The following is a 69,402-nucleotide window of genomic DNA, read 5'->3' as shown; positions in this document are numbered from 1 at the left end:
ACAGGGAGAAAGTAGCCATCTACAAGCTTGGAGAGAGGCCTCAGAAGGAACCAGCCCCACTGACACCTTTCTCTCAGACATCCAGCCTCCAGAACTGTGAGAAAATAAATTTCTATTGTGTAAGCCACCCAGTTTGTGGGACTTTGTTATGGCAGCACTGGAAAACTAATACAGGTGTTAAGAGAGGCCAGAGAAAATAATGAATACACAGTAGGCTTCCTGGAGGAGGTGAGCAGCCGGTAGGTCATTGCTCCTTTCTTCTGCCTGCTCCCCTCCCACTGGACCCCAGGTATGCACATGCAATCCCTGCAGGACAGAGACCTGCTCAGAGAGACTGGCCTGGTCCTCAGGGAGCCGCCTATAGTCGGGTCTTCCCTGGTTCATGGGGCTGAGACACATGGCTTCCCAGTTTGCTGCCTCAGTTTCCACCTCCATGAAATGGGAATAATGACATTTGATGCTTCCCTCTCCAGAGTTAACAGCTTAATGATTAGGAAATATTTGGTGAAATGGTGATTATCTAAATATTTTTGTTATAAATGTAGACATTGTTTCTTATAAAAATTATTTTTTTTGTAGATTCACTGTTTTGCAACCATCACCACAATCTAATTTTAGAAACTTTTTCTTTTTTTTTTTGAGACAGGGTCTCACTATTGAGGTACACTTTATATAAAAATATATTCATTTGAAGTTTCATGAATTTTTACAAATACATGACATTTGTCAAGTATTTGTATGATAGTGACAGAAACGGACCAGTGGCAACTACTGGTCCACTCCACTTCAGTCACTGCAGGTGAGTTTTGCCCTCTCCAGAATCTCAGATAGATGGAATCACACAATTTGTAGGATTTTGTATCTGGCTTCTTTTATTTAGCCTAATGCTTTTGAGGTTCATTCATATTGCTGCATGAATTTTATTGCTGAGTGGTATTTAGTTGGATGGATGCATTGCAGTTTGTTTATCCTTTCTTCAGTTGATGGACACTTGGTTGTTTGTAGTTCTGGGCTACTATGAATATGAGGCTGTTATAAACACTTGTGAATAAGTCTTTGTATGAACATATGCTTTTTTTTTTCCTTTTGGGTAAATGCCAACGAGTAAAATGACTGGGTGTTATATGGTAAGAGCATGTTTAACTTTAAAAGAAATTGCCCGTTTTCCAAAGTGGTTGTACCATTTTACATTTCCCACCACGAGTGTGGGTAAGTTTCAGTTGCTTTACACCTGTGCTACATTTTGATGTGGTGAGTCTTTTTCAATTGTAGGCATTCTAATAGGTGCACAGCAGAATCTCATGTTCTTAATTTTTATTTATCTGATGACTAATGATGCTACCTGCTAATTTGCCAATCTGTATACCTTCTTTGGTGAAGTGTCTGTTCAAATCTTTTGCTCATTTTTTATTGGGTTGTTTATTTTCTTATTAATGAGTGTTGAGAGTTGTTTCTATATCTTGGATACAAGTCCTTTATTGAATATGTGCTTTACAAATATTTTCTTCCACTCTGTGATTTGTCTTTCCATTATCTTTTTTTTTTTTTCGAGACAGAATCTCACTCTGTCACCCAGGTTGCACTGCAGTCCACTGGTGTGATCTCGGCTCACTGCAACCTCCACCTCCTGGGTTCAAGCAATTCTCTAGTGCCTCATCCTCCCAAGTAGCTAGGACTATAGGTGCACACCACCATGCCCGGCTAAACTTTTTGTATTTTTAGTAGAGACAGATTTTTGCCTTGTTGGCCAGACTGGTCTCAAACTCCTGGGCTCAAGTGGTCTGCCCACCTTGGCCTCCCAAGGTGCTGAGACTACAGGCATGAGCCACCGCGCCCAGCCTCCACTATCTTAACAGGATGCTTGAAAGAGCAGAAGTTAAATTTTCCTTTTTTTTCTTTTAAATGAGGTCTCGCTCTTGTCCCCCAGGCTGGAGTGCAATGGTGTGATCTCAGCTCACTGCAACCTCCACCTCCCGGGTTCAAGCGATTCTCCTGCCTCAGCCTCCCGAGTAGCTGGGATTACAGACACCTGCCACCACACCCAACTAATTTTTGTATTTTTAGTAGAGATGGGGTTTCACCATGCTGGTCAGGCTGGTCTCGAACTCCTGACCTCAGGTGATCTGCCTGCCTCAGCCTCCCAAAGTGCTGGGATTACAGGCGTGAGCCACCGTGCCCAGCCAGAAGTTAAATTTTCACGAAGTCCTTTTTATTGATTTTTTTTCTCTTACAAATTGTGCTTTTGGTGCTGTATTAAGAAATCTGCCTAATCCAAGGTCACAACAATTTTCTCCCTGGTTTTCTTCTAGAAATTTTTATAAGCTTAGGTTTTATATCTAGGTCTATGATCCATTTTTTAAATATTTTTTTAAATTGTAGTAAATACAACATAAAATGTACCATCTTAATCATTTTTTAGTACAGTTTAGTGGCGTTAAGTACATTCGCATTGTTGTGGAACCATCACTACCATCCATCCATAGCACTCTTTAAATCTTGCAAAACTGAAACTCTGTACCCTTTAAACACTGACTCCCCACTCTCCCCTTCTCTCAGCCCTTGGCAACCACCATTCTACTTTATGTCTCTGTGAATTTGACTAAGTATCCCATATAGGTAAAATCATACAGTATTTGTCCTTTTCCAATCAGTTTATTTCACTTAGCACAAGTCCTCAAAATTCATCTGTAGGGTAGCATATGTCAGAATTTCCTTCGTTTTTAAGGTTGAATAATATATTCCACTTTTTAAAACAGCTTTATTGACTGGGCGTGGTGGCTCACACCTGTAATCCCAGCAGTTTGGGAGGCTGAGACAGGGGGATTGCTTGAGCCCAGAAGTTAGAGACCAGCCTAGGCAACATAGCAAGACCCCATCTCTACCAAAAAAAAAAAAGCTTTATTGAGATATTCATATACCACACCATTCATTCATTTCAAGTGTATAATTCAATGGGTTTTGTGTGTGTGTGTGTGTATCCATAGTTTTGCAACCATTTATAACCATTTGCAAGTGTTCTAATTTTAGAACACTTTTGATACCACAAAAAGAAATTCTACCCATCAGTAGTCATTCCCCAATCCCTGTCACCACACACACACACACTCCCTTTTCTCAGCCCCTGGAAACCATCACCTACTTCCTGTTTCTGCAGCTTTGCCTATTCTGGACATTTCATAGAGCAAAATCGTGTGATATGTGACTTTTGTGACTGGTTTCTTTCATTTAACAATGCTTTCAAGATTCGGCCATGTTATAACATGTATCACTACTCTATTCCTTTTAATGATTGAAGAATATTTCCTTGTATAGATATACCCTATTCATCAACCAAATGTCCATGGACATTTGGTTTTTTCCACTTTTTGCTTATAGTGAATAATGCTGCTATGAACATTGGTGTACAGTTTTTGTATGTGGATGTGAAAATGTTAAAAATGCAAAGTGTCAAAATGGAGACTTTTCTCTTGGTATTGTATTAGTCCGTTTTCACACTGCTGATAAAGACATTCCCAAGACTGGGTAATTTATACAGGAAAAAGGTTTATTGGACTTACAGTTCCACATGGCTGGGGAGGCCTCACAGTATGGCAGAAGGCAAGGAGGAGCAAGTCACATCTTACGTGGATGGCAGCAGGCAAAGAAAGAGCTGGTGCAGGCAAGCTCCCGTTTTTTTAAAGCCATCAGATCTCGTAAGACTTATTCACTATCACGAGAACAGCATGGGAAAGATCTGCCCCCATGATTCAGTCATCTCCCACCGGGTCCCTCCCACAACACATGGGAATTATGGGAGCTACAAGATGAGATTTGGGTGGGGACACAGAGCCAAACCATATCAGGTATACGCCTAGGAGTGCAATTACTGGGTCTTAGGGTAACTCCATGTTTAATGCTTTGAAGAACTGCCAAGCTGTTTTCCACAGTGGCTTCGCCATTTTACATTTCCGTCAGCAATGTATGAGGGTTCCAATTTCTCCACCTCCTCACTAACTCTTGGTATCATCTGTCTTTTTGATCGCAGCCATCTTAGTGAGTCTGAAGTGGTATCATATTATGGTTTTCGTTTGCATTTCCCTAATGACTAATGATGCTGAGCATCATTTCACATGCTTGTTGGTCATAAGGTTATCTTCTTTGGATAAATGTCTTTAAATCTTTTGCCTATTTTAAAGATTGGGTTGTCATCTTTTTACTGATGAGTTATAAGAGCTCTTTAGATATTCTGGATACAAGTTCCTTATCAGACACATGGTTTGCAAATATTTTCTCTCATTCTGTTTTTTTTTTTATTTTCTTGATGGTACAGTTTGCAGCACACATATTTTTCATTTTGATAAAGTTCAAATTATCTTTTTTGTGTCACTTGCGCTTTTGATGTACTAAGAAACCATTGATAACTCAGTGTCACAAAGACTTAGTCCTATGTTTTCTTCTAAAAGTTTATTGTTTTTTTCTGTCTTTTTTTTCTTTTTGTTTGAGACAGAGTCTTGCTCTGTCGCCCAGGCTGGAGTGCAGTGGTGTAGTCTTGACTCACTGCAACCTCCTCCTTGCAGGTTCAAGTGATCCTCTTGCCTCAGCTTCCCGAGTAGCTGGGATTACAGGTACCTACCACCACACCTGGCTAATATTTTGTATTTTTAGTAGAGATGGGGTTTTGCCATGTTGGCCAGGCTAGTCTCAAACTCCTGACCACTAGTGATCAGCCCGCCTCAGCCTCCCAAAGAGCTGGGATTACAGGCGTGAGCCACTGCACGGAGCCTAAAAGTTTATTTTTTGTTTGTTTGTTTGTTTTGTTTTGTTTTGTTTTGTTTTGTCTTGTTTTTGAGACAGAATCTCACTCTGCTGCCCAGGCTGGAGTGCAGTGGCACCATCACAGCTCACAGCAGCCTCGACCTCCTGGATTCAAGCAATCCTCACACCTCAGCCTCCCGAATAGCTGGGACTACAGGCATGTGCAAACATGCCCATGCCCAGCTCATTCTTTTTTTTTTTTTTTTTTGGCAGAGATGAGGTCTCACTATGTTGCCCAGGCTGGTAAAAGGTTTATAGTTTACGTTTAGGTCTCTGATCCATTTTGAGTTAACTTTTGTATGTGGCGTAAGGAAGGGGTTCAACTTCATTCTTTTGCATATAGGTATCCAATTATCTCAACAATGTTTGTTGAAAAGACCATTTTTTCCCTGTTGAATTGTCTTAGCACCCTTGAACTGTGATGAGTTTTGGTTAATTTTTGTATATGGTTAGAGGTATGAATTGAAATTCTTATTTCTTTTCTGTCTTTCTCTCCCTTCCTTCCTCCCCTGATCCCTGTTCTGTTTCCCTCTTTCCTTCTCATCCTCTCTCTTTCTTCTTTCTCTCCCTCCCTCTGTTTCTTTCTCTCTTTCTCTCTCCCTCCTTCTCTCTCTTCTTTCTCTCCCTTTCTTTCTCTCTATTTCTCTCCCTTTCTGTTGATAGTCAGTTGGCCTAGCAACATGGTTGAAAATTCTGTTATTTCTCCATGAACTTCCCTTTGGATCCTTGTCAAAAATAAATTTTCCACATTTGTAAGTCTGATTCTCAATCATCTATTCTGTTCCATTGACCTGTTTGTTTATCTTTATATCAATACCATACTATCTCGATTACAGTAACTTTTTTTAAGGCAGAGTCTCACTCTGTCACCCAGGTTGGAATGCAGGGCACAATCATAGCTCACTGAAGCCTCGACCTCCCAGACTCAAGCAATTCTCCTGCCTCAGCCTGCTGGGTAGCTGGGACTACAAGTGTGTGCCACCAAGCCATGCTAATTTTTGTTTGTTTGTTTGTTTGTGAAGACGGGGTCTTGCTATGTTGTCCAGGCTGGTCTTGAACTCCTGGGCTCAAGCAATTCTCCCACCTTGGCCTCCCAAAGTGCTGGGATTACAGGTGTGAGTTGCCGTGCCTGGCCCACTTTATAAGTCTTAAAATCAGGTAGTGTAAGTCCTGCAATACTATTCATCTTTTCATAGTTGATTTGGCTATTCTAGGTCCCTTGAATTTCCATATGAATTTTTGGATCAGCTTGTCAATTTCTACAAGAAAAGTCTGTTAGGATTTTGATTGAGAGTGCACTGACTAATGAGCAAATGAGAATTGACATTGTAACAATATTGGGCCTTCTGATTCATAAGCATGACACATCCCTTGATTTACTTTGGTTTTCCTTGATTTCTCCAAGCCTCATAGCCTCATTTTAAAGTTTTTAATGTACAATATCTGTTTTTTGGTCAATTTTATCCCTAAATATTTCACATTTTTGGATATAATTTTAAATTTTTTAAAAAATTTCAGTGTCCAATTATTCATTGTTAGTATGTAGAAGTACAATTATTATGACTATTTCATATTTTTATCTTATATTCTGCAACCTTGCTAAATTCAGTTGTTAGTTCCAGCAGCTTTTTTTGTAGCTTCTACAGGATTTTTTATATGGATTGTTATGTTGATGCCAATAGACATCAACTTTCTTCTTCCTTTTCAATCTGAAGACCTTTCATTTCTTTTCTTGGCTGTTGCACTAACTGAAATCACCAGTACAACGTAGAATAGAAGTGATGAGAGTGGACATTCTTCCTAATCTTCGGGAGAAAAGCATTCAGTCTGCACCATTAAGCCTGGTGTTGGCAATAGGTTTCTAGTAGATGCCCTTTATCTTTTTTTTTTTTTTTTTTGACGGAGTCTGGCTCTGTTGCCCAGGCTGGAGTGCAGTGGCGCCATCTTGGCTCACTGCAACCTCCACCTCCCAGGTTCAAGTGATTCCCCTTCCTCAGCCTCCTGAGTAGCTGGGATTACAGGCATGTGCCATCACACCCAGCTGATTTTTGTATTTTTAGTGGAGACCAGGTTTCACCATGTTGGACAGGCTGGTCTCGAACTCCTGACATCAGGTGATCCACCAGCCTTGGCCTCCGAAAGTGCTGGAATTACAGGCATGAGCCACAGTGCCCGGCCGTAGACATCCTTTCTCAAGCTGGGGAAGTTCCATTCTGTCTCAGTTTGTGGACAGTTTTTTAAATCAGGAATGGGTGTTGGATTTTGTCAAATGGCATTTGTTTTGTTTTCTTGGATTTGTTGAGATGACCATATGGCTTTCCTTCTTTAGTCTGTTAGTATGGTATATTTACATTGACTGATTTTTAATGCAAAACCAATCTTTCATTCCTGGGATAAACCCCACTAGGTCATGGTATATTTTCCTGTTTACCAGCGTTTGCCCATTTGCCAATATTTTGTTAAGAATTTTTTTATCTATGTTGATGAGGAATCGTAGTCTTGTAGTTTTCATTTCTTGTAATGTCTTTATCTGGTTTTGGTATTAGAATAATGTTGGCTTAGTAGAATGAATTGGGAAGAACTTTCTTTATCTAAATTTTCTGGAGGAATTTGTGTGTAATTGGTGTTATGGACTCAATTGTTTTCCCCTCCCCTAAATGTGTAATTTGAAGCTCTAACCCATGGTACCTCAGAATATAGCTGTATTTGGAGATAGTGCCTTTAAAGAGGTGATTAAGTGGAATCAAGGGTGGGTCCTAATCCAGCATGACTTGTGTCCTTATAAGATGAGTAAATTTAGACACACAAAGAGACACGAGAGATGGGCATGCGCAGAGGAAAGGCCACGTGAGGCCACAGAGCAAAGGTGGCATCCTCAAGCCACAGAGAAGGGCCTCAGAATGAAATCAGCCCTGCCAGCATCTTGATCTTGGACTTCCAGACTCCAGAACTGGGAGAAAATAAATTTCTGTTATTAAAGTCCCTCCATTTGTGGTATTTTGTCATGGCAGCCCTAGCAAACTAATACAATTGGTGTTTCTTCTTCCTTAAGTATTTGGTCAAGTTCACCAGTGAAGCCATCTGGACCTGGAGTTTGTTTATGGGAAGATTTTAAACTATATATTCAGCAGCTTTCATAAATATCCAGCTATTTCCAGTTGAGTGACTTTGTGCCTTTCGAGGAAATTGACCATTTTATTGTAATTGTTGAATGTATTTTTACACTCATTTTAATACCAAAAATTACAAATAAAAAAATAAAAACCACCATTTATTCCACTGTCTAAAGATGTCCATTACTAATGCTTTTACATTGTATCCTTCTAGATAATTTTTATACCTGTGTACACCAACTCCTTTTTAAAAATGCTATTACCTTGTAGTACAGGGTGGTTTTTTTGTGTCAACAAATATTATTTGAAAACATGATTATGGATGGATGGCTAATAATTTGCTTAACTAACCCCTAATTTAAGTTGCTTCTAATGGGGTTGGGGGAGCATCAAGAAAACACCCCTTCAGTGTCTCTAGGAGCAACTCAAGTTGGCATTTGGTCTGCAGTCCCAGAAGTGGAATTACTGGGTCAACCAGTTTATTATTGACTCGTTATTGAGCACCCTGAGCTTGGTAGGGGGAGGGTGGAGGGAGAGGGAAGAGCCCATCCTCTTCCTCAAGGATCAAGCCTCTCTGAAGACCAGCCCAACCAGCATGTCCAGTGGGAATTCCAGTTGAGAAAGTAGCAGTGATGCTGCTCAGAGGCTCTCAGGGGTCCCCGGCCCCAGCCTTGGCCTCCTCGACCTACGTCGGAGTGGCTCTAGTTATCTGCAGGTTGGAGGCTGTATCTTCAGGATTCGGACATACTGGGCCTTAGTTCTCGATTCTTCCTTCTTTGGAGTGTGGTGACATCATTAAGTGGTGTTTGAGAAAATGGAGGCAAAGATAGAAGCCAAACTTTGTGCAGACAAGTGAAGACAGAGACTAGTCTTGTTTTCCAATCACTCCCAGTCTGATGAAGCAGATGCAGCCTTGTCCCAAGGGGGAAGCCCTAGGCTTTTGGAAGAAACAAAGGCCCCTTCCTTCCAGGATCCCCAGTCTGAAGGAAGTGTCAAGATTCATAAACCAAAACATATACAGGTAACATCACCTGTACATGTTTTGGAATGCATCACCAAATGCAAATAAACACCCTCCCATGCAAGGACCTGTGACTGGATGCAGTGGGGTTTTTCCGGGATAACTTCCTGGAGAGGAGATGGACCTGGATCCACAGAGAGGCAGCTGGGCAGAGGAAGGGTGGGGGCTGGGTGAGGGGGATGACATGTGGACTGTGGTTTGGTATAGCCAGAAGAGGAGGCTGGCAAAGCTAGGGTCAGGAAGGGAAGCCCCAGGGGTCTCTTCTGCCCCTTGTTGGCAGGTTTGAGGACATTGAGAGAGATGGATCAACTTGAAGGTGAGGGGATTATTTGCAGTGTCAACTTCCAAGAGTCATCTTCTCCTGCCTCCCTTACCATCCCCTCCTGGCATCTCAATTCTCCCCAAGGCTGGAGATCAGCCCCTACTTTGCTGTTGTTTGTAGACATGCGGTCTCACTATGTTTCCCAGGCCGGTCTCAAACTCCTGGCCTCATGCAATCCTTCCGTCTTGGCCTCCCACAGTGCTGGGATTGCAGGTGTGAGTGATCACGCTGTGCCCAGGCCTCTACTTTGTAACAATCAGATCTTTAACTGGGCACTTACACCTGCCCCAACCCACCACATGACACCCGACTTGTATGAGCATCACCCTCATTCGGTGAGGCCTTGTTATGTGCACTTACAGCTGAGAACTCAGAGACCAGGGAAGGGAGCTCTCCTACCAAGGCCTCACGGCTGGGAAGTGGGGGTACTGGCATGGGATCTTCTATCAGTGCAACTGCTCAAACCCCCAAGCTCAGCCCAGGTGACCCAGCCCTGAGAGGGGCTCCCAGAGCTCACACTGCCTTGGATTCTCTCCAGCCCCATCTTTCTCATACATACCACCCCCTTCAAAAAAGGCAAATGGTGCTGACAACCAGGCCCCCCAGGATCTCCGTCAGATAATTGTGCCCCCTTCAAGGGCAAATTTGGCAATGTCACAACGCTGCTAAGTTGGTTTAGGTAGAATCCTCAATTTTGTCCTCCATATCTGATTGGGTTTCTTGTCCTCCGTGGCCCCCAGGTGATGTCTGAGCAACCCACCTGCCTTCAGCAGGAATCCCGGTGGATCGGTTTAGCCAGAGTCTCCCAACCCCCCATGACCCCTGGTGTTTCTTCTGGTTAACTTTCCAACCTCAGACCCCACCCTGCTCCTTGGCTATGAATTCCCGCTTTTTCTTATTGTATCTGCTGTTGAGTCCAGTCTCTCTTCCCCACTGCGGAATCCACTGCCATGGCCCTACACCTGTCCCCATGGCCCCTTTGAACAAAGCCTGCCTTACTGTGTTTCAACAAGTGTCACTGAGTGATGTTTTATCTTTAACATCTTTCAGATGGGGAAAGAGAGGCCTTTGGGCTAATTTCCTTTCAGATGCATGGGGAAAGACTGATTCTCCTATCAGGTATGTAAACCCCCAAGTCAGGCAGACCAGAGCACCCAGGGGTGGGGACTGTACCAGCTGGCTGTGGGCAGGGCTGTAGGGGAGGGAGGAGGAGGTGGAGCCTCCCTTTTCTAGGGCATGTGTCACCTGCCTCCTGCCCAGGGGCATTGCTCCGGCACTCCCCTGCCAGTGTGCGAGGCAGCGTGAAGCTGGGGCCTGCTCCCCGCAGCCTCTGGAGCGCATCTCAGACCTTCCGAGACCTATGTTGCTGGCCCCCCAGAACCCACAACATGGCAGATGGGGCGCAGGCCAACCCCAAAGGGTTCAAAAAGAAGGTGCTGGATAGATGCTTCTCTGGGTGGAGGGGCCCACGCTTCGGGGCCTCCTGTCCTTCAAGAACCTCCAGGTAGGTGCCTGCTGCCCTGAGATGGAATCCTCCAGGGAGGGGCAGGGACAGGGGTGAGGGACTGGCTCCTAGAATCCCTTTCTCCTAAGAGTCCACATGGTGGGCAGAACCCCAAAGGGATCATTTAGTCAACCTTCACGTGGCACTCATGTGGCCCAGGGAGAGTGAGGCCACAACCCTCATGTGGCCCAGGGAGGCTGAGGCCACACATTTTGGAAGCAGTGCTGGGACTGGAATCCAGGGACCTAGGACTCCTGGCTTTGGGTTCAAGACCCCGCTGCTAGGCTGGGTCATATGACTTCCTTCCCGGACTCCCTAGTGTGTGCATGGGAGGTCTGGCCTGAGACAGCAGGCTTCCTGTCCTGGAGGCTGATGCGTGGAGGGGGTTCCTGCCAGAGTGGGGGGCAAGGAGGTGTTCATGCCTCCTGGCTCTGCCATCTGGGGTGCACTCCTCCAGGAGGGGCTGAGCAGGTGCTGATGACAGCGCTAGGAGCAGCAACTAGGACATCAAGGGACAGCATTGATGACACCTGTCCTGAGGCTCAGGAAGGGAGCAGCAGGTCCAACACTGCCAAGGGTGGAGGGGATGGACTCAAGCTCCGGGTTTCGTCCTCCCTCAGGTCTAGCCTGGGTATGAAGAAGTTCTTCGCTGTGGCCATCCTTGCTGGCAGCGGTGAGTAAAGACTCCAGAGGGCTCCTCCTTCTCTCCCACTCCCAGCTTGTCTCCTGTGACCTTGGGCACCTGAGTTATGGTTCCACTGACCAGCCTAGGTTCCTTCCTGTCTCTGGGCCTCTGCTTCCTGTCTCAGCCCAGCAGGCTGCACCCAATTCTGGGGCTGTTTACCCCTCCAGCCACCTGTAAACATGCATTTATGAGCCCCGGGGGGCAGGGCGCAGGGCTGAGCAAGCATCGTAAAATGCTGGTGTTGGCTGGGCATTTGTGTACCTGAGTGTGTACTAGTGTGTGTCCATCAGACAGGAGTTAATGATTTTGTGTGCAGACAGGCACAGGCATCTATGTGTGTGTAGGTGTGTCTGAGCATGTGGTGATGTCTATGTGTGCAACATGCATCCATAAAGTATGTGACAGTGTAGGCACCTGAGTGCGAGCCCATTTGTGTCTCTTTGTGTGAGTGTGTGTTAATTGGGGTGTGTGTCTTCAGAGCATGCTTATGAATGAAGGGTGCATAGATCTGCAGGAGGGTGTGTGTGTGTAGGATGGGTGTCTGTGTACTGCAGAGTGGTGGGAGGTCAGGGGCTTCTTTCTGGGGGTGGTACCCAGGGCATCATGGCTCTGGGCAGCCGCCCCATAGGATTGTTGCGTGAGGCTCTTGACACAGACCTGACCCTGCCACTCGTCCCAGCATCATTTATGGGGCAGGTGTCCCAGCTCCATGGACCATTGGCTGGGCCTCTCACTGGCCTTTCATGCAGCCTGTTAAACCTCGCCAGAACACAGCCTGGCTTGAGGAAAAGAAATAAATTACAAAAACCAAAATAAGGTTCCACGTGGCCAGACGTGAGAGAGGGCTGGTTGCATTCAGGCAAAGTTATTGAGAAGACGACTGCTTGAGTTCAGTCCAAGCCACTGGTTAGGGGCAGAGCCTTCAACCCAACTGAATGCGGACTTAGATTCCTTCGCTTGGACGGTCAGTGTGGATGTGGCCTTGGGCCAGGCCCCTGATTCTCCCCTGGATGCGTTGTGTATGTGAGTGCATCTGTAATGCACGAGGGCGAGTGTGCAAGTGTGTGTATCAGGTATGTGTGGGTGTGTATCATGTATGTATGGGTGAGTGTAGGTGTATGAGTGTATCAGGTATGTATGTGTGAGTGTTGAGTGTACCAGGTATGTGTGGGTGAGTGTGAGTTTGAGGTGTCTGGGAATGAGTGTGTATGCAACTGCATGTGGTGTGTAAAGGAGAGTGTGAGGTGGGCAGGTGTGTGTGTGTGAGATGGGTGTGTGTGTGTCAGTGTGTGTGTATTCACCCTGTGCATGGCCGTGTAGACTTCTTGCTCTTCTTCTCTTGCCACATGGGAGTTGACCGTCGGGGGTCCTGGGACTGGAGGTGCCCCCTCCCCCAGGGTAACACTTACAAGGCCAGGGGCAGATGGGGAGGTGGCCAGAGCCTCGCAGTGGTTGGGTCCCTCCTCAAGGTGCTGTGTGGGCCAGGCACTCTACACACCTTCATGATCACACTTCAACCTCCAAGGTGCCCTGCAAGGAGGCGTCATGATCCCCATCCTCTGCTTTGGACATTGTGATGCGAGAGGTTGCTGGTGTGTGCCAGGCCTCCAGCAGGGCACTGGCCTGCCTGATCTCTCATGGTTGAGATTGTTACTCCCATTTTACAGATGGGAGAACAGAGCCCCAGGGAGTCCCAGCTGGGCTTGGTTATTGGCCTAGGTCTGTCTGACTCCAGATTCAATGCTCTTCCCACTAAGGCACATTGAGGTGGTGAGTTCCCTGTCATTAGAGATGTCGGACACCATGTCTCTGGAAGCAGGCAAGAGTGGCCTTTGGGATTCCCCTGAGCCACCAGTTTCTGAAACCGTTGGCTTTCCCCTCTCCCAGTACATTTCCTCATGCAGGCTGGGGAGCAGGCTGGACATGGAGAGAGTGGCAGGAAGGGTGCTGAGCTAGGCCCCTCAGGCTGGCTTCAGCTAGAATGGCTGGGGTGGGGGAAGCAGGCGGAGCTGCACTGCGCTGTGCTGTGGTTAGCTTCCCAGCTCCGCAGTACAAAACCTGGGGCAGTCTGGGCTCTGCCCACTCCAGTCTGTGGGACCTGGGCAAGCCTGCACCTTTCTGAGCCTTAGTTTCCTCACCCATAAAATGGTGATAGATTGGCTCTCCTGCTGGTGTGTATGTAGGGCAGCTTCCCCCAGGTAAGGACTGTAGGTGCCAGGCTGGGCGTGTGGACCCAGTGCTGCATCCAGAAGGATGTGCAGAGGCAGTGCAGGCAATTCAGAGAGCCACCGCACAGGCACAGACCGCAAGACGGAGAGAAGCAGTGGCCAGGGGTAGAATGTGTCCTGGGGTGGGCCGGCCTGGCGGGTGCCATGAAGCTGATTTCGCTGGTGCAGGAAGTGTCCTTGCACTATTTCTCCCTCTGTATGTGTGTGAGGAGACTGTTTTCCTTCTTCCCACCCCCAGCCAGTATCAGCCTGTAATACGAAGCCTTTTCTGTTTCTTCATTAACGATCAGAGCACCGAATTGTCGCTGGATTGATCCTGAGATGCACCAGGCCTGGGATCAGGGTGGGGACTCTGAGGCCCCCAGGAGGGCAGAGGCAGGAGGCAGAGACCAGGAAGGGACCCAGAATCAACCCCCGAGCTTCCTAAGAGCATGTGGCCTTTGCGAAGCCCCCTCCAAGCATACCAGGCACTTGGGCATCCCCCTTGAGAAGTGTGTACAGCCAAGTGGCAGAGGGTGTGGGTGCAAAACCCTCACTGCCTGGGTCCAAATTCTGTCTCCACTGCTTTCTGACAATGGGATGTAGAGCAAGTTACTAAATGCACTGGGCCTCAGTCTTCTCATCTGCACAGTGGCATAACAAGAGCATGCAGGGGGTTGCAGTGAGCATTCAATGGATTCATGCACACGGAAGGGGCTTGGGACAGTACCTGGCATGGAGCAAGTCCCTAGCAAGGATGACCTGCATTGTTTTCTCAGGGCTGCAGGGATGTGGGTGCACACCATACATGGTACCTTGCAGATTTCTTTCCTCTGGCTTAGCTGCCCATGCTTCTTGCCCCAGCTTCCTCTCCTGCTTTCTCCTTCCTTCTCCCACCTACCCTAGGTATTGGGAGGATGGTCAGTCCAGACTCTCAGGATGAGAGAGGTTGGGAGCGGCCAGCCCTGGGGCAGGGGCTCAGAGCACCCCCTGGTTCTCTTGCAGTTCTGTCCACAGCTCACGGAAGCCTGCTCAACCTGAAGGCCATGGTGGAGGCCGTCACAGGGAGGAGCGCCATCCTGTCCTTCGTGGGCTACGGTTGCTACTGTGGGCTGGGGGGCCGTGGCCAGCCCAAGGATGAGGTGGACTGGTAGGTACCAGAGGCCTGGGCTCCTGTCAGGGGCCAAATGAGGACAGCTGAAGGTCAGACTGACCTTGCCCTCCATCCCTGAGTGGGGGAGACCTTCTTTCCCCAAAGGATCCGGCTTCTTTGATGAGTTGGTGACCAGAGGCTGGTCTTTGACTATGTTCTTTCCAAACTGTTTTGAGCGCTTTCTGTTGTCCATCTCCAAGGCCATGGGCTTGGAAGTGTTTCAGCCCCTCCTCTCTCTAGGAAGGGACCTTTGACTTGCTCCAAAACACACATGGGAGAGCAGTCACACAGCTGACACCCCACAAAGTCAAGGGCTGTGACCCCTGCCTGCCTCAGACTGGAGGCTCTGGAAGACAGGACTATGCCTCCTCCATCAGACTGGGAGCTCCCAGCAGCCATGGCTTGTCTTCTGCTCCTATCTCCCCAACAGCAGCCAGCACCAAGTTTGTATCCCAGAAAGCTAAATAAATACACATTGACTAGCTGACTTCACACCCCCAGAGGTGATGGGGACAGCCACACTGCCTGTGCTTCTTGTTCACCATCCTACCAGTCCCTGTTGACCCTCCAGACCTTTGTCCCTCCCTGGCCATGAGGCACAGCCAGGGGTGGCCTCTGCCTACAGTCGATGCTCCTCCAACCTTGACGTAAACCTAGGCAGGTCCCTGACTCCTCCCACTGCTACAGCCGGGGCTCTGGGGGAAAGCTGGGAGCCCTGTGGATAGAACAAAGACACAGGGGAGAATGTGTCCTGTGGGGGGCAGGCCTGGCAGGTGCCACGAAGCTGAAGCTGTGAGGATCAGAACCTGGGGTGCCGGCCCCAGCTCTGCTTGGCTGTGTGACCTCAGACAAGTAACTGTCCCTCTCTGGGCTTCAGTTCGAACGTTTGACCTGCGAGAGACTGGAAGAGATGATCAGAGGTCTCTGCTGGTGGGAGATGGGCCAGCCCGGTCATGCCTGTCCACTCACCTCTGCCGCTCCCTAGGTGCTGCCACGCCCACGACTGCTGCTACCAGGAACTCTTTGACCAAGGCTGTCACCCCTATGTGGACCACTATGATCACACCATCGAGAACAACACTGAGATAGTCTGCAGTGAGTCCCTCCCCTGTCACCTGGGCCCCCAGAGAAGGGAGTGGCTGGCTCTACCAGCCTGTGCTGGGATGGTGGACAGGCTTGCCAGATTAAATACAGGCTGCCAGCCGGGTGCGGTGGCTCATGCCTGTAATCCCAGCACTTTGGGAGGCCGAGGCGGGCGGATCACTTGAGGTCAGGAGTTCGAGACCATCCTGGCTAATGTGGTGAAAACCCGTCGCTAGTAAAAATACAAAAATTAGCTGGGCTTGGTGGCATGTGCCAGTAATCCCAGCTGCTGGAGAGGCTGAGATACGAGAACCATTTTGAACTTGGGAGGCAGAAGTTGCAGTGAGCCAAGATCGCACGCCACTGCATTCCAGCCTGGGCGACAGAGTGAGACTCTGTCTCAAAGAAGAAAAGAGAAAGAAAAAAAGAAATACAGGCTGCCTAGTGAAATTCATTTCTTAGCTATACAATGAAAAATGTTTTAATATTAAATATGTCCTAAATATTGCATGGGACATATTGATACTCAAAACTAAATGCTAGTATAAAATTAATTAATATTTATAGATAAGGAAATGTTTAGGACATACTTCTACTAATACATGTATTTTTTTTTTTTTTTTTTGAGACGCAGTCTCTCTCTGTCGCCAGCCTGGAGTGCAGTGGCGTGATCTCGGCTCACTACAACCTCTGCCTCCCAGGTTCAAGTGATTCTCCTGCCTCAGCCTCCCAAGTAGCTGGGACTACAGGTGCATGCCACCATGCCCAGCTACTTTTTAAATTTTTAGGAGATACAGGGTTTCACCATGTTGGCTAGGATGGTCTTGATCTCTTGACCTCTTGATCTGCCCACCTCGGCCTCCCAAAGTGCTGGGATTACAGGTGTGAGCCACTGCATCCAGCCAAACATGTACTGTTTACCTGAAATTTTAATTAATTAATTAATTAAGACAGGGTCTTGCTCTGTTGCCCAGGCTGGAGTACAGTGGTGCCATCGTAGCTCACTGCAGCCTTGACCTGGGCTAAAGTGATCCTCCTGCCTCAGCCTCCCAATTAGCTGGGATTACAGGCCAGTGCCAACATGCCCAGTTGATTCTTGTATTTTTTGTGGAGATGGGGGTCTCACTATGTTGCCGAGGCTGGTCTTGAACTCCTGGCCTCCAGCAATCCTCCCACTTCGGCTTCCCAAAGTGCTGGGATTATGGGTATGAGCCACCAGCCCAGCCTGAAATTGAAATTTAACCAGGAATCCTGTGTTTTGGTTTTGGTTTTGCTTTTTTGCTAAATCTGAATCTGACCAGCCTAGCTGTGGCTTGAGAACATCTCCCTGAGGTGCTCTGATGCACCAGTCCTGGAATTGGCATCCCAATTCTCCTGTCCCCCAAATTCTGGGTGATTCTGATTCCGTGGGTGTTGGTGGGGCCCAGGAACTTGGCTTTCAGTCGGCTCCCCAGATGGTTCTGAGACTGCAGCTCTGCAGGGAGGCTCTGAGACATGCTGGCCTGGGAGTCGGGGGACCTGGGTTTGAACTCTGGTTCTGTCACCATCTCCCTGCTCCATGTAGCCCTGGGCAGGTCCTTCCCCATCTGGCCTGTTTCCTCACTCATGGGTCCACTGAGGGGTTTGGATCAGAGCGGACTCTTTCTCTTCTGGTTCTGTCACTCAGACCCCACCTGCAGAGGTGGCTCCATCCTAGGATGCCCAGTGTTTCCAGGGATCCAAGGTATTAGCACCTGGCCTGGCGGGTTCCTTCATTTACCATGAACTTGCTGTGGCTATTTCCCAACTGAGACATGTAGGTAAGCGTAAGTGGCATCCAAGTAGTAGCACCCAGGTGTCCCTGCCCTGCCCCACTCTGTGCCCCTCTCTGGGACAGGACTCCCCCTGGCCCAGCCTGTGGGCAACCACTGGGCCCTCTTTGCCCCCATGTCTTCACCTGGTGGTACCAGTTGTTGCTTATTAATAGCTCACATGCAACGCTGGCTTTGCAAAGACACTCAAATCTCCTGTCATTGGGAAGGAGTCTAGTGGAGACTGGGGTGCACTTGGGACCCCTTGGGAGCCCAGATCTCTGTGGTCCTCATGTTCTGCTGTTCAAACATGAGGTGGAGGGGCTGGCCTGAGATAGCAGATGCCCCCCTATTAAAGCAGCTGGAGGAGAGAGATTCTCCCCCCGCCACCACCCACCAGGGGTAACAGACGAACTTAAAGCAGTGATTTTCATGCTGGGTTCTGGGAATCCCTGGGGCCATCAGAGCCAGAGGCCCTGAGAGGTGATGGTCACAGTCCCTGAGAGGTTCAGCTGGTACTTTAGTGTATTTTGTCATTAAGCAGCTTCTTCTTGGGCTGTCTGATGCATCAGCTTTCTTTAAAGAGTTTCGTTTAAGAAACAGGATTTTGCTGGTAGAAAGTATGAAAAGTTTGCAGATCGATCAAGCTAGTTGGAGGTTCTCAAAGGGTAGCCCCTGAACCAGCAACAGCAGCAGCTGCAGCACCCAGGAACTTGTTAGAAATGCCAATCATCAAGCCCTACCCAGACCTACCGAATCTCATACTTAGGGGTGAGGTCCAGCAGTCTTTGCTGGAACAAGCCCTCCAGCTGATTCTATTGTGCACCTAAGGATGATTTCTGAAATCTACTAATTATAACAACAGCACAGGGACAAACAACGTAGCATTTGCCCTGGATTAGGCATGTGAGAGGCTCTTAGGCACTAAGCTTTTGAACAATTGTTTTTCCCACTCATTTCTTACCAATAACTCCCTCTTCTTCTTCTTTTTTTTTTTTAAGATGAAGTTTTGCTCTTGTTGCCCAGGCTGGAGTGCAGTGGCATAATCTCGGCTCACTGCAACCTCCTCCTCCAGGGTTCAAGCAATTCTCCTGCCTCAGTCTCCCGAGTAGCTGGGATTACAGGCGTCCACCACCATGCCTGGCTAATTTTTTGTATTTTTAGTAGAGATGGGGTTTCATCATGTTGGCCAGGCTGGTGTCAAACTCCTGACCTCAGGTGATCCACCTGCCTTGGCCTCCCAAAGTGCTGGGATTACAGGCAGGCGTAAGCCACTGCGCCCGGCAATAACTCCCTCTTCACTGGGCGTTCTTTGATTCTGTGATTGAAGGGAAGAGGTCTGGGATGGCAGGAAGTAACAAGCCTGGGAGGCGTGGGGGTGCTTTAGTTCTGTGGGTGACTTAGGTAAACCCATCCCCCTTTCTGGGGCTCAGTTTCCCCAGCTATGCAATAACTGTGTTGGGCTTCAGTGGTTCCCCAATTTTACTATGCACCAGAGTCCCCTACAGAGCTTGTTACAACACAGACTGCAGGGCCCCAGCCCAGAGCTGCTGACCTTGTAAGCGTGGGGTGGGGCCCGTGGGTGGTGCTGGTCCTGCCGCCCAGGTAACACATTCCAAGGACCACTGGGCTCTCCAAGTCTGTGTGCTCCCCTTCCCCAGCAGTAGTCCTGGGGGAGCTGCTGCCCCTTTCATCCACAGCCTTTGCCACCCCCATCCCCCTATAGGTGACCTCAACAAGACAGAGTGTGACAAGCAGACATGCATGTGTGACAAGAACGTGGTTCTGTGCCTCTTGAACCAGACGTACCGAGAGGAGTACCGTGGCTTCCTCAATGTCTACTGCCAGGGCCCCACGCCCAGCTGCAGCATCTATGAACCGCCCCCTGAGGAGGTCACCTGCAGTCACCAATCCCCAGCGCTCCCCGCCCCTCCCTAGAGCCTCTGAGGTCTGAGAGAGAAGAGCGGGAGGAGGGTCTGGCTTGGGGACCAGACGAGGTGCAGGGAGGGTAGGAGCCAGGCCGGGAGCCGGAGGGTTGCTGGTTGCCTCCTCCCTGGAGCTCTCCAGTGAGGGCTCAGCCCTCAGAGGACTCAGGAAGGCCTGGGTCCTGACTCCCCCAGCCCAGCCCCAGGCATGGGTGCCTCCTGCTGCTGGTTCTGGACTGGGTGGGAGGCATGGAGCTTATAGGGGTCTCTCCTGAGGGTGGCCGGGGAGACCTGAGAGAGAGGAGGAGGGGCCTCTGAGTGGGGCCTCTGTTGCTGGCGCCAGTTTAACTCCCCGGAACCTTAGAAAGTCTGGGCCTGAGCATCCAGGCCCAGAGCTGGATGCATCCTCGGCCCAAGATCACAGGAAGGCAGATTGCTGGTCACAAAGCATGGGTTCCGGGAGCCCCTCAGCTGATCCCACAGGATGGCCTGGGGTGGTGGGCTACTTTGGGCTTGAGGCTCTCTAGAGCCCCATTCACAGAGCAGGTGCCCCACCCCAGCCCTCACTGAGGTGGCCGTGAGTCCAGGTTCAGACCCTAGGGGATGTGCAGTGCTGAGTGTCCCAGCCCCGAAGTCCAGCCTCAGAGCAGGCTCCTGGGCACTGACAGAGCCACACACCCAGGTACACCTCCCAGGCTAATATGGGGACACACAAAAATATGGCCTTCAACACCTACAAGTCTTCTCTGTGCCCCCCATCGACCCATGCACGTCACCCCAACCCTGCTCTGCCACACCACGTGGGTCTGAGGAGCACTCCTACCTGCCGGCTCCGGGTCCCTGACAGACACTGCCCTCCTGGCCTGCACCTGGAACGGCAGCCAGAACACTGGAGGGGGACCCACACCCTCTCTCCCTGGGCTGTGGATGGGTGTCGCAAGTCCCATCCCTCCTGGCCTGCACCTGGAACAGCAGCCAGAACACCGGAGGGGGACCCACACCCTCTCTCCCTGGGCTGTGGGCAGGCGTCACAAGTCCCATTGGTGGGGAAGAGGCTGAGGGCTGAGACCCACCTCAGTGAAGAGGGAAACATAAGCAGGGAGAGCATCAAGGCGGGAGGCAGCCTGGAAACTTCTAGAAGAGGGTCAAGGTAGGAGGCTACATGGAAGCTTCTAGAAGGCCGTAAGGAACAGGGTGGTGAAGGAGAGGGGAGAAGATGGGAGCATGGAGAGACGAGGTGAGTGACAGCCGCCAGCAGGGACGGGCCTCCAGGCAACACAGAGGAGCTGGGGGCCAGGGCCTTACGGGGCTGGGTTCCTGTGTGGGGCGTGGAGCTGGGGCTGAAGTGGAGGGGACGGCCCTGCGGCCCCCAGCACTGTTGTTTCTCCAGGTGCACCTTACCTTCCTCCTTACCTGCCCAAGCCTCAACTCAGGGTCAGCAGCCTCCACGGAGCCAGCCCCACCTGCCCGAAAACCACTGAAGCCACCCTCCGCCTGGACTCAACAGCCACCAGCAAGCTCGCCTGGCAGTGCCCCTGGAGCACCATTGTCGCTGGGGAGGGAGAGCCGGGAAGGGTGGAGAAGGAGGCAGAAGGGACATGTATGAAAAAAGACAGGAAACCTGACCAGAGGCGGTTTCCAGAGCCCCAGCCTTGGAGACAAGGACACTGCCACCCAGCGCCACAGTCAGTCTGGGAGGGGCCCACGCCCCCCACCCCCCACGCCACACCGCCGCCTCCTACTGGCCATGGTTCTCCGGCTGGGGGGAACGCAGGTTCCCAGCTGCGCCCCTCCCCCCCCGCACACACACCCTCCCCTGTCCCTCGGAAAGTCTAGGCCAGGGTCTGGGGATGGGATTCTGATGCCAGGGGTCCTGCCTGCCCCCACTCACCCCAGACGCTTCGGATGCTGCAGCTCCTGGATAATCTCCACAGGACTCGGCTTCCTCTCCTCAAATGAATAAAGGCCTCCTACCTCAACTCCCCATGGCTGGCCCCTCCTTGGCCAGGCGTCAGGGGAGGGCACAGTGACTCCCCCTGCTTCTCCAGCTCTGGGGAAGGTGGGTTCCCATGCCCAGTAGCTGGCATGGCCCTTCTCCCTCCTGCCCCCAGCCTGGGAGTGAGAAGTGGTGCCCAAACCATGGACCCTAGGCCCCGTGGTCCGGCAGTGGGACTATGACCACGGTATGATGATAACAACGGGGCTAAGCGCTTTTCAGGCACAGATCTCTGCCGTACTCTCTCCACCCATTTCTGTTGAATAACCGAGTCCCAGAGAGTTCAAGTCACACAGGTCACAGGTGGTGGGGCTGGGCTCTGAGTCCTCCGTGTCGGACTTTTTTTTTTTTTTTTTTTGAGACAGAGTTTCGCCATGTTGTCCAGGCTGGAGTGCAGTGGTGTGATCTCGGCTCACTGCAACCTCCACCTCCTGGATTCAAGCAATTCTCCTGCCTCAGCCTCCCGAGTAGCTGGGACTACAGGCGCCCGCCACCACGCCCAGCTAATTTTTGTATTTTTATTAGAGATAGGGTTCCACCATGTTGGCCAGGCTGGTCTCGAACTCCTGACCTCAAGTGATCCGCCCACCTCAGCCTCCCAAAGTGCTGGAATTACAGGTGTGAGCCACCACTCTTGGCTGCGTCTAACTTTTAATCCCTGCTCCTTGCAGCTCCTGAATTATGATGTGGGCACCTGGGGCAGTGGGAGGAGAGACCGAGGTCCTGATGCCGGCCCATCCAGTTCTCCTTCCAGCTCTGCCGCTGACATCTGTTGAGCCTTGGTGGGCCCATCTGTGAAATGGGACTACATTTCTGCAGTGAAGGGTCCCAGGCTTGTTGTGACAGCCACTGAGACAGTGGGGAGGAAAGGGCTTTGTGAGCTGAGTGGGGTGGGGAAGGGAAAGCAGGAGATTATTACAGTCGAAATCGTCAGTATGGAGGCTGGGTATTTCTTCAGAGTGAAAGTGAGTGACGGTGGGGCCATGAGGGTCCTGCAGGGCAGCTGGGTCCTGGCCCCTTCCCGACTCAGGCTCCTTCCTGTATGGGCATCCGTTGCCTCCCCTGCAGGGACCAGAGCAGCTGTTTCTTTTTCTTTTTTTCTTTTTCTTTTTTTTTTTTTTTTTTTTGAGACGGAGTCTTGCTCTGTCACCCAGGCTGGAGTGCAGTGGCGCAATCTCGGCTCACTGCAGGCTCCGCCTCCCAGGTTCACGCCATTCTCCTGCCTCAGCCTCCCGAGTAGCTGGGACTATAGGCGCCCGCCACGACGCCCGGCTAATTTTTTGTATTTTTAGTAGAGACCGGGTTTCACCGTGTTAGCCAGGATGGTCTCGATCTCTTGACCTCGTGATCCGCCCGCCTCGGCCTCCCAAAGTGCTGGGATTACAGGCGTGAGCCACCGCGCCCGGCCCAGAGCGGCTGTTTCTCATGCTCCCTAAAGCCATGGGCTTCCCTGGGGACATCAGCGAGTACCCCTGTGTTATATGGGGAAGCTTTCACAGGCGACCCTGCAAGAAGAGGGATTCCTCAACTCAATATTTTAAAAGTTTGAAAATCCCTGGACAAGCTCACCCCACGGGTTCGTTCACCCAGCAGCCCTGCATGAGAGTCCCCTGTGTGCCAGCTGTGGTGCTGGGCTTCCAGCCTCTGCCCGCCTCCCCCACTCCCGAGAAGCCTGCAGCCCAGGCGGGAGGCAGACGCTGAGCTCTTAACCTTGACACGCGGTGCCAAGTGGTGTGGCCGGGAGCACAGGGGTGAGGACCCAGGTCTGTGTGGCAGTCCCAAAGGTGCCAAAAGGGGATGGATGCAGCTGGGGTGGTGCAGCTGGGGTCTCCCTGGCGTGGAGAGGAGGAGCAGGGGGTCACATTTTGTGAGGAGGGGCCCCTTCTACCGCCTGGGGATCTCCTCCCCTGGGGACCCATGAAGACTCTATCCGGGGGACTGAGGTCTTCCACGCTAAAGCGTGAGGACGGCTCTGTTAGTGCTACTCCCTGTCCTGGGGCTGCCATCTCTGCCGAGACCTAGGTCCGCCTACCCCCTCGGGAGACCCATGCCCCTCCCGGCTCCTTTCCCGGTTCCCCGGACCTGTGGGGCGTCGCTGACAGCTTTTCCAGAACGCGGGCGACACCTAGTGGACATCACGGGTCACAACCGGTGCTCCACTGCACCCCTCCCGCCCCTCTGCCCTGGACCCAGAGTGGAATTCTGTTGAGGGCCTGCCCCAGGCCCACAGTGTCCAGGAGAGCACAGGAAGCCGTCAGTATGGCCTCCACCATCCTCTCATTGTTGTCATCACCGCCTCTCGAGAAGCGCTGCCCTTAAAGCAAACAGCACAGGCTCGGTGGCACCCTGGCCCTGTCCCTAGCTGGCAGTGTAGATGTGGCAAGTCGCTTCACCCCTCTCAGCCTCAGTTTCCCCCTTCTGTAAAATGTGGTTGATAATGAAGCACACCCCATAGGGTTTGAGGATGACATGAGCTCAGGGATGAGAATGCTCCTAGCATAGGGCCTGGTGTGGAGAAGGGAAATTTTCTAGAGTGGGTGACTGGTGCCCTGGGCAAAAGACCTTCAGGTCGGGGTGGCAGACAGCAGCAGGTAGAAGAAAGTGTTGCTGATGGAAGTGGACTGCCTGTGATATTCTTCCCCAAACAGAAAACTGGCAGAAGCAAAGCTGTTATTTAGCAGGAAAAGCTGGCTCCCTGCCTGTGAGTGTGAGGGGGAAAGGGAGCGGGTGGGAGGAGGAGGAGGGAGAGGATGCAGAAGGGAAGGGTCTGTGGACCCTTGCTGTCCCTAAGCCATAGCCAGGCAGCCGGGGCCTTGACTGACCCTGCCCCCAGCTGGGCCTGAGAGCCGCCACTTCCTCGGCCCGGCCCTGACTATGAATGCAGAGAGGCAGCCCTTCCTCCAGAGGCTGCCGCAGTAACGCTAGCTGTTGGCTTCCCCAGTTGTGGCTTCCTGACAAGCAGCTGATGCTACCAACTGTGACAACAAGGAAAGTTCTGGAGAAAAACACCAAGGCTCCTAGCAACAGGAGACAGGGGTGCACAGTTTAAAAAAAAAAAAAAAAAAAGACATATTGGGCCAGGCGCGGTGGCTCACCCCTGTAATCCCAGCACTTTGGGAGGCCGAGGCGGGTGGATCATGAGGTCAGGAGATCGAGACCATCCTGGCTAATATGGTGAATCCCTGTCTCTACTAAACAAAATACAAAAAAAAAAAAATTAGCCGGACATGGTGGGGGCGCGCCTGTAGTCCCAGCTACTCGGGAGGCTGAGGCAGGAGAATGGCATGAACCGGGGAGGCGGAGCTTGCAGTGAGCCGAGATCGCGCCACTGCACTCCGGCCTGGGTGACAAAGCAAGCCTCCGTCTCAGAAAAAAAAAAAAAAAAAAAAAAAAGACATATTGCCCTGCCAAAGTCAACCCCTCTAAAACACCCCCATGCTCTGCCAAGGAAGGGGGTCTGTGATCTCAGGATGTCAGGGCCCAAGTAAGAAAAGCAGAGTGCATCGATCACTGTGCCCAGAGCTTTGCGTGTGTCCTCTCATTTAACCCTCTCAGCAGCCCTAGGAGGTGGGTGAGGAGAGAGGCCATTTCTCTTACTGTCTCCTGTCTCTGAAGAGAAGGAGGAAGTAAAAGTTGAAAAACAACAGGAATGAAGTCAGTGGCAAGACCAGCCAGTGCCACTGATGACCAGGCCTGAGGTTAAAAGTTTAGCCACCCCCGCCCCCAACCCCGCCACTCTAACCACATGTGCTCTCAATCTACCATGACCCTTTCACGTGGAACCTCTTAGAGTTGTAAGCCCCTAAAAATGGCCAGGAACTCTGTCTTCAGGGAGCTCTGTTCTTGAGACGTGAGTCTGCCGAAACTCCCAGGCGAATAAAGCCAAATCCTTCCTTAACCTGGTGTCTGAGGGGTTTTGTCCACGGCTCGTCCTGCTACATTTCTTAGTTCCCTGACCGGGAAGCGGGGTGACTGATGGACGGTCGAGGCAGCCCCTTAGGCAGTTTAGGCCTGCCCTGCGAAGTATCCCTGTGGGTGGCTCTGGCCAGCTTGAGCGATGCGGATCCTGAGAGCGCTCCCGGGTAGGTATTTGCCCCGGTGGGATGCCTCATCAGAGTGGTGCATGGCAGGCCCCCGTGGAGGATCAACGCAGTGGCTGAACACTGGGAAGGAACTGGCACTTGGAGTCTGGACAACTGGAATACGGTGGGACCGGTCCTGGGAATTTCCCCACTCCATTTGAGTGGAAGCGTGGCCTGATCACCCACTGTGTGCCCTTATCGGCACTTTGGTCTCAGTATTGATTTTGATTTGGCTTGACTTGTTTGCAAAAAGGAAAGTGAAAGTGAGTGCTTGAGTTTGAGACAGGCGAGACTAGAGTGACCCCTTTACCCTTTCCTTCCTGTAGTGTGAGTGTTGTTTTGTCTCGGGAGGAAGGTGGGTGGAACGCAAAGTAAGCCCACTCTTCTAGGAACTATGTTGAAAAATTTCAAGGAAGGATTTGGTGGAGACTGTGGAGTTAACTATGACACCAGGAAAACTTAGAACTTTGTGTGAGATAGACTGAGCAGTGTTAGAAGTGGGTTGGCCAACAGAAGGAAGCCTAGACAGGTCCCTTGTTTCAAAGGTGTGGCACAAGGTAACTGGTAAAGGATACCTAGACCAGTTTCCATACATAGACACTGGGTTACAGCTGGCTTTAAACACCCCACAGTGGTTAAGAGGATAGGCGGTAGTAATACTAATGGCAAAGGGACAAACAGCCAAGGAAGAATCCTACTCCACCCGCCGAGGGGAATCAACTCCTAAAGTCCTGTCTGACCCAACATCAGAGGATTCATGGCAAGAAACAGCACCAGTGACCTCCCCCTTTTACCAAGAAGGAAGGCCTTCCACTCCTGAGCCCACTGCACCCGAGCTTCCACAAGGCCTATATACCCCTAGGCCATCCAGAGTAGAAAAGAAAGGATGCGAGGCCTCGGGAGAAACCCCTCCCTTGGCAGCCTGTTTGAGGCCTAGAACTGGGATACAAATGCCCCTGAGAGAGCAATGGTATGCTGGGGTAGACAAGGACGGGCATATGGTGGAAAGGCGTGCCTTTGTGAACCAGCTCTTCACCCCTCCCGATCTCCTCAATAGGAAAAACAATACCCCATCCTATACCGAAAAGCCTCAAGCTATAATTGATTTGCTCCAAACTATAATCCAGACCCACAACCCCACCTGGGCTGATTGCCACCAGGTGCTCATGTACCTCTTTAACACAGATGAAAGGAGGAGAGTGCTCCAAGCAGCAACTAAGTGGCTGGAAGAACATGTTCCTGCTGATTACCAAAACCCCCAAGAGTATGTGAGGATCCAATTACCAGGAACAGACCCCCAGTGGGACACAGATGAAAGACAGTGTGCAAATGCTAAACCGGTACAGGGAAGCCCTTCTGGAAGGGTTAAAGAAGGGAGCTCAGAAGGCCACAAATGTTAACAAAGTCTCTGAGGTCATTTAAGGGAAAGATGAGAGCCCGGCACAATTCTACGAGAGACTATGTGAGGCCTATTGTATGTATACTCCCTTTGATCCCGATAGCCCTGAAAATCAGCGCATGATTACCATGGCTTTAGTCAAACTACAGAAGACATTAGAAGAAAATTGCAGAAACAGGCTGGGTTTGTAGGCATGAATACGTCACAGTTATTGGAGATAGCCAACCAGGTGTGTGTAAATAGAGATGCAGTAAGCCGCAGAGAGCACCACAGAGAGTGAATGCCAAGCCCGGCGAAACACTGACCTGCTAGCGGCAGCTATTAGAGGGGTTTCCCCCAAAGGGACGAGAGAAGGGGGGCCCCAGGAAAAATACCCAATCTGGCCGTCCACACTTGCAGCGTAACCAGTGTGCTTTACTGTAAGAAAATAGGACATTGGAAGGAAGGGGCCCCCAGTTGAAAGGGAAACGAAGTGACTCTGAGCAAAGGGTCTCAGACAAGGACGAAGGAGCCTTGTTCAATCTGCCAGAAGGGTTATGGGACAGAGGGGGACCAGGCTCATGTGCCCCCAAAGAGCCCATGGTCAGGATGACAGCTGGGGGCAAGAACATTGAGTTTCTAGTCAATACTGGTGCTGAACATTCTGTAGTGACCACCCCGGTTGCCCCCTTATCCAAAAAGACTATTGATATAATTGGAGCCACAGGGGTTTTGGCAAAGCAAGCTTTCTGTTTGCCCCAGACCTGTACCATAGGGGGAAATGAAGTGACTCACCAGTTCCTGTACATGCCTGACTGCCCCTTGCCTTTGCTAGGAAGGGACCTACTTCGCAAACTGAGAGCCACCATCTATTTTACAAAGCACAGCTCTTTACAGCTAAAGTTACCTGGAATGGGAATCATCATGGCCCTTATGGTTCCTTGGGAGGAGGAATAGAGACTCTTCTTAACTGAGCCAGGCCAAGGGATAGGACCCTCTGGCTAAGTGGTGGCCAAGGGCAGAAGACAACCCTCCAGGACTGGCAATCAACCAGGTCCCTGTACTCATAGAAGTTAAGCCTGGGGCCCAGCTGGTCAGGCAAAAACAGTACCTGGTCCCCAGAGAAGCTCTTGAAGGTATCCAGGTCCATCTCAAGTGCCTAAGGGCCTTTGGAATTATAGTCCCTTGTCAGTCTCCATGGAACACTCCCCTCCTGCCTGTTCCCAAGCCAGGGACCAAGGACTGCAGGCCGATACAGGACTTGCACTTAGTCAATCAAGCTACGGTGACTTTACATCCAACAGTACCTAACCTGTACACATTGTTGTGGTTGCTGCCAGCTGAGGAAAGCTGGTTCACCTGCCTGGACCTGAAGGACACTTTCTTTAGCATCAGACTAGCCCCTGAGAGCCAGAAACTGTTTGCCTTTCAGTGGGAGGATCCAGGGTCAGGTGTCACCACTCAGTGCACTTGGACCCAGCTTCCCCAAGGGTTCAAGAACTCCACCACCATCTTTGGGGAGGCCCTGGCTCAAGACCTGCAAAAGTTTCCCACCAGAGACCTAGGCTGCGTGTTGCTCCAGTATGTCGATGACCTCCTGCTGGGACACCTCATGGCAGTTGGGTGTGCCAAGGGAATGGATACCCTGCTCTGGCACCTGGAGGACTGTGGGTATAAGGTATCCAAGAAGAAAGCTCAGATATGTCAACAGGAGGTACGTTACTTGGGATTTACTATCCAACAGGGGGAGCGCAGCCTGGGATCAGAAAGAATGCAGGTCATTTGCAACCTACTGGAGCCTAAGACCAAAAGGCAGGTGAGAGAATTCTTAGGAGCTGTGGGGTTCTGCAGGTTATGGATCCCAAACTTTGCAGTACTGGCCAAACCTCTGTATGAAGTCATAAAGGGAGGTAACAAAGAGCCTTTTGAATGGAAGTCACAAAAGCAATGAGCTTTTCATGAGTTAGAAGAGAAACTCATGTCAGCCCCAGCCCTGGGGCTACCTGACCTGATGAAGCCATTTACACTGTATGTGGCGGAGTGAAAAGATGGAAGTTGGGAGTTTTAATCCAGACGGTGGGGCCCTGGCCAAGACCAGTAGCCTACCTCTCCAAACAGCTAGATGGAGTTTCTAAAGGTTGGCCCCCATGTTTGAGGGCCTTGGCAGCAACTGCCCTGCTAGCACAAGAAGCAGATAAACTAACTCTTGGGCAAAACCTGAACATAAGCACCCCCCATGCTGTGGTGACTTTAATGCATACCAAAGGACATCATTGGCTAACAAATGGTAGACTAACTAAGTACCAAAGCTTGGTCCGTGAAAATCCCTGCATAACCATTGAAGTTTGCAACACCTTGAACTCCACCACCTTACTCCCAGTGTCAGAGAGCCCAGTCGAACGTAACTATGTAGAGGTGTTGGACACAGTTTATTCTAGCAGGCCTGACCTCCAAGACCATCCTTGGACATCAGTAGACTGGGAGCTGTACACGGACGGGAGCAGCTTCGTCAACCCACAAGGAGAGAGGTGTGCAGGATATGCAGTGGTAACCCTGGATGCTGTCACTGAAGCCAAATCATTGCCCCAGGATACTTCAGCCCAAAAGGTCAAACTCATTGCTTTAATTTGGGCCTTAGAGCTAAGTGAAGGTAAGACTGTAAATATTTATACTGACTCTCCGTATGCCTTCTTAACCCTCCAAGTGCATGGGGCATTATATAAAGAAAAAGGCCCATTGAAATCTGGGGGAAAAGACATAAAGTACCAGCAAGAGATCCTGCAATTAGTAGAGGCAGTATGGAAGCCCCAAAAGGTGGCAGTCATGCATTGCAGAGGACACCAGCGAGCTTCCACCTTGATTGCCTTGGGGAACTCCCAAGCTGACTCAGAGGCTCGAAAAGTAGCATCCACCCCCTTCTGGGCATCAATCACAGCCCCCCTATTCCCTCAGGCACCTGACCTTGTACCTACTTATTCTAAAGAAGAGAAGGACTTTCTCTAGGCAGAGGGAGGACAGGTGATAGAAGAGGGATGGATCTGGATATCGTACAGGAGAATAGCCATACTACAACTGCTAGGAGCCGCAGTCATATTGGCTATGCATGAGACCACCCACATAAGCCAAGAGCCACTTGAAAATTTGTTGGGCCAGTTCTTCTACATCTCACATCTGTAAGCCCTTGTCAAAACAGTGGTGCAGCAGTGTGTCACCTGCCAGCAGCACAATGCTAGGCAAGGTCCAACTGTCCCGCCCAGCGTACAAGCTTATGGAGCAGCCCCCTTTGAAGATCTCCAAGTAGACTTCACCAAGATGTCCAAATGTGGAGGTAACAGGTATTTGCTAGTTCTAGTGTGTACATACTCTGGGTGGGTGGAGGCCTATCTAACATGAACTGGGAAAGCTTGTGAAGCAACCTGTGTGCTTCTCTGAGATCTCAACCCTATGTTTGGACTGCCCTTACGAATCAGCTCAGACAATGGGCTGGTGTTTGTAGCTGAGTTGGTACAGAAGACAGCAAAGGTATTGGGGATCACATGGAAACTACATACCGCTTACCAACCACAGAGTTCTGGGAAGGTGGAGTGGATGAATCAGACTATCAAAAATAGTTTAGGGAAAGTGTGTCAAGAAATAGGATTAAAGTGGGTATAAGCTCTCCCTATGGTATTGTTTAAGATTAGATGTACCCCTTCTAAAAGAACAGGATATTCCCCTTATTAAATATTATATCATAGGCCCCCCTCCCAGACTATGGGGACTCCCAGGCTCTCCTCGAGAGCTAGGTGAAATTGACTTACAGCAACAGCTACAGGCTTTAGGCAAAATTACACAAACAATTTCAGCCTGGGTAAATGAGAGGTGCCCTGTCAGCTTATTCTTCCCCAGTTCACCATTTCTCCCCAGGTGATCGGGTATGGATCATGGATTGGAACATAGCCTCCTTGCAGCCACGGTGGAGAGGACCCCAGACCATCGTCTTGACCACTCCCACAGCCATAAAGGTAGAAGGAATCCCAGCCTGGATTCACCACAGCCATGTAAAACCTAAAGCATCTGAGACCTGGGAGGTGAGACCAAGCTTGGACAACCCAGGCAAGGTGACTTTGAAGAAGATGACAAGCCCTGCTCCAGTCACACCTGGAAGCTGACTGGTCCATGCACGGCTGAAGCATGAGGAAACTCATCGTGGGACTCATTTTCCTTAAATTTTGGACTTGTACAGTAAGGACTTCAACTGACCTTCCTCAGACTGAGGTAGGGCAAAAAGTTAAAACAGACTTTCTGTTTAAAAGGGACTTGTGTGTATAATGCTACCCAGTACAAGATATGCAGCCCAAGAAGTGACCAGCCTGATGTGTGCTATAACCCATTGGAACTACTTTATCCCTGTTGGAAAACAGGGTATGTAATTCTAGGAATCGATGGAACTGAACTGGAAGACCTGGGTAGTAAAGATGACAGTGAGAACTCCCACTAGTGAGTGAGGTTCTCAAAGGGGGGAATGAGAAGCGAGGCCATTTCTCTTACTGTCTCCTGTCTCTGAAGAGGAGGAGGAAGTAAAAGTTGAAAAACAACAGGAATGAAGTCATTGGCAAGACCAGCCGGTGTCACTGATGACCAGGCCTGAGGTTAAAAGATCAACCCCCTACTCTAACCATATGTGCTCTCAATCTATCATGACCCTTTCATGTGGACCCCCTTAGAGTTGTAAGCCCTTAAAAGGGCCAGGAACTCTGTCTTCAGGGAGCTCGGTTCTTGAGACATGAGTCTGCCAAAGCTCCCAGCTGTTGAGATGCGAGTCTGCCAAAGCTCCTGGCCAAATAAAGCCAAATCCTTCCTTAACCTGGTGTCTGAGGGGTTTTGTCCACAGCTCATCCTGCTGCAGTGGGGACTATTCATAGCTTTGCTTCTGCAGGGAGGAAACTGAGGCCCAGAGGAGCCAAGTAAATGACTCAAGGTCACGCAACAAATGCAGGATTTGAACTCCAACTCCAGAGCCTGAGACTCAGAGGGCATCAGATCCAACTTCCTCATTTTGAGAAAGTGGGTGGGAAGTAAGAGATTGTGAATCAGAAGACAGGGGTTCACATTCCAGCCCTGCTGGGCACTAGCTGGTGCCCTGCAACAAGTCACTAGTCTGCCCCCCTCCCCGGTCCCCAGTTTTCATCAGATGAATAAGGGGGAGGGCAAGAGGATGAGCAATGCCGGTGGGAGAGGGCAGGACTGAATAGAGTGGTCAGCATAAGCCTCATCAAGAAGGTGGGATTCCAGCCCAGACTTGAAGGGGTGGCACTGTAAAGACAGCCCAGTGGGAGCCACTGAGGGTCTGAGCAGAGAGTGCCAGGCTCAGTCACTGCTGGCCGACTGCTGTGTGAGGAGGAGATGGAGGGGCCGAGGGTGGGGGCAGGGAGAACAGCAGAGAGCAGGTGCAGTGACCCAGGCACCAGTGATGGTGGCTCCTACCCAAGAAGGCGGCAGTGAAAGTCATAAGAAGTGGCTGGATTCTAGATTTTTTCCCCTCTCTCTCTTTTTTTTTTTTTCCATGTAAACATTTGATGGAAGCATTTTATAAATACAGAATCTAGATGCATTGTGAAGGTAGTGCCAACAGATTGGGTGTGGGATGTGGAATATGATAATTCAACACCCAGGTTTTTGGGCTGCAGGGACAAATGATAAAGAGCCTTCAGCAGAGATGGGCAAGGCAGGTGGACAAGGAGCTTGCACAGACATATGCTGCTTTTCTCCAGACCTCAACCTGGGAGGCTCTGCATGGCCCCACCGGCCCTCCTAACTCCTCCTCATCTTCAAGTCTCAGATGAGATGTCAGACCCCCAGCAGTCCTCAGGAAAACTTCTCTCATCCTCCAGGAGGTGGGCATTGCTCCCCATGCCCACCCCAATCCTGGCACCCCCAGCTTGTTCTGCAATCCCCTGCTTACTTGTTTTCCCTTTGGTCCGAGAGCTCTATGGAGTCTGGTGCAAAGGGCCTGGCTTGGAGTAGGTCTTCAGTAACATGTGCTCATGGAATGGATGATTTCCCTTCGAGGACAGTAGGCTTTCCCAGAGAGAGTCTGCCCATTCTTCTACACTCCCATCTCAGCTCTCCAAGAATCAGGGCATCAATGCCAAACAAATGGGGCTTGCATACCATCAAGGGCCCATCATTTCTGTCTTATAGATTTAGGGGATGGAAGAGAGGAGGGAGTGAAAAAGATGGCCTGGGGCTGGGTGCAGTGGTTCATACCTGTAATCCCAGCACTTTGGGAGGCTGAGGTGGGTGGACCAGTTGAGGTCAGGAGTTCCAGAGCAGCCTGGCCAACATGATGAAACCCTGTCTCTACTAGAAATACAAAAATTAGACGGGCACAGTGGTGGGCGCTTGTAATCCCAGATACTTGGGAGGCTGAGGCAGGAGAATCACTTGCACCCAGGAGGCGGAGGTTGCAGTGAGCTGCGATCATGCCACGGCCCTCCATCCTGGATGACAGAGTGAGACTCTGTCTCAAAAATTTTTTTAAAAAAGACGGCCTGGATCTCACACGGGAACCCTATCCCCCACCCTAAGCCTGGCCCTCGCCCCTCTTCCTCCATTGTGTCGGTCAGCCAGGCACCTTCACAGTCTGGAGCTGGTCTCTGCGGTGGTCAGGATCCCCGAGGTGGGGGGCTGCCTGCTGGCTTGGGCCTGGCCACCTTGGTTCCATGCCCACCTTTCTACAGCTGCTTCCCTCACGGCCGGCTTACAGTCTCCCTGATGTTCGTAAACCTCAAGCTGCCCATCTACAGTTGCAATTTCCACCCATGTGTGTGGGAGAGAAGAGCAGGCCAGTCACCCACATGATAGTACAAGCTGAGCCAGCCAGAGCGCAGGAGCCTGGGCCCCCAGACCCTCCACTGACCCTCCACATCTGGTGTCTTTTTCTGTCTTCACATCTGTCCATTTTTCAATCCAGATTTTGTGTCTGAATTCCTAAAAGCTGATACCACTCTCAGCATTCTCCCCAGGAGTTTTGGACCTGATTTTTGTTTGTTTTCTTTAAATATCTGGATCCCTACTGCCTGGCACTGTGGCTGGCACATAGCAAGTGCTCAATAAATGTGTGTTCCCTGAACAAGCAAACGATTACAGCTGTGTGTTCTCCATTATTCCATGAACTTGACCTCCTTCCACACCTTCAAGGTAAGGAACAAAGGCCATGTCCACTGCATTTCCATGGCCTCCAAGTCCAGCTCAGGGCTGAGAACCCATCACTCTCAGTGAATAAGGGAATAAGGACCAATTACACCTGTTAGTTATGGCTGCCTAACAAACCATACCAAAACCCAGTGACTTAGAACAGCAGCCTTTATTTAGCTCACAATTCTGCATGTTGGCAGTTTAGCCTGAGCTCAGCTGGACAGTTGTTTTGGTCTCAGCCAGGTTCCCTCACACATCTGTAGTCAGCTACAAGCTAAGTCTCGCTGAGCTCTCTCTCACGTGTCTGAAATCAGCTGAGACAACTGATCCAGGTGGGCTCTCATCCTCCAGCAGGCTAGCCCAGGCTTTTTTGCAGGGTGGGGGCAGCTGTCCTAAGAGAGAGTAGACATGCCCTAGACCTCCTGAGGCCTAGCTCAAAACTGGCAAACCATCCCTCCCACAACATTCTATTGACCAAACTAAGCCACAAGACCAGTTCAGATTCATGGGGTGGGGAAAACAGATTCTGCCTCTTGATAAGAAAAGCTAAGAATGACATCATAAAAAGTGAGGACGCAGGGGGGCAAGGAAAGTGGTGGCTTTGTTACCAGCTAGAGCTGGGCATGGGCTTGGTGCTCAAGTCTGCTCTGTGTCCTGGTTTGCAGTGGGGGTGAAGAGAGAGTTTGGGGTAGATCCTGGGGCTTCTCCCCTCCTGGAAACCCTGGGATGTGGGGTTGGGTGCATCTCTATCCCGTCCCTTTGTTTTACTGCATCATAGCACTTACTACAGTCTAATGTGTCTCTTATTTCTATATCCATGCATTTGTAGTCCTCCCCACTCCACAGAATGCCAGCTCCTGCAGGGCAGGCATCTCGTCTTTCCCATTTCTGCTCTCCAGTCCTCTGATGCTGAACGACAGGGAGTCCCCTTGGTCAGAATGCTGAAGGGTGTGCTGCCCTGCGGGAGACATTTTGTCCTCCCTCCCAGTGGAAGAACAGGGGCCTGTTGGGGATGATCTGAGAAGGCTTCCTGGAAGAGCAACACTAGAGCCGATGCTGGATGATGAGAGGGACCCTGTGGTGTCCCTAGCACCGGGGCTTATGTCTGCCACACCTGGGCCGGCTGGAGAACTGCTTGAAGTTTTTCTCATAGGTGGGCAGGCTCTCTTTGAAGCAGTGCACGGATTGCTTGTCACACTCACAGGCCTTCAGCCCGCAGTGGCAGCTGGCACCAGGACCAAGGGTGCATCCACCTGCAGAGACACAGAGGATCACTGGGGGCTCCCAGCCCAGCCCCAGGGTTTGGTTCTAAGGCTGGGGAGAACGGGGAGCTCACTGTAAGGGGCCAAGGGTTAAGGACAGAAAGGAAAGCCACTGAAAGGGATACATGTATGCATATGTGTGCATGTGTGTGTGTGCATATGCATTTGTGTGCGTGCATATGCATTTGTGTGCATGTGCGTGCATTTGTGCGTGTGTATGGTCGTGTGTGCATGTGCCTGTGTATGTGTGTGTGCGTGTGCATGTGTGTGTTTAGGGCTCTCAGCCACAGCTTCCCTGCATCCTCAAGCCCTTCCCTGACCACATCTGGGCATCCCACGAGTGCTGGAGAAGCCTAGAAGGAATCAGGAGGCAGGGGCGTGGGCTGCGTGGAGGGCCCTGAATGGATGCGCCCAGGCAGCGCACAGGCCAGGGTGATGGGAGCATTTTCCCAGAGCTCATCTCCTATTTCCAGCTGCCTGCTTGACATCTCACTTGGATGTCTCAGGCATCTCCAACTTGAGGCATTCACAAAGGAACCCTTGATATCCTAGTGCTCCCTCTGCCTGTGAGCCCGTGATTCACCCACATTCTCAGGAAACTAGGAGCCAACCTCGCTGCCCCCGCTCCTTCCACATTTCACATCCGGTCTGCCAGCGGGTCCCGCTAATCTTCTCTGTGTTTAAAATAGCCCATGTTCTGCCCTCTTCTCTCCATGTCTTTGGCCACTGCCCAAATCCCTGTCATCAGCAGCTCTTCCTCCTTCATGGAAGGAAATAAGCAGGGACCTTCTCAAACTGTAACCCGAGTTACGTTCACTCTCTGGCTTACAGCCCCAGTGTGGTTTCCTATTCGGGAAAGACATGCTGAATCCTTCCGTGGCCTCCGTGGCCTCCGTGGCCAGGCACACTTGCCGGGATGCCACCCTCACCAGCCTCTCCACCCTCATCGCCCTCCCCCTCCACTCTCCCAGCCTCCCTGCTCTGGGCACACCAGCCTGTTTCATGTCACAGGTCTTGCTCTGTCTTGTCTCTGGGCCTTTGGACTTGCTGTTCTTTTTGTCTAAAATGCTTCTCCCCAGGATCTGCAAGCAGTGGGATCCCTGCCACTGTTTGAGGCTTGGTCAAATTTCACCTCCTCAGAGAGGTGCTCCCTGACCACCTGAACTAAAGCTCTCTCTGGCCATGTCCTCCATACCCGTTTGTCTCACTCACTGTGCTTTTTACTTAACTTCTCTTATTGGTTTCCTGGCTTGTGTCTGCCTCCCCTCAAAGAAGCATAACCTGTGTACGGCTGGGACCTTGTCTAAGTCATCACGGTATCCCCAGCATCCAGGACAGATGCTGCACACAGAAGATGCTCAATAGAATCCATGAATGAAGAATAAGAGAAGGGATGAATGAAGCCTCTATGGGCCTTTGGGGTTCAGTGTCTGCACTTTGGCCGAGTCACCACTAGATGGGGACCTTTTATTTACCTACTAATCAGAGCTGTCGCACTGTGTGCATGCACATGTGTGTGCATGCGTGTGTGTGCATGCGTGTGCCTGTGTGCATGTGCATGCGTGTGTGTGCAGGTATGTGTCCATGTGTGCATGTGTATGTGCTTGCGCATGTGTGTGCGTGCATTGTGCGTTTGTGCATATGTGTGTGTGTGTGTGTGTGTGTGTGTGTGTGTGTGTGTGCATGTGTGTTTAGGGCTCTCAGGTACAGCTTCCTCTTTCCAGATAACTCCACCCTAGTCCGCTCTCAGGGTTGGCAGTGAGGAGGGGAGGCCACCAGACGCCCGGTTTATGACCTTGGGCAAGTTAGCTTCAGCTTCCTCATCTATGAAATGGTGCTAAAACCTAGTCATTTCAGAAACACATGACACTGTCCCATTCCTGGGGTGGTGGTGAGGGTCACTGGTGTCTACCGACAAGTGGTCCAGATGTGCCTGGCACGCAGAAGGTGCCCCGTGGGCGCTTGCTGCTGTTCTCAGGGTGATGCACTCCAGCTCCACGTGGAGAAAAAGCAGCGCGCTGTGGAGCCAGCAGAGCTGCCTGCAGTCAGTCTGTTTGCCACTCTCCCTCTGCAAAGTCTGCGCCCTGCAGAAGCCGTCCTCCCACGCCTCCCTGGAACTTCTCACATTGTGCCAACACCACCGAGCTTCCTGCCCTCCCTGCTCGCCGGCAGGGAATCTGCCATTGATGTTCACTCCTCTGGCTCTCCGGTTTTGCAGCTCCCGCCACTCCCACTGTTCTAGCGCCTGGGTGCCCTCTGCCCTCCCACTCCCCCTCCTGCCTCTGTAAAGATCCTTCCAGATGCATCAAGCCCAGCTCCCCAGGTAGCCCCCACTCTCTCAGGAGGCGAGGGCTACTTGAGCTCAGGCCCCCCAGCCAGCCTCACTGTCCAACCAGAGGGCCTGGTCCAGTTGCTGTCGCCCTGGAAACACTTTTCTCACCTTCCTCAGCCACCTTCTTTCTCGTCCCTCTCTCTTTCTGTTGATCTCACTGTCTTCTGGTCCTCTCTCTTCTTCTATTCCATCTCTTGTTTCCTTTGCCTCAAGTCTCTAGCCCTCCTTCCTTTCTCCCTGCCCCCTCTCCCTTTCTCATTTGGTCTTCCTGTCCTTTCTAATGCGTGCATCTGACATCCAGTTCTACTTCAGTGGCCTGCCCCATCGCCAGGCCTTCCAGAACTGATCTGGAGCAGCAGTCTTTTGCAGTGGACTGTCACTTCTGTGGCATTCCTCAACCATGGACCGGGCCTGTCATGACCTGGATGATGAGAGACAGCCCCAGGCCAAGAAAAACCATCTTTGGAGGCCACCTTTTAAAAACAAGCTTAACTCCAGATCTTGCATCTTTTAATGTGCTAATGGAGAAACTGAGGCATGAAGAAAGGAAAGGAGGGCTTTGGAATGACTTTCTTGCTGCATGAACTACATCTCCACAAATAAGAAGAGGCAGCAAGTTTGCATTCCTGCCTGTGGCTGTCCCAGGCCCCAGTCTAAGCCCCTCGCCTCAGCCCTGGTTGTCTCTGAATTCTCTGAGGGCTGTTCTTGGTCAGTGTCAGAGCTCTGAATACTCCCAACTTCTCCGCTGCAGCCCACACCTCTCCCTTGGGCTCCAGACTTCAATAAGCACGTGTCCACCTGCCTACCCCTTACATGTCTGACACGTGTCTCAAACTCAAGGTGACTCACACCAAACTCTTGCTGTCTTCATCATCAGCTCTCCCCCCATCTTCACGAGCTCAGTATGTGGTGCCACTATCTACAGCCACTCAGGCCAGGAGCCTGGGGTGCAGCCTCTGTTCCCTTCACACCCCACGCCGAACCCATCAGCAGGTCCTGTCGGCCCTGACCCTACCTGCACAGCGTTCCCGACATCTGACACTTCCCATCCCCATTGTCACCGTGCTGATCTCGGCTGTGGTTGTGCCTCCCTGTGCTTTGCAACAGTCCCCTAATGAGGCCCTTGTTTCCTCCCTGACTCTCTTCTTTCTCTGCACTGTAGCCAGAGTGATCTTTCTGGGGCAAAAGTAGAGCATCCTCTGCTTCACATGCTCCAATGACTCCCTTGCCATTGACATAGAAGGCACGTGTCTCATCCTGTCCAACCTCATCTCCATTCTTCCCCAAGGCTCCTCTGCTCCTAGCACATTGGCCCTGAGGTCTCAGACCAAATGCCACCTCCCAGAGAGGCCTTCTTCGACCACCTAAAGCAGGCACCCTTCTGTCTCCTGACCCCCAAACTCTGTCATTTTGCAGCCTGTCGCTTTGTCTGAGGTGCTTCAGAGCACTTGGCCCTGTTTGAATGTGTCTTTATTGATGAATAAGCTATGGTCTCTTTGTTCTTTTTGGAACACAAGCTCCTTCCAGGCAAGGATTTTGTCCTCCTCATTACTGATCTCCTGACCCCAACATGCAGTAAAGGCTCTTTGCTGACCACATTGCCACACTCACATGGCCTACAGGCCAATGCCAGCAGCTGACCCCTCGCAGACAGGAAGCCAGGTTCTTGGGCCAGATATTCTGCTTCTGTGCTTTGGGGTGTCAGGCAAGTTGCTTCCCTCTCCAAGCCTGTTTCCTCAGCTTTCAAATGGTGATAAAGATACGTGCACTGCCTATTTCATGAGTGCTTTTGTTCATCTACTCATTAAACAAACAAGTATTGAGTTCCCAACATGTGTCTGGTCTTTGGCTAGGAGCTGGGGGCACAGGTGCAAGCCAGCAGACCCCACACTGCTTAGTCCAGGGGCATCATTCCTGTGGGCTCTATGAGAACCAGTGCCCTCAAACAAGACAGGCTTGCTCCTTGCTCTCACGGAACTTTCTAGTCGGGGGGAGAGTCGATGCACACAGACACAGAGAAGTAAACAAGATCATTTCAGGTAGAGATGAATGCTGGGAGAGACAGTGGGTAGCATGTCAGCGAGTGGAGGCTGAGATGAGGAATATATTCAGCAGTAAACGAGAAAAGTCTTTGCAAAATACAAATTCCAGCAGTTACCATTTTCATCTTCCCGCTTTGGCAGAGGGAGGCAGTCAGAGGCCGGGAGATGCAGATGATGGAGGTTCAGTTGGCTGGAACCCCATCTCTGCCTCCCACACCGGGTCCTCCCTGTACCACACATGTATGTGCATGTGGGCGGAGGGGGTGTCACTGCTGAGTGAGCTTAAAGTCCCTTGCAAAAATGCCAAGTACTTATGTAAGCCCACTCAAAGGAGGGATAACCACCTCCCAGGTGGCCTGAGGGCAGCTGTCCCTACCACCAGGCAAATTGGGCCCTGGGCTCTGGTGACAGGCCTTTCTCTGCACTGATCTCTCAGTGACATTTAGAGTTGTGGACAGACCAAGTTGTTTTCTTCCTCTCCCTCCCCTGCTTACCTACTGAATCCCAGAGCAGCCCCTGGTTGCTAGGCAACCTGGGACCAGGCCTGGGTGCAGGATTTCAGAACTCATGGGAGGCTAGGGAGTTGGTTAACTCTTGCAGGGGCAGCTCTTTGAACGGAGGTGCAATTAGGATAGAGAAATAGGTTTTTCTGTTGTTGCTTTTCTTTTTTGAGGTAGGGTCTCACTCTGTTGCCCAGGCTGGAGTGTAGTGGTGCAATCACAGCTCACTGTGGCCTCATCTCCTGGGCTCAGGTGATCCTCCTATCTCAGCCTTCTGACTAGCTGGGACTACAGGCATGCACCACCACATCTGGCTAATTGTTTGTATGTTTAGTAGAGACAGGGGTCTCACTGTGTTGCCCAGGCTGGTCTCGAACTCCTGGGCTCAAGTGATCCTCCCGCCTCAGCCTCCCAGAGTGCTGGGATTACAGTTATGAGCCACCACGCCCGGCCAGGAAAGGGGTTTTATTCCATAAGGGGTTACTGACCATAGCCCGATGGGCACAAGTACAGAGCAGACTCTTCAAAGAAACAGTAATAAAGAAAATCCCAGTGCCGTAAGCAAAGAGGAAAAGAAAACTTGGACAAAAAGAGGAATTTCCACATCTAAAAGGAAGGGCATTAATGAAGCACCTGCTGTAGGCCAGCCACTATAGCTGGGTTGCTTTAGCTAATCCTTCCAGCAGCCTTATGAAGTACAGGCGATTCTCTCCATTTTACAGATGAGGAGATTAAGGCGCAGCTATTAATACAAGGGGTGGAGCTGGAATTAGACCCAGTGCTGCCCGACTCTGAGGCTTCTCAGCAGGAACACAAAGCTCCGGGGCCTTACAGCGAAGCAAACTCCATCTGCCCCTCTTTCCTTCCCTGGGCCAGGGCAGAGCATTCTGACCAGTTTGCTGCAGATCCTGAGACTTACACCGTGTGAGGGCCTCCAATCATGCACACACCAGCACCCTCCACAGGGGAAGCTGGTGTGAGACAGGGCACCCGGGGTTTGAATTCCAACTCTTCTTTCCCTGGCTGTGTGGCCTTGGCCATCGTGCTTAACCTCTCTGAGCTCCAGGGTCCTCCTTGATAATGGGAGATAATGCTCACCTCAGTGGTTTATCATGTGAGTTCAGGTGCCGTGCGTATAGCATCTATCACAGAGGCTCATACACTATAGCTGTTGTTATTGTACCCATTTCATGGATGGGAAAACCAAAGCCCAGACAACTCCGGCCAGACGGTATGTTCCAGAGCACTGAAAAGGTTCAAGACACATGCATCTTAATCTTGTCTGTTTCTTGGATCAAACTCATCCCCTCTGTGGGTCTCAGTCTCTTCATTGCTACAAGGAGGGGCTGATCTGGATAATCTCTAAGGGCACTTTAGCTCTGGAGTTTCCACAAGTCTGTGAATGCCAGAAGAGCAGGGACTAGGTCTGCTTTATTCTGTGCCCCTGGCCCCTGGCACAGCACCGGCACTGGGCAGGTACCCAGTGGATACTCACTCAATACTGGGGCAAGTAAACCAATGGGCCTGGGGCTCAGCACATGTCAGCAGCAGACTCTGGATTAGAACCCAGATCACCTCGCTCTCAGCCCTGCTCCTGGGGGCAGGGGCTTGGCAAGGTGGGGGTGGGGATGACAGGAGCTGGCCTGGTCCTCACTGGCTGGGTCAGCTGAGGAGGCGGGTGCTGATGCCCTGGTACTGATGCGGAAGCCTCCTCCCACGCTAGTGCCCTGAGCAAGGCTCTGGACTCAGGAGCCCTGGTCAAGGCTTCAGGAGCAACCGGCTGCTTCTACTCTGCAGGGGCAACGTGGGAAGAAAGCACAGCCCAGGCCACGTACTTTCGGGTCCAACTCCCAGCCCCTGCTGGCACCTCCCACCACTGCCCAGCAGCGCCACTGCCTGGGGCTCCAGCCTCTGTTCCTCAACCTTTGCTCCACTCTCCCTCATCTCCTGGGGTCCTGGGCTGGGAGGGTGAAGAGCGTTGAATAGAGAAGCTTCCCTGGGTGCAGAGAGCCCAGGCCAGCCCTGGCGAGTGCAGCCAGCCCACAGGAGCCCAGGGTGGAGGCTTGGGCTGGGCCAGCCAGGTGTCCCCACCACTGTGGCAAAGACAGGTGGGAAGAAGCCATGGGAAACTCGATCCCTGGAGGCCACCTTCTCCAGTCCCCTCTCCCCATCCCTCCCACCAGGCCCTGATCCCTTCCCCTCTCCTGAACATGGCCTTGGAGGTGTCACAGAAGAGACACTTTGCTTTAGGCCTGAGAAGGACCACACCAGAGAGCTCCAACTCAGGAAGTCTCCTTGAGTTCACATGGGGAACAAAAGGGGGTTCTTTCCCTGTCAACCACGTGCTGGTGGCAGTAGGCAGGGCAGGCCAAGAGCTGAGGCAGGTCCTCCCGGTGCAGGGGTCCGAGCCCCCAACCCACACAGCTGGTGCCAGGGAGACCTCACAGTCCTAACTCTGGGTATTGGTGTGTGCCGAGCTGAAGTGGTGGGTGGGAGGAGCTCAGGAGACCAGGGTTCTGAGCCCTGGAACCCACTACGGGATGGAGGATGTATCTCCCGCCCTAGGGGATGAGTGGCAGAGAGGTGGTAGTTCCCTGACCTCAGGAGGAAACAGAGGAACTCCAAGGTGCACTCACAGCTGTGAATAAATACACCTGGGAAGGAAAGTGATTCATGCAACCCCACGAGGCCAGGCAGGAAGTGAGCCACACACTATAAGAAGCCACTTCTTTATTTGTTGCTCTTCACCCTCCCAGCCCAGGACCCCAGGATCCACCCTGGCTATGCTGGAAAGGATGGTGCTCACGAAAGACTACTGTCCAGTGCCTCCAAATGTGCCTGCTGTTTAGGCCAGGATTGCCCTGCACATACCCATACCCTACCAGCCGCAGAACACGCTCCGGATGCCAGGGCCACGCCCCATGTGAAGGGCACTTGATCCACTTGCCCACATGGCTCCTTGAATGATCTCAGTAACATGTGAGTCCCCCTTCCCTTCCCACCTATTTGCTTTTGTGGCCCTGGCAGCACCTATCTTAGTGCTTGGCATGCAGTCACCCTTAATAAATATTTGTCCAACTGGAAGACAGCTGAGCCGTTTTGTTAACAAAATGACAGAAACAAGGAAACATGTTCTCAACAGTAGCAGTTGTCAAGGGAAGCTTCAAGATTAGCTCAAGTGAACAAGTATTTATTGAGCATGTACTATCTGCCAGGCTCTGGGCCCCCCAGAGAGTTCAGGAGGTACACTCATGGGTGGGAGAGACCAGGGCAGGATGAGCACGGACACTCTGAGAAGCTCTGGAGCATCAGGAGAAAGCTCAGGAATACCTCCTTCCAAGCACTTGGAAGCATTTCATTTTCTAAAAGATCTCTGGGTCAAAGAGGAGGTGAATGTTAAGGAAAGGCCCAGGTTAAAAGACATTTCCATACAGAAAAGGCTACTCACAAACCACTGTGCCATTGACGATGTGGAACTGGTAGCTGTTCAACACAGGCTGGCAGCTGAACTCCTTCAGCTTCTCGTAGCAACAGTCATGTGCCCGGCAGCATCTGGGGCAAGACAAGAGGGAGATGAGGGGCTGTGCCTGGAAGTGGGTCCCTCAGGAATCCGCTGGAGGACCTTATCTGGGGACTAGAAAGGGCTCACCTGCCTCCTCCTCTAGGCAAGAAGGCATTGAAGGTGAGGAGGTGAATTATCAATAATATTAAAAATAGGCCAGGTGTGGTGGCTCATGCCTGCAATCCCAGCACTTTGTGAGGATAAGGCAGGAGGATCACTTCAGTCCAGGAGTTTGAGACCAGCCTGGGCAACATAGGGAGACCGCCTATGTTTTTTAAGTTTAAAAAAAAAAAAGCCAGGCATGGTGGCACCAGCCTGTGGTCCCAGCTACTCAGGAGGCTGAAGTGGGTGGATTGCTTGAGCTCAGGTGACGGAGGCTGCAGTGAGCTCTGATTGAGCCTCTCCACCCCAGCCTGGATAATAGAGCAAGACCCCGTCCCCCAAAAAATAAATAAAATAAAAAATAATAATAATAACCAGTAGCATTTCCTGAGCCCTCTCTAGTATCTGTTGCTATCTCATTAGCTACTCATAGAAACCTATAAAGTACAATCATTGCTGCCCTTTTGTAAGGGAGGGACTGAGATTCCAAGAGGCCAATTTCCCAAACTTAGGCAGCTGGAGAATGATAGACCCAGGACACAAATCTAGGCCCATTCATTCATTTAACACTTTTTACTGAGTACCTACTGTGAGTCAGGCACTGTAACGGTCTCTGAGGAGACAACTGTCTGTAAAAGCCGACGTAGTCCCATTCATGGCACCCAGAGTTGGCTGGGGGCTGGATGGGAGAGCACTGGAGGAGAAATATCATCTGGAGCATGGGCTCAGTCCATGTCCTCAACCACTGCACAAGGGACAGGAAGGCAGAAACTTAAGCTTGGATTCTAAGGCCTGAAAGACCAAGAAAAATGTTTCAGTCTCCCTCTCTCACCATTCCCATCTGCAAGTGGGGGCTCTGCTGTTGATCAGCTTTGGCTAATGATGTTCAATTTCTAATCAGCCTTTGGACTTTGACAGGGGAGGCACAGACCATCAAGGAGAGGGGACAAACTTTGAAATAGGCAAATTCTCGTTCAATCCTAACTCTGCCACTTAGAAGCTGCATTGCCTTTAGGAGGTGGTTTAGCAACTCACTGTCCTCACCTGTCAAATGGGCTGGTATCACTGTCTCGTGCATTCCCTGCAAGAATTAAATTAGGTTTGTATGCCAATCGCCAGTCCCAGTGCTTGGCACATAAGGGCATTTCATAAGCGTCAGTTGCCCTTCCAAGGCTCTGAGGTCCTCCCATGGTTCCATGAGCCCCACCCTCAAGGCTCGAGCTCCAGGAGTGATATTTAAGGCCCCACTGTGGGGACATGTTTCTCCATACTAGGTTAAATGTGGCAAGGAACATTTTGCTTTCTTATGTCTTCAAATGAAATGACATGCAAACTGTCCCGTTTCTTACCTCCCCACACGTACATTCACCAGATGACACCCACCTCTACTTTTTCTAGGAACTCACACTCCCCCACCCCCATCCTTTGGAGTAGGCCTGGAAGCCTGGTTTGTGCCATGCAACCTCACCCAGATGGACAACTTCTCCAAACTGGGCCACTTGGATTCCCTCTCCTAGAATATGGAATTAGGACTAGTGAGTCAGTTGTGCTGTGCCTATAATCCTAAAAGCTGGAGAGCTGAAAGCACAGCACTTTTACTATGAGGATGAAACAGCTTCTAGAGCTCTGGGCAGGACCAACGGCATAATTGCAGAGACTAAAGCAAAATGAAAACGTGAGGCCCTTTATTAAGAATTTCAAGATGGTGGCAGCAGAGCAGTAAACCATGTTTAGGCCCTTATGAGTGCCAGGCCCTGTGAAACTTTACAGATCACACGCTCAAGAAGCTGGCCCTGACCCTTATGAGTGTTGGGCCCTGTGAAACTTCACAGGTCACACACTCAAGAAGCTGGCCCCGACCCTGGGTTTCTCAAGACCCATCCTCCAAATCCCGTTCAGTTCTTCCTTCCATTAGCCTGAGTTGTTTTCTGTTACTTGCCATGCAAGAATCCTAACACCCTCTCTCTGGCTTCGAGCATGAACTTTAATGCAAAACAAATGATAAGTGGCCTTAGAGCCTCTGCACTCACCTGTCAGTGTCATCCACGGGGATCCCTTTGCCCCCAAGCCCACAGTAGCAGCCATATCCGTAATATGAGAAGAAGGCACTTTGCCCCGTGATGTGTTTGACCATCCTCTGAAACCGCCAGAAACTGCTGTGGGTGGGGGCTGCCACCACTGATGAGAAAAAAAGGAAGAAGGAAGTTGCAATGAGCATGATGCTGCCTTGATGTCCCCTCCCCTTACTAGAATGCTGAGCATTCGAAATATCACCAGATCCCCAAAGCGAAGTGCAAGGGGCATGGCTGGAATCACCAGCCTCTTTCCTGGGGAATAAAATAGGTTCAGATTTGCCCCTGTAACACAGCTAGTTTTTTGCTAACCCAGATGAATACCCAGTTTCCATGAGGTTCAGAACAAGGCTTTCCCATCAACCATAGTCTTCCCCCTCAAAGCAAGAAACCACAGTTTTAGGCAGAACACCCTCGGGTCTGATGCAACATGAATGGCAAAAGTTCAAAGCCAGAAATGCCAGTCCCTCCAGATGTCATCAGGCCTTTACTATCTCACAGGAGAAGCAAAATACTTAAGAGGCAGGAAAGGTATCCTCAATTATTATTTTTTTAAATGGCAAGTACACATGAACTCAGCTGTTTTTGCTTCTACAAGATGCTTATGAGAGTGGGCACAAATGCATACACAAAATGGTTTCCTGAAGCATTATCTGTGATATCAAAAAATTGGAAACCACCCACATGTCCACCGACAGGGGGATAATAACAAAATTATGTCTCTCAAAAATAAACTACATTTGATAGCACTATCTCTAGGCAATTGGGATTGAAGAGAGAGAAAGAAACAGGCAACATTCATTTTATACACGTCTCTGTTGTCTCATGTCTTTTCATAATAAGCGGTGTTCCCTTTCCTTCTTTTTTTTTTTTGAGATGGAGTTTCGCTGTTGTTACCCAGGCTGCAGTGCAATGGTGTGATCTCGGCTCACTGCAACCTCCGCCTCCTGGGTTCAGGCAATTCTCCTGCCTCAGCCTCCTGAGTAGCTGGGATTACAGGTGCCCACTGCCATGCTTGACTAATTTTTTGTATTTTTAGTAGAGACGGGGTTTCACCATCTTGGCCAGCTGGCCAGGCTGGTCTCGAACTCTTGACCTCAGGTGATCCGCCCGCCCTGGCCTCCCAAAGTGCTGGGATTATAGTCATGAGCCACCGCGCCCGGCCCAGCATGTGTTCCCTTTCTATTATGGTGTTTTGAATGTGTGTGGGTAAAGGCTGTATAGAGGATGTATATCAAACTCTTAAGAGTGGTCACATCTGGATGTAGGGAAAAAACTGGGGTCTGGGGAGGATGAGGAGGAGCTTTACCTTGTTGCTATATACTCATTTATTTTACTTTTTAACTATAAGCATGTAGTAAATTTGCAATAAAAATACAATAAAGACATGAACTTGAAGAAGAGAAACAGAAATAGAGTTTGGGGGAGTTTTCTCAGGTGCCTTCGATCTCACTATCGTGTTCAGTCTAAACGGGGGTGTGGCGGAAAAAACCCATGGGCGGTCACTGCTGCCCAAGCAGTCCCTGGAGCCGCATTGAGGGGCTGATCTTCAGGACACACTGAGGGGCTGCAGAGGCGGTCATCCCTGCGTACAGGTATCCTCCTGCACTATCACCTTGCAAAGTGTAAATTCCACCACTCACTGTGGGGAAAGGAAGTCTGTTTTTGACATCTTTGACTTAGGGACTCAAAAGTTATTGTGACTCAATTGAAAGAGACAGGAAAATGGATCTGGACAAAACTCCACTCAACGAATCCAGCAAAAGAGTCTATCAGTCTCCAGTAGACCTCAAACTGTTTCCCAGTAGGTCTTTCTTCACTTTGCAGAGGTAAGCAATCGGATCTCCTGGCAGCAATGACTTATAACTACCAATTATCCCATAAGTCACCATAAGTCACCATAAAAATGTCTTTCTGATAAGCATTAATCATTCTTAAATTAGCCGGATATATGTCTGCATTTTTGTTCTGAATCCAAACGGCCTTAAATAAAGGCTACTAGCATCCAAAGGAAAAAAGACTCTTGAGGGTGAGGGGGGTAAAATAGTAGTCAAACTCCCTTTCTAGCAAATGGTTGGCAACCTCTGATTTCCTAGACGCTTTATAAGATCCCAACACTGGGATCAGCCCATTTTATAGCAGAAACAGAAGCAAGAGGACGTTGGTGGGAGCCCGTTCCATTCCTGATTCTTTTCTGCAGGACTTGTGACTTCCCTCACCTGGTGCCACCCGGAGAGTCCCCCCTCCCACTGACATAAACAGGAAGACAGAAGCTTGGTGCTGTCCCACCAAGCTCTCTACTTACAGCAGAAGAGGAGGAGGGTGAGGATGGCAATGACCTTCATTCCTGAGGAGACCAGGGGTCTGAGGTTCTACAGCCATGCCTTCACCTGTGTGTGAGGGGTCTCCCAGCTGAACCTCTGTTCCAGGACAAAATGACCAAAATGAGGCAAGGGTATTTGGGTGCAAAGCCCTAATTGTAGTGCCTGGGAAAGACCTCAGCAGAGGACTCAAAGAAATCATTTTCAAATCTCATTCCCTTTGAATATGGTAACCTTTCTGGCATTTAGATCTGAACATATAAAAATAAGAAGGGTTCCATGGTTTTAAAAGTGCAAATGTTGGTTTGGTTTTTTTTTCCAAATTTCTTTCTTTGGCAACATCATCCCTTCATCTCTTCCTTTTTTCTTTTGAGGAGTCCGTATTTTCTCTGTTCCCGAGTTGGAAAGGCACCTATGTTGTTCATAATAGAAATCCCACACAGGAATGCCTAGCTTGGTTTGCATCTAGTCCTACAGTGCCTTCCTTCCTTGATACCCAGGCATCTTATTCATCAACTTTACCTCTCTGCACCTTGGTTTCTTCTCTTGTAGAGTGAGACTAGAAATTCCTGTCAATAATTTCAAGCCTTTATTTTAAGGGCTTCACAGGTATTACATGGTTTGACCCTTACAACTCCTTCTGAGGTTCTATTATCATTTTGAAGATGGGTAAACCGAGACCCAGAGAGGGTGAACAAATTCCTCATGATCACATAGCTGTCTACTTCACAGGCCCATTGTGGGACCTGCTGGAATAATGAAAGTAAAACTGTTTTGTACTATCAAATGCAGTCATAGGTAGACACAGAATTCATATTCCGATTAGTATGGGTAATGATACCCATATTAGAACAGTAGAGGAGAATGTGGGTTGCAGCCCTGCCATGGAGCTGCCAGGGATCAGCCAATGGCTTTCTTTACATACAAGTGGTCTTTATAGCCCCCATCATAAATCAGGCTAAATCTGGTAATGTCAGGACTTGGAGTGTGAAACAATAGCTCGGTTGAGCCTAGAGAAGTTGGCAGGTGCAGAGCTTGGGCTAGATTTACACCTGGTGGCAAAGCTTCCAAGGAAAACTTCAAAATGACCATCCTGCTGCAGATCCCTGGGAGAGTTAATCAGGGTGTCTTTGCTATCTTCCCCCTTTGGCAACATTCTGGTGGATGCTGCGAGGTCAGGCCCTGACCAGGCCTGGTCCCAGCCAACCTTCACTTCAACTGCTGTGCGGAATGTTTTTTAATTAGGTTCTGTCTCTACAGGCTTGCTTCCTTTTTCTCTTTTGAGTCTAAAAAAAAATCATGTGCAAGTTTAGCCCACGAAAAAGGGGCTCAGTTCTTTTGAATGAGCAGGTGATGACACTTTAGAGAAACAAAGAAAGGGACCTGGGTGCATTACTGGTCATGAAATCCGATAGGCTCGTATTAAGCACCAACTATGAGCTCTTCTAATGAGAACATTCTGACCCAAGGAAGCTGCCAAGCTGGCTAGAGAGACCAAATAGGTAAACAGAGACCAAATATAGCCCCAAAGCCCCATGTGGGCAGCAATTCTGTTTGGTTCTCCATTAGTTCTCGAATGCTTCACACAGTCCTGGCAGGCCCCCTCTTCAGGGCTGGGGTACCAGCTGCTGCTGACGCTGTCCCTCACTGAGAACCACTCTCTGCTGCAGGTACCGCGTGGTCCAAGGTTATGGCCCCTCCCAGGGAAGACAGGAGAAGGAGTCTCTAGCCAATCCCTGGCTGGGGTGATAGTTTAAAGGGCCATCCCTTGCCTTTTTCAGCTCTGAAAGGCGGTCCCAGCCCCAGAGCTCCCTGTGGCCTCAGCAACTGCCTCTGTGTGTCAACTTCCCCTCTATGTCAGTTTCTGGGTGTGTGTGTGTGTGTGTGTGTGTGTTAGCTTGTCCTTCTGTGTCAGCTTCTCCCTCTATGTCAGTTTCTGTGTGTGTGTGTGCGCGCGCACGTGTGTGTGCTAGCTTGTTCCTCTGTATCAGCTTCTCCCTTTATGTTGGGCTCTGTGCGTGTGAGTGTCAGCTTCTACCTCTGTGTCAACTTCTCCCTTGTGTGTCAGCTTCTCTCTCTAGGTCAGCTTCTCTCTGTGTGTGTCGGCTTCTCCGTGTCAGCTTCTCCCTTGCATGTCAGCTTCTCCCTCTGTGTCAGCTTCTCCCTTTTGTGTCAGCTTCTCCCTCTATGTCAGTTTCTGTGTGTGTGTGTGTGTGTGTGTGTGTTAGCTTGTCCCTCTGTGTCAGCTTCTCCCTCTATGCTGGCTTCTCTGTGTGTGTCAGCTTCTCCCTCTGTGTCAGTTTCTGTGTGTGTGTGTGTTAGCTTGTCCCTCTGTGTCAGCTTCTCCCTCTATGTCAGTTTCTCTGTGTGTGTGTCAGCTTCTCCCTTGTGTGTCAGCTTCTCCCTCTATGTCAGTTTGTGTGTGTGTGTGTGTGTGTGTGAGCTTGTCCCTCTGTGTCACTTTCTCCCTCTATGTTGGCTTCTCTGTGTGTGTGTTAGCTTCTCCTTCTGTGTCAACTTCTCCCTTGTGTGTCAGCTTCTCCTGCTATGTCAGCTTCTGTGTGTCAGCTTCTCCCTCTGTGTCAGCTTCTCCCTTCCTTGTATGTCACCTTCTCCCTCTGTGTCAGCTTCTCCCTCGTGTGTCAGCTTCTCCCTTGCGTGTATGCTTCTCCCTCTGCGCCAGCTTCTCCATTATGTGTCAGCTTCTCCCTCTGTTCCAGCTTCTCCCTCGTGTGTTAGCTTCTCTTTCTATGTCAGCTTCTCCCTTGCATGTCAGCTTCTCCCTCTACCCATTCTTCCCTTGCTCACTTCCCGACAGCTGTATCTCCTGGAGCCTCCCAGCAACATACTTTTTTGTGTCAGAGTCTGTTTCTAGGGAGCTCAGCCTGCATCCATGTGGAATGATAAGCACTGCTCCAGTGACTGTATAAATGCCTCTGAGCTCAGAGGAAGGAGCAGTGAACTCTCTTGGGAAGGTCACAGAAATCTTCCCAGGAGAGGTGGTATTTGAGAAGGCCTTAAATTCCCCTTAAGTTTATGCTCTGCTCCTGTTTACTCCTCACTACAACCCTACCAGGCAGGTTCTATCACATTCACATTTGACAGAGGAGGAGACCAAGTCTCAGAGAGCGGAAGTAACCTGAAAAAATCCACACAGCTATGAAGTGGGCCAGGACTTAAACTCTGGTCCCTTTCTCCAAGTTCAGTGCTCTTTCTCCTTGCCAGTCTCCCTGCCTAGACCTCTTGTTCGTGTGGCATTTTGAAGGTTTGAGGGCATTTTCATGCACTGACCTTCACAGCTATGACTCAGGCATGGTTCTCTCCATTTGACAAGTCATTTGGGGCTGCCTACGATTGTGCTGAAGCTAAAGCAAGAGCACAGGACCCGAGGGCCTGAGGCTTGATGAGGGGCAAGAATGTAGAAAGCATGGCATGGCCTCCCACGCCAGCCCCTAGGGCAGCAGCCAGTAAGTTGCAGGGTCCCTAGACGCCACCATCTGGGTCCTTTCCTGGACCCATCAATTCAGCTTTTATCAACAGTGATGAAACACTGGTTGGCTTTCCTCCCCATAGAGAAAATAAGATGGATGGAGCCTGCAAGCTCATTAAGGATAGACGTCATGTCTGTTTTGTTCACCTCTTTATCCATAGTGCCTTCTTATCAGTGCCTGGCACAAACTAATACTACCCACGATGATGGCTAACGCATATATCACACTTATGCCTTGCAGGGGTTCTGAGCACTTTACATATATTTACTCACTAAATCTTCACATCCCCTAGCTAGATAAGTGCCATTATTACCCTCATTTTGCAGATAAGGAAACTAGGCATGGAGAGATGGGCAGTAAATAAATATTTGAGGCATGAATGAATGAGTGAATGAGTGTTAAGAGTCTTATCATACTTCAAGTTACAGAAATAAAAACAATAACTGCAACCCCTTGAGTACCAACAGGAGGTTAAGCACAGGATGTGAATTAGGATTCTCCTTGAATCCTCCCGAATCCTCCCGATGAGGCATATACGATTCATTCCAGTTTACCAGTAAGGGTAATTGAAGCTGGCACAGGTCAGGTCATTTGCCCTGCAAACCGACAGGTCCAAGACTTAACCCCAGGTGTGTCTGACTCCGTAGCTGGCAATCCTAATCCTTGAAAGCTCTCCTGCTTCCGTGCCTATCCAAAACACCACCGAGAAGGCAAAACCCAAAACAGCCCAAGCAGCGAAGCAGGTATCACAACACTCTTGGACTCTTGTTTTAGATGCAGTTCTAACAAGCTGCTCAGCTTCATTTCTCAGGCCCAGCAGCAGGACAGGAATGGAGTTAGAGCAGCTTCTTTTAATAGGAAGGTAAGCGAGGGGTGATTAAAGCGATAATCAACGAAGCCTAGAAGCCTGGGTCACTGTGTGCTGGGGCAGCTGACTCCATCCACATCAAACTAGTGCACCTGTAGCACAATTATTGACTGCGAGTTGCCAAGGAAAGGTAGCACTGCGCAAGAGACTGCAAGGGTGGAGAGCAACTAACTCAGGGGCCTATGTCGAAGAAGAGGGCTGGAGTTGTTCTGCCACTTCCTGACAGATTGAAACGACCTGAGCCTCACCTTCCTCCACTAGAGAGCTGGAGACAATGATTCTGGCCCCCCACAGAATGCCAGCAAGATTCCACAAGCTCCTGAAGGTGAAAATACTTGGTCAACAGTAGCCAAGGTGAGTTACAGTGTTTGATGTGTTCTGCTTAACAAGACTGGAAAGTAGGCTATACATTTTTGGATATTTTCCAACAATACGGGGAAAATAATAAAAAGCTGTGGTACAGTCATGCACCATATAATGACATTTTGGTCCAATGACAGACCACATATACGATGGTGGTCCTATAAGATTATAAGGTAGCTGCGCTATATAGGCATACCATTTTTTTAAATCTTTTATACCATATTTTAAATTGTACATTTTCTATGTTTAGATCTGTTTGGATACACAAATACTTACTATTGTGTTACAATTGCCATTGTGTTACAGTATTTAGAACAGTAACATGCTGTACAGATTTGTGGCCTAGGAGCAACAGGCTATACCATATAACCTAGGTGTGTAGCAGGCTAGACCATCTAGGTTTGGGTAAGCACACTCCACAATGTTTGCACAATGAAAAAATCACCTAGCAATGAAGTTCTCAGCATGTATCCCCATGGTTAAGTGACCCGTGTCTGTACTTCAAGGGTTAAGTTTCATCATCCAGAAACTTCCCTCTTGCAGATCCCCTTAGGAAGCTGATCACAGGAGCCATGACTAACTGCCAGCCTCTTGGCCCTGCTACTAGAATATCCACCTGGTTCACCTTCTGCTTAAAGGTTACCCATGATCTCAATCCACATGTCTAATGAGACCAAGGACAGGCAGAGCAGGACACTGGCTATAGACTCTGAAATCTAGAAGTCACTAATTCAAAATGGGGCCAAACACTCTGTGGGGACAAGCCGCTAAGAAACCGGGGCCCCCGCCTTCAGCCAGCCCCTGGGGAGGTCATTTGGACCCCAAGCCAAATATGGTTGGGGAGGATACCAATTAGCAGCTTGCTGGATCGCTCAGTGGAAACGCTAGCCTTGGAATCAGCACCACCATCATCATTGCTGAGCACGTATCACAAAGTAAGCATTGTGTGGACAAGGCAGGGGATTCCGAGACAGGCAAGTTCCTGCCTTCAAGGAGCTCATAACCTACTGAAGGAGATGTACACTGTAAGTGAAGATGATGCAACAAGTGTTAGCCCTCACTAAGCACTTGGCACGCATGTTACCTCATTTCAGCCGCACAACAATCCTGTGCTTATCATCACCATTCTAGAGATGCAGAAACTGACATCCAGCGAAGGTAAATCATTTACCTAACGTCTTCAGCTGGCAAGTGGTGGAGCCAGGATTGAAACTCAAGCTTTGACGTCAGAGGCCATGCCTGCAGTCCCCACGACCAGTGCAACGGACAGCACAGATAAGGGCCATGGGGGAACACGCAGGTGAGGAGCTTGGGGGTGGGACTCTGGGGTCCAGGATGGGCTTTGGAAACAGCTGGATGCAGGTTGTAAAATTGCTCTGCTGCTCCTTCACCAGGGGGAACCCTGAGGCTCCATTGTTTTCTAAAGCAAAGGAGGGCTATGATGCCTCCATTAAGGGAGCGTTGTGAAGATGAAGGGAGCCGACCTAGCGAGAGTGCACAGCACCATCTTGGGCATGTTCCACTGGACCAAAGGCGACCAGAGAGAGCACATGAGCTTTTGTGGGGAGGCTGTGGTCAGGAAAGGGCTTCACGGAAGAGGTGGCTTTTAAGATGGGCCTTGAAGGATCAGTCATTTTGGCTTAACTTCAAGGAAGAGAGCAGGGTGGGGCAGGCATGGGCAAAGACACTGGAGATGAAAAAGCTGGGGCCCATCTGGGGAGCAAGCTGGCTGCAGCCCAGGGAGAGAGCTGGAGAGTAGATTGGGACATGGCTAGAAAGGAAGGTGAGTCCACATTTCAGCTGGCAGGGCAATGACCTCTGCCCATGTTTACTGAGATCCACTCTGGGTATGTGCCAGACACCAGGCATTATCGGGTCCGTCCTTTGAAGACATCCTCTTTATAGAAGGTCGGGGACAAAGGCAGCAGAGGCACAGCAATGGACTGGCGCCTTCCTTTCCTTCTCTCCTGCCTCCCCCTGGGGCTGGGCATTACACAACACTGGAGAGCAAAAGGCAGGTACTGCTGACGTTAACTGCATGTACTGCTGACATTAAACAGACCGCCATTTCACTGTGCACTGGCAAAGGCGCGCGTGCACACACACACACACACACACACACACACACGCGCGCGCGCGGTTAGAAGCCAGTTTGATTCTCCAAAGGATTGCATAATTCTTAGGTGATTTTAAAATAGCTGATGAAGAATCCACTTTAATCTTTTTTGGGTGGGTGATGAAGGGCTGAAGAGCATCGCTAAGACACTTTTGACAGAATCATTAACAAGAAATAAGCCGCCAGCACTCAGTTGCAAAACCAGCAGCTCCTAAAACCACCATCTTTTACACATTCCGAGGGCCACAGAGGCTTCCTGGATGACCAGAGTGTGTGAGGGGGCAACCCAAGGAAGAGGCCTGGCCCAGCCCAGGCCCTCCCCAGCAACTCCCACGGGTCACAGACTTCCCTTCTGAGACGAGCAGAAACACCACCACTGACATGATTTTCTTTCACGGCCCCCAAAGAACTGCCTTGTCTGTGCCAATCGCTTGGCACCTAATCGTGTCCAGCCTGTGCCTGCTATTCTACCCTGGACTCAAATTGTATTGAAAATAATCTGATTTGTAACTCTTTATCAGTGTGAAATGCATTCTCTCAACCAGACTCTGAACGTCTTGAAAGACGGTTAGAATTGTGCTCTTGTCGCAATCCTGTGTCCACATGTCTGGGACAGAACAGATAGCAAATATTTTGCCACATGCTAGATAATGAATCTACGGTTCTTTTTTTGTTTGTTTTTGGAGAGATAGCATCTCGCCATGTTGCCCATGGCTGGTCTCAAACTCCCAGCTTCAAGTGATCCTCCTGCCTCGGTCTGTCAAAGTGCTGGGATTACAGACGTGAGCCACCACATTTGGCCTGAATCTATGGTTCTTGTGTGTCTACTAACATTAACTTCTAATGATACTGTCAGTAAATTATTCATCTGCGTATCCCATGAGTCTAGAACAGAGCTTGGCAGACAATAGTCCAGTTCAGACTTCTTTTGAAGAAATCTTAATTCCACCTTGGAAGAAAGGCTTCATCCGTGAGGTTGGGACCTGAAGGGTGAGTGGGAATTAGGCAGATGAGGGAGGGTCAGGAGGAATCTTCTACGGTCAGAGGGAGTGTGAGGGTGTGTACATGTGTGGCTGTGTGGCCAGAAACGGGCTTCCAAGCACCCATGGAGGAGCAATTCACCTTGGAGATAATCAGAAGACATTAGAACTGGAGGGAGGGAGGAAAGCAAGGAAGTGTAGGCAGGCAAGTTTGCAGGTCTGATGGCAGAAGGCTGAGGAAGTTTCCATATGATGGCTTCTATTTTCTCTCTGAAGAGGGCAGTAAAGGTATCTTCTAAGAGGGAGGAGGGAGGGAGGTGGGAGAGGGAGAGGTGGGAGGTTTCGCAAGCAAAACAACGTTTTGAAATAGCCATTGAGAAGAAAGGAGAGGCTGGGCGAGGTGGCTCATGTCTGTAATCCCAGCACTTTGGGAGGCTGAGGCGGGAGGATCACTTGAGCCCAAGACTTCAAGACCAACCTCAGCAACATGGCAGAACCCCATTCTACAAAAAATAATAAAAATTAGCCAAGCTTGGTGGTGCATGCCTGTAGTCCCAGCTACAAGGGAGGCTGAGCTGGGGAGGTCCAGGCTGCAGTGAGCTGTGATTGCACCACCGCACTCCAGCCTGGGTGAAGGGGCGAGACCCTGTCTCCCCTTGAAAAAGAAGAAAGGAGGGAGAGAGAACCCAGTGGTCGGTTGGGGATGGAAGTGCAGGGCTGAGAGTCTAATTGAGGTTAGAGACCTCGTGTTTCTGTTACACCAAGGTGTGTGGCTGGCCAAGACTTCTTCAGTACCCGTGTGTAGGTGGACTGGTTTGGCTTGAGGTTTCATCAGATGGAAGGACAGCAGGACTCGGGCAGGGAGGATCCTTTTGAGAATGCCGAGGTAATGGGCCAGGATAGGGAAGAAGCAGATTGATAGCGAGGGGGAAAGTGGAGACAGCAATGGACAGGAAACCCAAAGATGGTGAAAAACAGATACAGCGGAAGTGACTCAAGTGGCTGGAAGTGGAAGAGATTGTGGCTGGGGACATCAAAGGAGGTGCAGATGTTGTTGATAAGGTTCCCAGTGTGGCCCCGGAGTGGGAAGCTGATGTGAAAAGAGGTCAGGGAACTGGCGCTGAAAGGGCTGTACTGAGGATGGGGGCCCTGCTCCCCGCAACTCAGATACCCTAGAACCATCCACTCAGAGTCTAGGGTTCCGAGAATCCATCAGTCCCACAGCCTCATTTTAAAACCAGGGACACTGAGAGGGTCAGGGCCTGACCCAAGGTGAGAAACGGGTTTTGAGACTAGTGGTGCTGCTCCCCGCTCCTCCATGTCCCGGCCAGGGCTCTCCCTCTCCCAGACACTCTCCCCCAGAGAGAAACAGAGGCAGGTGACGCTAGGAAGAGGAGGAGAGAAGGAGGCCGCGGGTCCCTGTCGCCTCCAGGCCAGGCAATCCACTCCAGGCTCGCAATCCACCGACCTGGAGTTCACGGCCTCCGCCCTCCTGGCCCAGCGGCCCCCACCCGACCCCACCCGACCCAGGCCGGTTCCGGTCACGCCGGAAGCACGTGGCCCCCCACCCTGCGGCGTTGCCCGGGAGACCAGGGTTGTTTACCAGCAGGACAGAGCCGGGCGCAGGCGGCGGATGGAGCGGAACGGCTAGGTGAGCGCGGCTGCCCGATCCCGCGGCCTGCCCTTGGCCTCCGCCAGGCCTGGAAGGGGCCGGGGGAGGCCAGTCCCCGAGCCCCCAGCACATCACCCGGGAGGGCCTCCCCAGACCCAGCCCGGGGGACGCAAACCCCGGGAGACAGGCGAGGAGCCTGGAGAAACGTCTGCTCCCGAGGCAAAGCAAGCCTGGCCAGAGCTCACCTTTACCAAAATAGGGTGACTCCCGGGCTCTGCAGAAACCGAGGGACCTATGCAACCGCTGGGCCATGCCCTCCAGGCTGGGATGTAGCGACGGGGACACAGACCCAGGGAGAGAAAAGGATGTCCCAGTCTCCGGCAGGGCAGAGACGAGAACCAGAGGGCCCCTCCCCCAGTCCTGTGCTCTTTCACTGAAGTCAATTCTCGCTTTCTAAACGCTCTTTCTCGCCCCTCCCCCAGATCCCTTCTCTGCCCCTTAAGCCTGTTGCCTTCTAGGGCGCTGGAACTTGGACTTAACTGAGATATCCCCACCACCTCCCTGCCCTTCTGACGCTGGAATCATCCCCAGTTCTCTATCCAAACATTTGATCACTTGGTGGCTTGTGGTTCAGTGTGGCACTCTGCATAGGACAGTGTATTCTAATCCCTAGTTTGGGGTAGAACTGGGAATGGTACCAGAGTTTTTTCATTCTCAGGCCAACCACCATCTCCTGTTGGTTCTTCAGAGCATTTTTATCCTGAAAGCCTGGTGGGGGTGTGGGTTGGGGGGGGCGGGATGGCAACGGATAGGATTAACTGATACAGTTTGAAAAGACCAATTCAAATGCATGTATCTTGGTATATACCAGCAGATGGGATGTAGGTGGTTATATTTTACTGCATATACTGTAGGCTTAGACTTGGGTTGTGAGTGAACTAGGGTGGTCTGACCCTGTGGTGGGTGGTGGGCACCCTTAGAAAGCAGGAGCCCTGCTTTAGCTTCTCCTATCCACATTTCCTTCTTTCCAGTTGATTTGGTGGTGAATCTTAAGGAATGGGCACCTGCCCTTCTGGCAACTTCTTGGAAACAGTTGGCAGTGTTTGCTTCCTGACTCCTAGCAGGCCGCTGGGGTGCAGCTATTGTGTTTAAGTAAACAGGCCACTCGCCTATTCAGCTTGGCAGCTTGATAGATGCCTACGCCTAGATCTTGTCAAATCGGTTTGTGGTTGAGCGGCTGCCAGGCCTAGAGGTGGTGAAGTGAACTGAGCAGGGAGAATCATGGCTGCTGCCTCAATCCTGGACTGAGGGTGGTGGGCAGAGTTCAGGACCTGAGGTGTGAATATAAAGGCACAGTTGGCCCAGATCCCCAAACACCTGTTTCCCCCACCGCCCCATCCCTGTGTGATGGATGCTGGGGAGAGCTGGTGTTCCCTCCGTGTAACAGATGGTCCCTGTGCTCGGGAGGAGGCAGTGGGTTATGAAAGCAGGTTGGATATAATGGTTTTACCTGAAGGAGGTGTTAGTCTCTAAATAACCATGAGTGGGCTCCTAGGAATTAGTCATAATTGAGGTTTTTCTCTGAGATAGCTCACAGTCATGTTATCTTATGACCAGGGTGTCTTGAATATGACACCCCCTGAACATGGATAATTATATAGAACCAAAAGGTATAGAAAGTGCATGCACATACTCAAGTTTTACTGTTAAAAATAATCCCGCAGAGAGCCTGTGAGAACACATGACTCTCCTCATCAAAGTTGTTAAGGAAGAGGTTTCTAAGTTACCAAACTCACTGACAGTTAAACCTTCCTGAGGCATGTGTGGGTGTTGGAAGCCAAGCCTGTGATAATTCTGTAGAAGCTGTGGCAAATTAATAGCCATTCCACAAGTGGGGAGGGTGGGCCGAGAGGGGCGTGGGTTTGCCTGTGGAGCTTATCTTTGGCAGAACAGTTGGACAGTTATGACCTTCTCCTGCCATCCTGAGTGAAAGTGCAGAGCTGCTAATTGCCAGAGAAAGACTTGAGAAGGAGACTAAAGGGGGAAAAACACATTCTTCACAGTTGATCAGAAAATAGATGAAATTAACAAGGAGATGGGCAGTCTTTTTTGATGCCAAAAGTTTGCTAAGGAGAAGGCTCCTGAGCTACTAGCAGCCAGACTGGGTGTGAAAGACGAGGGAGAAGTGGAAAATGGGAGTGGAGAGAGACTCAGGCTGTGAGTAGAATGCAGCAGACATAGAGGCCTTTAAAAGAGGGTAGCTTTGTCCAAGATTTTGAATTGAGCAGGACATCAGGAAGATATAGGGATAATGTGTTGCGTTTGGTCCTGGTCTGAGTGGAGAGGAAGCAGATACTCCTTAAAATTAGGCAGCAGTGGTTACATGTGCAGAATGGTAAGGTTGGAATACAAACCCTGAGAGGCTCAGATTACATTGTTCAAGATTTTGTGATGAAAGGAGTGAATTTGCAGGAAGTGCAAATCATTCTGCAGGAAGTGAATTTGAGGTAAGTAAAATGTGGAATTAGAAGAGAAGTGATCAACTCGGGATTTTATTTTCACATGTTTTGAGGCAACTGCATAGGTGGTAGCTCATTGCAGTCCACCTCCCTGCATTTCTGTGCAGTGGACAGGGCAGGCATGAGTTTCAGGACTCACCCAGCTGGTTGACCAGGAGTAGAATCACCGAGGACACAAGGGGAAAAGTTCTAGAGCAAAACAAGGAAGGCTTTTAAACTTAGCACATAGGAAGCACTAAACAGACAACCCGAAGCAAACAACGATGACAACAAAAAATGCTTAACATTTAATTAAGTTTCTACCATGCACTAAGCCTGGTGCTTCCCGCCTTACCTACATTATTTCATGTTATTATCCTCATGTTACAGACAAAAAGACTGATGTTCTGAGGTATTTAAGTAATACCTCTAAGATCATTTAGCTAATTTGATAGATGAGGAAAGTTTTGTGCCAGAAAGGTAGAGTGATTGCCCCTTGATCAGGTAGCTAGCCAGTGGCAGAGAAGCTGAAATTGAACCCACACTTTGTGACACCTGGTCCTCTGTCCTTTGCTCCCAAATATGCTGTTTCTTGGGGACCATGAATCACTGGAAAGTCACCAGAAGGTCTTTAGAAGGCTAGGAGAGGCCAGGTCAGCTTTCAAGCAGAGAAGGCAGGAGTCACAGTGGTGGTCAGGATTCAGAGGGAGGCAGGGAGCCCAATAAGATGTCTGCAATGTTTAGGGAAAGATGGAACTGGAGATTGGGAGGAGGAGGTGCTGGTAGTAGTGTTAGTGAAGTGGCCACCAAGATGGCAATGAAAGAGGAGGTGTCATGGTTTAGCAATTCCGGGTCTGCACACAGAAATGTTCACGCCTCCCACCATGCTTCAGTTCATTGCTCCTGGTGGATTTAACCAGCACTCACACAGACTTTTGGTGGGAGATCCAAATACAGAGGCCCCAGGGTGCCTATCAGGTAGCTGGGAAGACAGAAGTCTGAACAGCTCGGGAGGCTGAGGCACAAGAATTGCTTGAACCTGGGAGGCGGAGATTGCAGTGAGCTGAGATGGTGCCACTGCATTGCAGCCTGAGTGAAGGAGTGAGACTCTGTCTCAAAAAAAAAAGAAAAAAAGAAATGTGAGCAGCTAGCAGACATACAGAATGTGATGTGCTGGGCTCAGGAAGCAGCTTGTATGGGTACAGAGGACACAGGACCGGGTGTCACAAGACCTGGGTCCTATCTCCAGCTCTGCCACCAGCTGGCTGTGTGACCATCGGGAAATCACTCTACCTTTCTGGCTCATACATCTGTAGAATTAGCATGCGCCCAGAGTTGCTGTAGGACAGGGACCAACAAATGATGGCCCACAGCCCAAATCCGGCCCGTCACCTATTTTGTGTGGCTCATGAACTAAGAATAGCTTTCACATTTTTAAATCATTGAAAAAGAATCAAAAGAGAGTATTTTGTGACACATGAAAATTATCTGAAATTCAAATTTCAGAGTCCAAAAATGAAGTTTTATTGAAACACAGCAGGTTTTCTGGTTTGTACCAGAAACTTCCCCCCTCCTAAAAGAATAAGAATTAGTCCCCCACCTTAATCACGCTCTGGTGCAATAATTTTTATTTTCTTCATAGCGGTTGTTACCCTTTGAAAATATCTATTTACTTGTGGGTTTTAACCCCTGTCTTTCCTCACTATAATAATTTACATTGCAAGGACTTCAGTTTGCTGATCTCTCGCAAGTGCCTAAAATAAATGAATGCATGCCTGAATGAATAAATTGCAGCTGGTGCCCCTTACTAGATGCCAGAAATTTGTGCTTATTCTGGGCACTCAGGGAGGGAATGGCTTGGATCTAGGAGTCCCAGGAAGTTTAACCCACGGTCTCCTGTTTTTTTCCTGCTTCCTTAGGGGTCTTGAGAAGCAATGGCCACAGAAGCCCCTGTGAATATAGCACCACCTGAGTGTAGCACTGTTGTCAGCACAGCAGTTGACAGCCTCATTTGGCAGCCAAACTCACTAAATATGCACATGATAAGGCCCAAGTCCGCCAAGGGACGGACAAGACCGAGTCTGCAGAAATCCCAGGGCGCGGAGGTGTGTGCTCATCATATACCATCTCCGCCTCCAGCCATTCCCTATGAGTTGCCAAGCAGCCAAAAACCAGGAGCCTGTGCACCCAAATCTCCAAACCAGGGAGCTTCTGATGAGATCCCTGAGCTGCTGCAGCAGGTACCCATTGGGGCTTCCTCTTCTCTCAATAAGTATCCAGTCCTTCCTTCCATCAACAGAAAGAACCTGGAGGAGGAGGCTGTGGAAACCGTTGCCAAAAAGGCCAGCTCACTGCAACTGAGCAGTATCCGGGCTCTTTACCAAGAGGAGACGGGCACCATGAAGACAAGTGAAGAAGATTCCAGAGCTCGAGCTTGTGCCGTGGAGAGGAAATTCATCGTCCGAACCAAGAAACAGGGCTCTTCCAGGGCTGGAAATCTGGAGGAACCATCGGACCAAGAACCAAGGTTGCTGCTTGCTGTTAGATCACCAACAGGCCAAAGGTTTGTACACCATTTCCGGCCAACAGATGATTTGCAAACCATTGTTGCTGTGGCCGAACAGAAAAACAAAACCTCCTACCGACACTGCAGCATTGAAACAATGGAGGTGCCCAGGAGGCGATTTTCTGACCTCACCAAATCTCTGCAAGAGTGCAGAATCCCCCACAAGTCTGTGCTGGGCATCTCACTGGAAGATGGGGAAGGGTGGCCCTGAGTCCACAGCCACCCAGCTGAGGTCCTGGGTCTCTGAGCAAAGGAGCATGCTTGGGCGTTGTGGCCTCCTAGGCAGCCTGTTTCAAGTGCCATGTGGACCTGGTGCAGCTGGGAAGCTTGGGACTCTCGTCTCCACTGCGTGTCCTCTGAAGCAGTGAAGTCTGTGCCTATGCCGAGCGCGCTAAGAAGTCTCCCTTCCAGCTGTTCCATTCTCTCCACCACCAGCGTAACTGGCAAGTTACCAAGGTTGTTCCTGAAACAGCAGTGATCATGACTTCTCCTTTCCAGAGTTTTGGGTCCTTCTGAATTAATGGTCCTTTTGGAACACCAGCTTGCCTTTACAGTGAACTGTGATTCTCTTGAAGCCAATGCTTTCCTGTCTGTATTTGATGCAGGATTAAACACTTCCCAGAGAGGATTCTAGTCTGGTAAATAACCACAGTGTAGGAACTATCTAACTGGCATTTGTGTTTCTTGTGAGTATTTTAAAGAAACAGGCCGTTGACCCCATCTTTGGAAGTAGCCCTTTGCCATGCATGGTCAGTTTCTTAGGGATTTACTATTTGTGTGAGGTGACATCTAAGGGAAGAATGGGTTTTCTTCCCCAAAACATCAGCATTTCTAAAATAGTCCTAAAGCTTGAAAGTAAGTTGCTTCCATGAGCATGGATTACCCAGTAGCTACTTTTTAATAGAGACTGACTAGGTTTACAACTTCTGGGAGCTACTCTGTGGGCTGAATTCTTCCAAAACTGAGAAAAGCCAGTGCAATCTGATTTCTTTTGCTTTTGTCAGTAATGGAATCTTTTGTTTTTAAAATGTACAAACCTATAAGTCTAAACAGGTTTGTACTGACAACCTCCTTGGCTTATTTGGGGGTGGAGCAATTGTTTTATTCCCCAGTTTCAGTGCGTTGCCCACTTCAAACATGGCGTGTCCTTTGGAGCTGTGACAGAGGTGCCCGTTCTGACTTAGAACCTCTGGAGGAGGAGGGGGGTGCCTTGGTCTCGTGTTACTTTGCTGTGCCTGTGCTGAGAGACCATGTGCCCGAGCATCTGGTTGACCGGCATGAAGTACATCAGCCTGTCTTAGCCTGAGCTGCTTTGAAGACCGTGGGGTCTTGTGTTTCCGACTTTGAAGTGCTGATGTGGACAGTTTGCCAATGTTCTCTTCCATTGCAAGTTCAGCCAGACTCCATGACTCATCTGATCCCTTTTATGGCCAAATCATCCTTCAGAGTAGGGAACACTCAGACATTCTGTGCATGTTGTTCCCCCAAAGCATGGTCATCACAAAGTCCTGAGTTCTGGTGTGTGCTCCCGCCTCCTGGGTATACAGAGAGAAGGCAGGAATCAGGAGTTCCAAAAGCATATAAATGTGGCTACCCCAGCAACAAGCGCATCCTGTGCTCACATAAGGTGCATGGCTGGGAGTGTTTTTTCTCGCACGCTGAGGCTTAGTGGAGATGGGCACCACTACCATTTGCTCAGAAGAAGGCTGGTCTGGTCCTAACTGCATCCCAGACTGCCCAGATCATTCTAGAATAGGTTATTTCTGAATGTTTTACAGAATTTCTTAATACCATCCTGGTTTGGTCAGCCATTCCTTTGATTGGAAAGGTCAGCTGGGGCCAGTGGTGCCTCAGGCAGGCCCACACAACTGGCCACCTCTTCCCGTTAATGACCACAGCAGACAAAATTTGAGCCCAGCACCTAAAAGTACAGGAATTTCACTTCCCACCAGGACTCGAGCACATAACTCTGTGTCTGATCTAGGAGGCTGGGGGAAGAGCCTCACATAAAGTCACACCTACTCTGTGGTAAGAATAAAATCCCACCCACCTGGGACTTGGTAATTTCTCCAGACAGGAAAGCTTTAGAAACTTGAGTGAAATGGAGCAAGCTTGAAGGAGTTAGAATCTTCTGTGCTTAGGGTTTGCTGCTGCTGGTGAGCTTAGAATTTTGGGGTTGGGAAAAAGTGGAAGGCATAAGCATAGAAATATTTTAGGATATTTTAGGATATGTGAATAAAGCTAGACTCAAACCATCATAATAAACATTTTTTTTTTGGACAAAAGATGATACTAACGATAAAAACCAACTTGTGTGAAACTGAGTCAGTGGAGAAGTGCATCTCGTATTTTAACCTAAGACTTCAGCTCCCACACACGACTGGACAGAGGGGTGTGTTAGCCTGATCTTCAGTTTTCTCACTGGGAAAGCACTTGTTCCACTGTTAGAACCAAGTCCTCCTCCCCGGACACTTCTGATGCCCACTGCAGAAGCTCCGGGGCTCCTGCTCTCAGCTTCTGTCACAGCACTTAGCTTGTCTGGATAAGAGTCACCTGAATTTTTCCTAAACATCATTCCAAGTACTCTGATTTTGGGGATTGGCAAGAACAAGCTAAATCAGAATTCCGAGTTTCTGATGGCTCTACATGTTGCATTGCAGCTGAGGCCCCGTGTCCTAAATGGGTTCGACCGGCCTAGCACACTCCTCTTGGTGGCTTTGGGTGGGTCAGCCTTGCCCAATTTGGGGTCATAGACCTCAGTTATTCATTTAACCAATGGCCATTGAGGGCTTACCCAGTGCCACACTTTGAGACAAGCATGGGTGTCCTGAAAAGAAAGTGTTGGCAAGAAAACATGAACCCACCATTGGACTCTCAACTCAAACCTTACTGAAGTCAGTGGCTATAGCTTTATCTGCAAAGGACCCCAAAGTGAGGATCCCACACTGTTACTGCTGGCTCTTCATCCCACCCTCTGGAGATGCTAAGGAAACTCTTCCCCACCTTTTCTAGTGATGGAGTAGGAACTTTGCATAGGACAAACCTTCACGATAGGTTACTCTAGTATATTCCCTCATAAAGTCCAATAGGTAAATTAGTCTTGGCAGCAGAAGGAACAGCAGGAGAAGTAAGTGATTCATCATCTAGAATCCAGAAAATTTGCACCAACAGATGGCAGGTGGTTATAACACAACAGTTCTTGCCCTGAGAATATCTGGGGACCCAGCCAACAGCCTTCAAGGCAGGGCACTCCTGCGGAAGAGATGGCTTGTGAACATGACTGTGGACCCAGAGTCACCCCAGAGCTCCCATATAAAATGCTTCACAGACAGAGAAACTAAGAGCAGCCTTGGGGCATTCATTCCAATTAATAACCTTAAAGACTAGAGCCAGATCCACCTGCATTACAAAAGCAGGCATTCAAGGAACTAAACTTTGCTTTTGTTCATGCTCTTACCTGCCGTTTTAAATGGGTTTCTAATGTCAAATAAAGCCACCCTGCCTCTTGGGACAAAGATGTTTCTCTTTACTTAATTTTAAAAATAAAATCCTCATAAGTTCAGATGAAAGAGACTTTTACATGATAAGAGGATCTACTTTTCTACCTTTTAAACGGAATAATGAAGACAGCTATATTATTTTGCTTTAGCATTAGTTTAGAAGTCATTCCAAGAATTAAGCAGGAACATCTGTTTTCTTAGTCCATTAAGGCAACACCCCACAATAAAGTTAAAAGTTCACGAGCCTATTGACTCTCATCCAGAAACCAGAACCAACCAAACCCCACCATATAACAGGGAAGGCCTGAGGTCGCTTCGGAGGAGTTAGCAATCAAAGGAGAACAGACTTTTGGTGACTCAGTTACCAACATACAACACTCATAAAACTAAAATTGGGTGTTTTATTTTTTGTCTACACGGTGGCGTGCCACTTTCCTTTCCTGATTAGGGAAGCTTCTCCCAGCCCTTTCTGACGTTCATCTGTGTGCCTTTATGTTCAAACAGTTTAGGAAGCAGCAGCCCTCCTAACAGTCGACGCGGAAGCACAAATCTCTGGAGGTATTTTTGGACACACTTAAATCCTATCCCAAGAGGCTGAACGACTGTGGTGACAAATGCCCACGGGTAAAACTGAGCAGGCCTCATTCAGACTGTCCTGCTCAGAGGCGCCCTCTGGCTGCCGTGTTGAGGGGCTGGGGTGGAAGATGGAAGACCGAGTGCTGGAGGTGTGAAGGTGACCAGAGAGAGGTGATGGTGGTTCGGGCCAGGGTGGTAGCCAGAGATGTCATGAGAGGTGGCCAGATTCTGGACATATAATCCATTTTCTTAAAGAAAAAATAAAAGGATAGTTTGACAAGTTGGGATTCACCCAGGTGGACTTAGCTTGACCAATATCGCCAGCGTGGATTGTTTCTGCAAAAACAAACAAGCAAACAACCACCACGGCAGCAAAGCACGTGGCAGGCAGGGGAAAGACACTGACCAGCAGGAACATTCCCATCAAGGAAATGCACGAGTGTTTTTGGACAAAGTGTACAGAGAAAATCAAAGCTATTCATTGTTTTAATTAAGATAAAGCTAAGGTCACTGTTTCACTTAATGTTTAGATATAAGTTAAAAGTATCATCTAACTCTAGGGGTATGATATGACTGCTGACCAAGGTTACTTAATAAGAAATCCTTGTTCTAGTTAAATACACTGTTTATCTCTATCTCCTGTCCTTCATCCCTCCCTTTCTTGCCACCCTTCCCTCCATTTATTCCAGTCCAGCAGCTGACTGGGGATGCATTTCTTCTTGGGAAGGCAAACAAAGCCATCATTCTGGGGCTTAATTAATAAAGCTCCTAGTTTCATAGTTTTCATGCTCACCTCGTGTTTATATGAGGGGATCTGTGCAGTGGGGCCTTGGTCCCTTTTGTGACTGGCTAAGAGCTGCGTCTCTCTGACATTTGTTCTCTTTGATAGGAGATGTAGATGTCATGGGTCCACTCTGGCTGGTGAGCACCTCCAGCAGACAGCCTGGGTCTGCTCTAGCTCTAGCCACTGTTAACAAGAATGGCCAGCCACCTGCACACAAACCCTGGGAGAATGGCGGGGGTGCCCACCCTGCCAGCTGGGACATATTCTCTGGAAACTGCTGCCCCCACCCCACCACCTGCATACAACCCTGGGATCCTGAGGATATCAGCCCAGACCAGACATAAGCATACCAGGTCCCGAAGACTCTGGATCTGGACTCTTGGCCACTCTGTAGAGGATTTCCCCAGCTGAGGCCTGGACCGCAGCTCGTTCTTTTCCTTCTTCTTCTTTTTTTTTTTTTTTAGATGGAGTCTCACTCTGTCACCCAGGCTGGAGTGCAGTGGCGCGATCTCGGCTCACTGCAACCTCAGCATCCCGGGTGCAAGCGATTCTCCCATCTCAGCCTCCCGAGTAGCTGGGACTACAGCTGCGCACCACCATGCCCAGTTAATTTTTTGTATTTTAGTAGAGATGGGGTCTCACCATGTCGTTCAGGGTGGTCTCAAACTCCCGAGCTCAGGCAGTCAGCCCACCTCAGCCTCCCAAAGTGCTAGGATTACAGGCTCGAGCCATGGCGCCCAGTGCTCTTTTTCTTCTTAATGGAGTTCCCAGCAGGCTGTCACCTGATTCAAATCATCTGTAACAAATTTATCCAACAAATATATATTAAGCACCTAGACGGCAGGCACATATCAGGCTCCTCAGTGAACAGGCCAAAACTCCCTCCTCCCACATACTAACGGGAGGAGACAGAAAGTGAATATACATAATTAATATAGAATGGTAGAAGAGGATACATGCCATGGAAAAGGGAAAGTAGAGGCCGGGCGCGGTGGCTCAGGCCTGTAATCCCAGCACTTTGGGAGGCCAAGAAGGGAGGTACACTAGACCAGCCTGACCAACATGGTGAAACCCCATCTCTACTAAAAATACAAAAATTAGCCGGGTGTGGTGGCATGTGCCTGTAATCTCAGCTACTCAGGAGGCTGAGGCAGGAGAATCGCTTGAACCTGGAAGGTGGAGGTTGCATTGAGCCGAGATCGCGCCACTGCACTCCAGCCTGGGCAACAGACTGAGACTCCGTCTCAAAAAAAAAAAAGGGAAGGAAGGAAGGAAAGAAAGGAAAGAAGGAAGGAAGGAAAGAAAGGAAAGAAGGAAAGAAAGAAGAGCAGGCTGTGGGGATCTGGAGAGCATGGGCGGGGCAGGGAATTGGCAGAGGATGAGGTCTGACACGGATGGTCAAGGAACACCCAAGTGAAGAATCAGAAGCAAACAAGGTTGTCAGTCTGTAGATAGGTGGGGGAAGAGTGCTCCTGGAAGAGGGGGTGCAAAGGTCCTCTGAAGAGAGCACTTCTAGCCTGTTAGGGGAAGGACCAGCAATGGGTGTGGCTGGAGCCAGGTGGGTGGGGCAGTCAGAGATGGGGGCAGGAGACACGCAGTGTCACTCTGGGTCAGATGCAGAGC

The 69,402-nt window shown here is 50.1% G+C and overlaps 3 protein-coding genes and 1 long non-coding RNA gene across 6 annotated transcripts; 3 read left to right on the top strand and 1 right to left on the bottom strand.

Moving 5' to 3' along the window:
* Window positions 1-10,533: 10,533 nt before the first annotated feature.
* Window positions 10,534-21,576, top strand: PLA2G2F (phospholipase A2 group IIF). The gene is made up of 5 exons (XM_004024818.4): window positions 10,534-10,754; window positions 11,375-11,427; window positions 14,652-14,796; window positions 15,785-15,894; window positions 19,399-21,576. The coding sequence occupies exons 1-5, from the start codon at window positions 10,639-10,641 to the stop codon at window positions 19,608-19,610; spliced, it is 636 nt and encodes a 211-aa protein (XP_004024867.2). The 5' UTR covers window positions 10,534-10,638; the 3' UTR covers window positions 19,611-21,576.
* A 3,849-nt stretch (window positions 21,577-25,425) lies between these two features.
* LOC129533432 (uncharacterized) lies at window positions 25,426-31,898 on the top strand. The gene is made up of 2 exons (XR_010133793.1): window positions 25,426-25,799; window positions 30,960-31,898. It is a non-coding gene; the product is annotated as an uncharacterized lncRNA (long non-coding RNA).
* Window positions 31,899-34,388: 2,490 nt separating this feature from the next.
* Window positions 34,389-48,532, bottom strand: PLA2G2C (phospholipase A2 group IIC). The gene is made up of 4 exons (XM_055386528.2): window positions 48,410-48,532; window positions 46,063-46,210; window positions 43,817-43,920; window positions 34,389-35,485 (listed from the first exon to the last, which is right to left on the bottom strand). The coding sequence occupies exons 1-4, from the start codon at window positions 48,447-48,449 to the stop codon at window positions 35,319-35,321; spliced, it is 459 nt and encodes a 152-aa protein (XP_055242503.2). The 5' UTR covers window positions 48,450-48,532; the 3' UTR covers window positions 34,389-35,318.
* Window positions 48,533-54,301: 5,769 nt separating this feature from the next.
* Window positions 54,302-67,779, top strand: UBXN10 (UBX domain protein 10). 3 transcript variants are annotated; one of them, XM_019019830.4, is made up of 2 exons: window positions 54,302-54,447; window positions 62,273-67,779. In XM_019019830.4, the coding sequence occupies exon 2, from the start codon at window positions 62,288-62,290 to the stop codon at window positions 63,128-63,130; it is 843 nt and encodes a 280-aa protein (XP_018875375.1). In that variant the 5' UTR covers window positions 54,302-54,447; window positions 62,273-62,287; the 3' UTR covers window positions 63,131-67,779. The 3 variants fall into 3 exon arrangements, with proteins under 3 accessions (XP_018875375.1, XP_018875364.1, XP_018875369.1); XM_019019819.4 differs by lacking the exon at window positions 54,302-54,447 and adding an exon at window positions 57,820-57,894; XM_019019824.4 differs by lacking the exon at window positions 54,302-54,447 and adding an exon at window positions 59,682-60,362.
* The last annotated feature ends 1,623 nt before the right edge of the window (window positions 67,780-69,402 follow it).

The sequence above is a fragment of the Gorilla gorilla genome, chromosome 1 (genome assembly GCF_029281585.2).
Source record: "Gorilla gorilla gorilla isolate KB3781 chromosome 1, NHGRI_mGorGor1-v2.1_pri, whole genome shotgun sequence".
In the NCBI taxonomy this organism is placed as follows: domain Eukaryota; kingdom Metazoa; phylum Chordata; class Mammalia; order Primates; family Hominidae; genus Gorilla; species Gorilla gorilla.
The sequence above is the reverse complement of the archived record's forward strand: the minus strand, read 5'-3'. Positions and strand labels throughout refer to the sequence as shown.

Coding starts and splice junctions, on each gene's coding strand:
- PLA2G2F (XM_004024818.4), top strand. CDS start 10,639: ATGGCAGATGGGGCGCAGGCCAACCCCAAAGGGTTCAAAAAGAAGGTG. Junction 11,428..14,651: donor GGCCATCCTTGCTGGCAGCG/GTGAGTAAAGAC, acceptor GTTCTCTTGCAG/TTCTGTCCACAGCTCACGGA. Junction 14,797..15,784: donor CCCAAGGATGAGGTGGACTG/GTAGGTACCAGA, acceptor GCCGCTCCCTAG/GTGCTGCCACGCCCACGACT.
- UBXN10 (XM_019019830.4), top strand. CDS start 62,288: ATGGCCACAGAAGCCCCTGTGAATATAGCACCACCTGAGTGTAGCACT.
- PLA2G2C (XM_055386528.2), bottom strand. CDS start 48,449: ATGAAGGTCATTGCCATCCTCACCCTCCTCCTCTTCTGCT. Junction 46,211..48,409: donor CACCCTCCTCCTCTTCTGCT/GTAAGTAGAGAG, acceptor TTTTCTCATCAG/TGGTGGCAGCCCCCACCCAC. Junction 43,921..46,062: donor CCCGTGGATGACACTGACAG/GTGAGTGCAGAG, acceptor GTCTTGCCCCAG/ATGCTGCCGGGCACATGACT.